At 48.2% G+C, this 70,733-nt stretch overlaps 3 protein-coding genes across 3 annotated transcripts in view; all 3 read left to right on the top strand.

Moving 5' to 3' along the window:
* Positions 1-24,803: 24,803 nt before the first annotated feature.
* On the top strand, positions 24,804-53,608 carry MTMR8 (myotubularin related protein 8). The gene is made up of 14 exons (XM_063170289.1): positions 24,804-24,865; positions 26,650-26,772; positions 27,655-27,817; positions 29,909-30,066; positions 31,570-31,698; positions 33,409-33,543; positions 35,857-35,989; positions 37,387-37,496; positions 39,143-39,268; positions 40,829-40,878; positions 41,488-41,688; positions 42,039-42,167; positions 43,364-43,490; positions 48,417-53,608. The coding sequence occupies exons 1-14, from the start codon at positions 24,842-24,844 to the stop codon at positions 48,642-48,644; spliced, it is 1,836 nt and encodes a 611-aa protein (XP_063026359.1). The 5' UTR covers positions 24,804-24,841; the 3' UTR covers positions 48,645-53,608.
* Positions 53,609-58,453: 4,845 nt separating this feature from the next.
* On the top strand, positions 58,454-63,418 carry ASB12 (ankyrin repeat and SOCS box containing 12). The gene is made up of 3 exons (XM_063170291.1): positions 58,454-58,600; positions 60,796-61,644; positions 62,503-63,418. Exons 2-3 carry the CDS (start codon positions 60,831-60,833, stop codon positions 62,634-62,636), a joined length of 948 nt encoding a protein of 315 aa, XP_063026361.1. The 5' UTR covers positions 58,454-58,600; positions 60,796-60,830; the 3' UTR covers positions 62,637-63,418.
* Positions 63,419-66,720: 3,302 nt separating this feature from the next.
* AMER1 (APC membrane recruitment protein 1) overlaps positions 66,721-70,733 on the top strand; it is a 7,593-nt gene continuing 3,580 nt past the window's right edge. Inside the window, exons 1-2 of the mRNA XM_063170292.1 lie at positions 66,721-69,950; positions 69,984-70,733. The exon at positions 69,984-70,733 is cut by the window's right edge and continues 3,580 nt beyond it. Of these exons, the coding sequence (XP_063026362.1) occupies positions 66,736-69,918 (3,183 nt within the window). The 5' untranslated portion in view covers positions 66,721-66,735 and the 3' untranslated portion in view covers positions 69,919-69,950; positions 69,984-70,733. The remainder of the gene's footprint in view (positions 69,951-69,983) is intronic.

Genomic DNA, 70,733 nt, shown 5'->3' on the forward strand with positions numbered 1-70,733 from the left:
TTCCTATTCCCATGTCTTTGCCCAAGAGCCCCTTAATTTCAAAATTATAATTATTATAATAATTATAATGTTATAATTATAAGATTATAATAATTATATAACAATATAATTATTATATAATAATATTATTATATAATATAATAATTATATTATAACAATTATAATGTTATAATTACAAATTATATATATATATATATAATGTGCTGTTTGAGGGTCTCCAGAATGAGGGAAGAGATGAGAATCTCGACTCCGTGTTTCAGAAGGCTGATTCATTATTTTATTATATACATTATATTTAAAAAATGCTATACTAAAACTATACTAAAAGAAAGATAGAAAGGAGACATCAGAAGGCTAGAAAAGAATGAATAATAAAATCTCATGACAGACCAGAGTCCTGACACTGCTGGACTGGGATTGGTCATCAGGTAGAAACAATTCACATGACAGCAATCACAGATGCACCTGTTGCATTCCACAGCAGCAGATAACCATTGTTTACATTTTGTTTCTGAGGCCTCTCAGCTTCTCAGGAGGAAAATCCTAGCAAAGGTATTTTTCAGAAAATATGTCCATGACAATATAATTATAATTATATATTATATAATATTGTAGATTGTGTAATATTTATGTTATATAGATAATTATTTAATATTTATATTTTATGTATAATTATTTGGAAGGAGAGGATTTATATTTTCCATTTCAATGCAAGCTCCTGTCTTCTTTAGCAGACACCTGGCTTTTCAAACCCAGACAGTCAGATCCTCCTTAGGCAAAAAGAGGCTCCTTCTTCCCAAAATGGGGATCCTTTCCCAAGAAATGGGGAACACATTTCCCTGAGGTTGTGTCACCCCAGGATTTGTGGCACACAGGAACAGTTTGGGTCTCTCCAGCAGAAAGAACTGAAGCGCACACAAAATCAGGTGAGAACAATGTTGTTCCCTCTGGTTTGTGAAATGCCACTCACTGAGGGGCTAAACCCACAGAAATAACATCTAACAAAATCCAGTTATTTTAGATAAATCTCTATCTCAGTTACCTACAGACAGCCTCTCTCACTGTTCCCCTCATTTCATGCATCATTGGCCAATATTCCCATGCAGCCATCTCCTAATAGAAAGGAAAGATTTCCTCCTAGGCGAGGGGAAGAGAAATGAAAATATTATTTGCCTGCACAGATCATGTGGAGCAGGGAAATCAGGTGGGATTATTTATTCAGCAGAAGAAGCAGGAACACCAATGACAAAGAAAAATATCATTTATAACCCAGGAGACACAAACACTTTCCCTACCTGTGGAATCTTGCTTTTATTTGTAGTGCTTGTGGCACTGATGCGTTTATTTAATTCCAATACTGATGTAAATGTGATTTCCTGTTCTGTTGTTATCACTCAGGCAAACTTCAGGGTTGCTGGATGAGCATCTCTGCTCCTGAATTCTTTTGTGATTGCAACTTGAGTAGTTGTGTTTATCTCTGAGTAATTGATTGCAATAATTGTCTCATTGATCAGGGCATCCTGCCTTTCCCAGCTCTGGGGTTCCTCTGGCAGGGATTTCTGTCTCCTTTAAGCCCTCCCAGCACCCTCTCCATGGCACTCTGGTGTCCTCAGCAGCTCAGGGACATTCCCATGCAGTGTCTGGGTATCTGAGCTCACTGCCTGCAGCTCCTGTGGCAGCCAGGGCTCAGCTCCCAGGGGATTTCCAGCCCCAGAGCGGTGTCAGGAGGTGCTGAGCCATCTCCTGCAGGCAGCAGAGCAGCTCTGATCTCATCCTGCCGCTCTCCACAGCCCCAGCCCTCACTGCCACTTTCTGTAGGGCCAGCTGGATTCTGTGAAACTCCGGATTCACCCCCCTGAAAGAGCCAGGAATGATCAAATTATGACTTTTTCCCTACAAATGAGGGCACTTGGATATAATAGGAGTGTAACTGTAGGACTTGGTGCTCACCACAACTCTGATGCAACACTCTGAAGTAAAATAAATCAGTGTAAGGTCACTTTTGTTTATCCAGAGTCTGTGAATGCCCGAGAATTACAGGAGACATTTCCAAACTTTTGATTTTTTCAATCTGCTGTTGGATAGGCAGCACTTGGAGGGGGAAAGCTCCAGCATTTCCTTCTATAGAGATAAGATTTGTAAGGGCTCTGCTCCTGCTGGTGACACCTGTGGAGTCCTTTTAACAAGCCAATCCCTGAGGATTCCCAGCTGGCAGGAGCTGCTAAAACACTCCAGCAGTGACTTGTGGATTTTGACAACTCCTTCCCATCAGCATCCCACTGGGAAGGGCCTGGCTGCAGCCAGGAGCTGCTCCTCAGGAAAACTGCCTGGAGTCTCACTTTGTTCTTCCCTCACCCTTTAATTCTTCAGGCATTTGCAGTGTCCAGTTATGGGAAAAAAGGAAAAAAAAAACAAACACCACCAAGCCACTGGAAGAGAGGAAGAAACACATTTGTGGTTTATTATATTTGCGTAGCATCTGTACTGAATTACATTTCAGTGAAATCAGAGCACTGAGAGTCCATGAGGGACAGGGCAGTTTCACCATCAGTTTCCTCCTGGAAGTGAGGGGTTAAGCCCAGTCCTGCTTTGCAACCCCACAATTAGAAGCCCCACAGAGGCACTGCCCTGTCCCGAGCTGCTGAGCAGTGACAGCCACAGAAACTGAGCCCAAATCTCTGAAATGTCCCCAGAGGGTGGCATGGCAGCCTGAAAGGACCAGGGGAGGCTGGAGCTTGTTTTTACAGCGTCAGTCAGGCCTTGAGCAGGTGTGCAGGCACCAGGATCTCACATTAAAATAATCACAGAATGACCAGGTTGGAAGAGACCTTCGAGATCATTGAGTCCATCCCAGCCCCAACCCCTCACCCAACCCCTGGCACCCAGTGCCACATCCAGGCCTTGTTAAACACACCCAGGGATGGGGACTGCACCACCTTCCTGGGCAGAACATTCCAGAACTTTATCACCTTTCTGTACCAAACCTTTTCCTGCTATCCAGCCTGCATTTCCCTTGGCACAGCTCGAGGCTGTGTGCTCTGGTTGTGTCAGTTCCTGCAGACAGAGCCCAGCCCCAGCTGAGCACAGGCACCTTTCAGGAGCTGTGCAGAGCCACGGGGGCACCCCTGAGTCTCCTTTTCTGCAGGCTGAGCACCCCCAGCTCCCTCAGGGGATCCTCTCAGGGTTTGTGTTCCCAGCCCCTCTCTCTGGATGTGCTCAGTGTCCCAAGGTCCTTCCCAAGCTGAGGGGCCAGAGCTGGGCACAGCACATTCTTGTGGCCAAAATGCAGGACTGGGAACTTGGACTTATTAAACATCATCTTATTGGACTTTGCCCATCCATCCAACCATTCCAGGTCTCCTTGCAGAGCCCTCCTACCTTCAACAGATGGACACAGCTCCCAGCTCAGTGTTGTGTCCTGGTTTGAAAAGCCAGGTGTTTGCTGAGGAGGGCAGGAGCCTCCCCTGAAATGGGAAATGTAAACCCCCTCCTCTGAATTATTATAATTTTGAAATGAAGGGGCTCTCAGGCAAAGGTATGGGAGTAGGAATAAGAGTTCTCCTCATCTGCAGTTACTAAGTTCTCTCCAGCATCCAATAGAGAACAAAGGTTGGTCTTACCCTTCCTTTTCCTATTAATGTATTTGTAAAACCATTTTTTATTATCCTTTACAAAAGTTGCCAAATTAAGTGTGAACTGAGCTTTGGCCTAATTTTTCCCCTACATGCCCTAGCAACCCCCTTAAATATTTCCTGAGAGACCTGACCCTCCTTCAAAAGATAATACATCCTCTTTTTTTCCTAAGTTCCTTCAAAACCTCCTTGCCCATCCAGGCTGGGTGTTTGCCTCATCAACTCATCTTTCAGCACACAGGGACAGTGTGATCCTGTGCCCTCAGGATCTCTGCTTTGAAGCACACCCACCCTTCCTGATCTCCTTTGTTTTTAAGGGCTGCTTCCCAAGGAACTCTCTGAATAAGTCTCCTGAATAGGCCAAAGTCTGCCCTCCAGAAGTCCAGTGTAAAAGTCTTATTGATGTTCCTCCTCATTTCACCAAATATCGAGAATTCTATAATTTCATGATCACTGTGCCCCAAGCAGCCTCCAACACCCACATGTCCCCCCAGCCCATCTCTACTTGCAAACAACAGATCTAACCTAGTTCCTCCCCTGTGGGCTCACCCATGAGCTGTGACAAAAAGTTGTCCTCCACAAACTCTAAAAACTTCCTGGACTGCCTTTTTTCTGCTGTATTGAGTTCCCAGTCAATATCTGTCAGGTTAAAGTCACCCACAAGAACAAGGGCTGATGGTCCTGAAACATTCTCTAGCTGTTTATAGAATGAGTTCTCCACATCCTCTTCTTGGTTGGTGAGCGATAACAGACTCCCAGCAGGATGTCAGCCTTGTTTGCCTTCCCCCTGATTCTCACCCAAAGGAATTCAACTTCATCATCATTAATTTCAATACCCATGGCATCCAAAGCCTCCCTAATACAAAGGAGCACACCTCCACCTCTTCTCCCTTTCCTGTCTCTCCTGAAGAGCCTGTGGCCATCCCGTGCAGTGCCCCAGCCATGTGAGCCATCCCACCACGTTTCCCTGATGGCAATTACATCACAGCTCTGCTGTTGGACCACGGCCTCCAGCTCTTCTTGCTTGTTACCCATGCTGCATGCACTGGTGTTGCTGGGCTTGCAAGGGTGTTTCAGGGTGAAGAGAGAGACGAGAATGTTGACTTCATGCTCAGAAGGCTGATTTATTATTTTATTATATATATTACATTAAGACTATACTAAAAGGAATAGAGAGAAAAGTTCTCAGAACCTTACTAAGCTAAGAATAGAAAAGGAATTCTAAACAAAGGAGCTCTCTCTGATTCTGTCCCAGAGAGAGCTCGGTCTTTGATTGGCCCTTAATTGTACACATCTAACATGGGCCAATCACAGATGCACCTGTTGCATCCCACAGCAGCAGATAACCATTGGTTACATTCTTTTTCTAAAGCCTCAGCTTCCCAGAAGGAAAAATCCTAAAGAAAGGATTTTTATGAAAAGATGTTGGTGACACACTGGTATACATGAACTCAGCTGGGCTGCTGATTTCACCCCTAACTCATCCTTACCCCCCTTGGGCCTGCTTCCAGCCAGCCCAGCTGCATCCCCTTCCCCTTCAAACCTAGTTTAAAGCCCTCTTAACAAGTTCTGCCAGTTCATGAGCTAAAATTCTTCTACCCTTAACAGAGAGATGGAGCCCACCCAGTTCCAGCAGGTCAGGTGCTGTAAAATTGCCCTGCAATCAAAGAACCCAAAGTTCTGCTGATGACACCAACCCCTGAGCCACTCATTGACAATGTGGGCTCTCCTAATCCAAGTTTAAAAGCCCAAGAAGATACAGTCAGTTCTAAAACGGCACCTTCAGAGCTGTAAAAAGCCAAAATCAAGGCACAAAAGTGCTCAAGATTGAAAATTTTCGTTTCAGTCCCAGAGAACTCCTTAGAATGATGAGGTGGGATCTGGCTGAGTGAAGCACCCTCAGACATGAACAGCTGGGACAGGACAGGGTCGGCCAGTGTCACCCCGATGGGGACAGTGCTGGCCCTGTGTCCATGGGTTTTGGGGAAAAGAGGGGCCCCAAGGGCAGAGTGGTCATTGGGGACCCTGTGGTGGCCACGGGAGGGGTGTGAGGGCTCTGCAGAGGAATCGAGGGTCTGGAGCCAGCCCTGGGACAGGAGGGGACAGGGACACACAGGGGCTGCTGCTCTGGGGGCACTGCCGCGGAGCTGGGCAGGGCACAGGGCACATCAGCTTCCAGCAGCCACATCTGGCCAGCCCTGAGTCCACCTGGCTGCCCCTCAGGCAGAGCTGAGGCATTTGCAGCAGCAAATTCCAGTGCAGGCACTGCCAGCAAACATGAAAAACACAGAGCTGAGCGGGAGGGAGGGCAGGAACCCGGGTCTGCAGGGCACAGGGACAGCAGCCAGGCATTCCTGTGGGGTTGGGCTTCTGTGGCCATCCCTGTGGAGTTCCAGGTTCTATCCCCATGCCCATCCACATTCCAGGTTCTATTCCCATCCCTTTAGCAGTTCCAGGTTCTATTCCTGTTCAGATTCCAGGTTCTATTCCCATCCCCATGGGGGAGTTTCAGGTTCTGATCCCATATCCATTCAGATTTCAGGTTCTATTCCTATCCCTGTGGAGTTCAGGTTCTCTTCCCATACCCATTCAGATTCCAGGTTCTATTCCTGTTCAGATTCCAGATTCTATTCCTATCCCCATCCCCATGGGGGCGTTCCAGGTTCTATTCCCATTCACATTCCAGGTTCTATTCCCATTCAGATTATAGGTTCTATTCCCATCCCCAGGGGGTTCTAGATTCTAGCCCCATCCCCATAGGGTTCTAGATTCTTTGCCAATTCAGATTCCAGGTTTTACTCCCATCCCCATGGACTTCCAGGTTCTATTCCCATTCCCATTCCAAGTTCTATTCCATTCACATTCCAGGCTCTATTCCCATCCCCGTGGGGTTCCAGGTTCTATTCCTGTTCAGACTACAGATTCTGTTCCCATCCCCATGGGGTTCCAGGTTCCACCCCCATCCCTTAGCATACTCCTTCTCTAGGGTGGTTTTACTCTCAGCTCTTCTCTTGCTGCAGCAAGGAGGTTAAAAGCTGGCAATTGCTGCAGCACCTTGAAAAAACTGAAGTACAGGAGCTCAGAGCAGGCAATTACTTTTTTGCTTATTAACAGGTTGTTATTCTGTATTGATTGGTCACTCCAGCCCTCACTGCCACACTTTAATTGTGCACCAGTTAGAAATTCAGACTGCTGACCCAGATTTGCAGTTAGGGCTGGCACTGGTGCTGGCTTCCCTCTAGCTCGGGCTTTGGGGGCTGCAGGGCAGAGCTGGAGCTCAGCCCAGAGGTGTTGGTGGGGCAGTGACACCCAGGGACACCCAGTGCTCACCAGGGACAGCCACTCCCAGCTGGCTTTGGAGGCACCTCTGAGGCTTCTCCAGGAGGAGAACTGACAGAAAACTGAGTGGAACCCCCCAGGTTATTCCCTGCTCCCAGAGACTGGAACAGAGCAGCTCTGGCCATGAACAAAGGCTGTGTCAGGTGGGACAGGGCGGGAGGTGGCAGTGCCACAGGGGAGGGATGCCCAGGAGTGCGACCGTGTTCGCAGGGGTTTGAGGGTGAGGGGAGAGATGAGGATCTGACTCCATGTTTCAGAAGGCTGATTTATTATTTTGTCATATATATTATATTAAAACTATACTATAAGAATAGAAGAAAGGATTTCATCAGAAGGCTGGCTAAGAAGAAAAAAAGAAAGAATGATAACAAAGGTTTGTGGCTCAGCTCTCTGTCCGATCCAGCTGACTGTGATTGGCCATTAATTAGAAACAACCCCATGAGACCAATCACAGATGCACCTGTTGCATTCCACAGCAGCAGATAATTATTGTTTGCATTTTGTTCCTGAGGCCTCCCAGCTTCTCAGGAGGAAAAATCCTAAGGAAAGGATTTTTATAAAATGTGTCTGTGACACAGGAGCACAGCTGGCAGTGCCCGGGGCTGGAGGCCCTTAACCTGGCACAGGTGTCCCTAGCATGGGCAGTGCCCCAGCCCAGCCGTGGCAGAGCTCCCTGCCCAGGCACAGCCATGGGAGCCACCGCCGGCTGCCCTTTGGATTTTCCCGGTGATTTTGGGAGCCAAAGCTCAGGGACAGGAGGTTTTATGCCCTGCCCTGGGACCTGCCCCAATCCCCTCTTTGCAACAACAAAAAAGGAGCCGCTGATTGAAACCCACTCGCAGCTCCTCCCGCTCCACGTTCCTCATTTCCCTCCTGCATTCCCACTCCCAGTCCTGCTAGAAGTGGCACTGAACTGGTTGGACTTTTGTTCTCGGGTTTCTGTGGTTGAAATGGCTCCCGAGGTATTAAAAAGTCTCTTTTTTCCCAGCCCCGCGACTGAAGAAGAAGTCGAGATTCCTCAGCTCTGTTTTCAAGGTTGTTTATTTTCTCTTATCTGTTCCATTCTTTCTCTGACCCTCTGAGCTCTGTCCAGCAGGTCGGGTTGTGGCACAGCCCCTGCCCTTGGGGTGGTGTTGGCTTTTTATACTAAGAACTGTGTGTACTTTATTTACAATAATTTTCCAATACCTATCACCTATGTTAGACAGTCTGTCTCTACTCTAAACCAATCCAAAAGTGTCACCATCACAGCAGGAGATGGAGGCCAAGAAGAAGGATAAGAAGGACAGGACACACCCAGATTCCTCCATCTTGCCTCTTGAACCCCCATTCTAAATCCCCAAAATTCTACATTTTCACCCTGTGATAAATTATCATTCTACTCAAACTTTTGTGGCTTGTAAATCTTCACATAAAGTTGGTAATTGTTTCTATGGACTAAAGTCAAAGGCCCAGGTGTTTTTGACTCCATGCCAAGGTCTCTGAGCCCCTGTCAGGGTCTCAAATCACCCAGAGGAATGTTCTGGGTCCCAACAGTTTCCACTTGTAGGGAAGTGGGATATGGAAAACCCTGGTGCCAAAATTTCATTCCTTCAGGGTCTCTTTAGTGGCTGAAGTGTCAAACTTGGGACAACTCATGGTGACAAGCAAGAAATCAAATTTCTAGAGCAGGAATAAAACACAGGGATGGATAATCAGCTCCTGGTGGGCTCTGAGGTGTAACTGATTCAAACTGACTCAAGGTGATTTTTACCTGGTTAACATGGATAATCCATGGCATAAATATAAGGATTTTCATCTGAAAAGGCAGGAAAAAATAATCTTGAAAACTTTAAGTTGGTTTGGTTTCTGTCTCTATATTTGAAGAACTGGAGGCTGAAAATCTGAAAAGGTCTTTGACATTTCTGCTTTGTCCACACAAGGTGCAATCCCTAAGTTAAACTCTGTGGGTCAGAGAATAAAATGTCTGGTTTAAGACCTCCAGAAGTTTCATCTACACAGGAAAACCTGAAAATATTCCAAAGACCCCCTGGCAGCACAGGAATGGTGGTGACCTATGAGAATAAATCACACAGACCCCATTTTCTCCATGGTGGAAAAGCCCCTTCTTTATCCACACAATTCCTTTTTATCCACTTCTACAGACCTCCAGCTGGTCAGGAGCTTTCTTGCCAATCACTTTATTGGTTATTAACACGTTGTAATTCTGTATTGATTGGTCACTCCAACCCTGGGGTGGATGTGCAGGAAAAGTTGTTAGTGAGAGACAGTTTTCATTTCTCTATCTCACGGTGTAAAGCCACTTTGTACAGGTGTAAGTTGTTTTTTACCCAGGAACAGATTGTTATGCTAACAAACTGCTCACACCAGGATTGCTTCCACATGGGAGCTCGCAAAGTGCCAGCTTCAGAATGCCAGCCATCGATTTTATAAGGCTTTTCTTTATAATTTCTCTACCTTTCTACACCAGTGACCTTTTCAGCTCTGAACTAAAATTAAACCCAAAATTGGGTCTTTCAGAGCCTTCTGCCATGTCCAAGTGCTGCTGGATTCCCAGGGCCCATGTCTGGAGGCCTCCTTGAAGACCTCAAACATTGAATGTACACAAAAGCTGGGCCCACAGGAATTTTTTTAGGAGTGTTGCTATTGATTGTTAAGGGAAGCTGTCCAGTGATGCCAACTTTTAAAAAGATTTGCACCAAAATATCTCCTTTCTGATGGCTTTTGTTTTAATATGTGAAAACAGCTTGTGCATTTCTGCTTTATTAACTGTGCTGTAGGTTCAGCTGAGTGGTAATTTAACCTGCTTAAGACATCAATTGCTCATCACCTCTTGTGCATCATTTTTAATTGGCTTTTTGGCAGATCCTTGGATTCGGGGATGTTCAATGTTTGGAAGCAGGGACACTTTGGGATGTGCCTTTGCCCTGCTGTAAGGTTGGCTGCCCGTGTGGGACTAATCCTGCAAATCCCTGGGAAGGATTCAGGAAATCCTGAAGCGTTTCCAGGCAGCCAGGGGTGAGAGATGAGCTACCAAATCACTGAGGTGATGCTGCAAGTCCAAAGCTCCTTTTGCCTTCAGGTAAATCCTGGTTCATTCCCACATTCTCTCAGCCCAGACCAAAGCCCAGCTTTCATTATTTGTTGCTGTGGGAAAAGCAGCCTGAGCCAGGCTCCTCCAAGTGCTCAGAAGAAAATGGACCTCGGTGAAGATAACTGGATGCAATTATTTCCTCCCATTTTCCAGGTTAAAGGAGTTCAAAGCCTCCTGCCAAGGCAGAAATTCAAATGCAGGAGATTCCTGGAGGTGAATTCCATTAACACTTCTTGCCTGCCCTGGCTGATCACCTCTCTCTGCATGCACAACAATGTGGATTATTTTCCCTCCAAGGGATTACCCTGCCTCATTTTGCAGGGATAAAATCCTGGAAACTGAATGGAGAGTTCCTGTTCAGGGTCAGAGTGTGTTTGGGTAGCTTTGTGAGAGGTTTCTCTGTGTGCTTCAGGGGGCATTTTTTCCTCATTTCAAAATATTTCACCTTTATTTTGCCATGGACTGTTGTGTGCTGAAATGTCCATCAAACCACTGCAGGGGCAGATGTATAATTGTATAATATCACACAGAATTGTGTATAAAATCACATATTCTTACATGACTTGGGGCTCCCTCCAGGTTCTGCCAGGATCAAAAGGGCTGCATGGATATAGGGATGATGGCTGTGAACTACCAGGTGAAACCAGGAAGAATTTTCCCAATTTTCCCCCCAGTTCCTGCTGTTCTGTCATCTCAGCTTTCTTAGCTTGCAGCTGCCAGGGTGGAATTTTGCAAGCTTGTCCCCTGCCAGCTTTGGGGAGGTTTTAAACCAAATCCAGCCTGATTTGCATGAGAGGACAGTGATGGTTTCATAATTAACAACAACCTTGGTACCTTTGCCAGTACTCCTGCAGCCAAAACAGCTGGAGCTTGGCATTTACACGTTGCCATGGAAATAGCCCTTGGAGAGAAGCCTTTTTTCCATGTGAGGCTTGTTTCTCTTATTTAGGGAAATGCTCATTCCCCTCCTGTCAATTTGATGTAGGCAGGAAGGTGATTAAAAATTCCTGTTATTCTCCAGGCGCAAACTGGAAACTTCCTGATGTGCAGCTGCTCTGCCTTCCCTGCAGAAGCAGGGAATGGAATCAGGATTTTCCAGGGAATTACTGAGTGGAGAGAGGCTCAAAGGTGGAGAATCAGACCTGGCTGAGCAGGGAAACAAATGAGCTGGAGGTGGGAGCTCATCCTCAGCAAAGAGAGGGGGACAGAGGTGGCTGAAATCCATGGATTTGACCCCTCTGGGTGTTCCTGTGCTCACATCCATGGATTTAACCCTTCCAGGGGTTCCTGTGCTCAGTTCCATGGATTTAACCCCATCAGATGTTCCTGTGTCCAAATCCATGGATTTAACCCCTCCAGATGTTCCTGTGATCAAATCTATGGATTTAACCCGTCCAGATGTTCCCGTGCTCAGATCCATGGATTTAACCCCTCCAGATGTTCCTGTGCTCACATCTATTGATTTAACCTTATCAGATGTTTCTGTGCTCACATCCATGGATTTAACCCCTCTGGGTGTTCCTGTGATCAAATCCATGGATTTAACCCCATCAGATGTTCCTGTGCCCAGATCCATGGATTTAACCCTATCAGATGTTCCTGTGATCAAATCCATGGATTTAACCCCATCAGATGTTCCTGTGTCCAAATCCATGGATTTAACCCCTCCAGATGTTCCTGTGATCAAATCCATGGATTTAACCTGTCCAGATGTTCCCGTGCTCAGATCCATGGATTTAACCCCTCCAGATGTTCCTGTGCTCACATCTATTGATTTAACCTTATCAGATGTTTCTGTGCTCACATCCATGGATTTAACCCCTCTGGGTGTTCCTGTGATCAAATCCATGGATTTAACCCTATCAGATGTTCCTGTGTTCAGATCCATGGATTTAACCCCATTAGGTGTTCCTGTGTCCAAACCCATGGATTTAACCCCTCCAGATGTTCCTGTGATCAAATCCATGGATTTAACCCCTCCAGGTGTTGCTGTGCTCAGTTCCATGGATTTAACCCCATCAGATGTTCCCCTGCTCAGATCCATGGATTTAACTCCTCTGGGTGTTCCTGTGCCCAGATCCATGGATTTAACCCCTCCAGATGTTCCTGTGATCAAATCTATGGATTTAACCCTATCAGATGTTCCTGTGATCAAATCCATGGATTTAACCCCATCAGATGTTCCTGTGTCCAAATCCATGGATTTAACCCTTCCAGATGTTCCTGTGATCAAATCCATGGATTTAACCCCATTAGATGTTCCCGTGCTCAGATCCATGGATTTAACCCCTCCAGATGTTCCTGTGCTCACATCCATTGATTTAACCTTATCAGATGTTTCTGTGCCCAGATCCATGGATTTAACCCTATCAGATGTTCCTGTGCTCAGATCCATGGATTTAACCCCTCCGGGTGTTCCTGTGAAAACTGAATCATTGCTCAGACAAAATAAACCTGATTTTCCAGAGCAGAGTCCTGGTGGCTTCTTTGGGAGGCAGCAGGAGCTGCTGGAACTCTGTGCAAGAACCAGGTGAGCTCTGTCTGTGCTGGAAATTAACTAATCTTTAATGAATTGTTTTAATTAATGGTAAGCCATGCCCACTTTTAGCAAGCATCAGTTCATTTTTTTCACAGCCTTTTGTTGTTACATTGATCATTAAATCACCAAAACTTTAAATCTGCTAAAAGTAACACTGATGAGCTTCAATAAGCAGAGCCAAAGGGGGGTGAAGGTTGGACATCTGGGATCGTTAATTTATGACCCTCCAAGGATGTTTGAATAACCGGAAGATACAAGAAATTAAGGCCTGGAAAGTTGGAAATTCCTTGTCTGAGCTAAAAATGACAGAAGGACTAAAGAATGTGGCCCACCCTAGCTTGAAGAGAGAAAAAAAATCAATAACCAACAAAGGGTTAGTTATTAATAATACTGATTAATGAAGAGAATTATGTGACTTACAACCAATGAACATTCATTTCTTTATTAGAAATGTAGAAATAAATAAAAAAGTTTTGCATCAGGGTCTCTGAGGAGGCTGGGACTTCATCAGCCACACACAAATCCTAGCCAAGAATAAAGTAATGCCTGACTTGCAGTCAATAAAAAAGACACTAGAAAGTTAGGGAAGCTCATCTTTTCCTGTGTTTTCAGAGGATTTTGGTAACATCCATGGAAAGCTCTGGCCCAGGTGGTGCTGAACATTGCAGGTGGAACCAAAAATCAAACCCAGGAAGAGCTGAACCAAATCTCTGCTGCCTCAACGTCTTTGGATCTCAGACAGGGCTGCAGATTTCTCAGGTTAGGCAGCTGTAAGTTTCCTTTTCTGAGATGCAGCTCCTCCAGAACTGAAAGGATTAGAAGCCTGAAATGCTGCAAATCTCCCAGGAAAACCTGCTCTTAAAATCTCCAGCTCTGAACTGGCCGAGTTGTTTTGCGGAGATAATCAAAACTCTACAATTTTTGTGAAAGTTGTAAAGCTGGTATGTTTATTACAGGGCTGGACATATGTGGGAATTGTTCTTTTAAAATGACATGTGTACTTCTGGGAACTTCTTTTATCTTTTCCTCAGATACATATGCATACAGTTTCACAGTAGGTTCATACATGTTTATTTTTACAAATTTCTTGTAACATTTGCTGCTAGTTTTTCTTTATCAGAAAGAATTCTTAGGTTAGGTTGATTTGCTCTTATAGCAGTTTCTCTGTCTCTATCACTTTGTGTCTTCTTTATCTCTGTCTTTCATTGAAGCAGTTTCTTTTGAGCTTAGGCTTTGCAGTCAGGCTACACAGACTTAAAGATGTACATTTTACTTAAAGTAATTTTTACTTAAAAATTGATTTCTATTCTGGAGAATTTTTACTCTGTCTTAGAGTCTTTGACCCCTGGGCTCTGATGATTTTCTGCTGAATCTTCCTGCAGCAGGATTGCTGAGCTGAGAGTTGAACGCTGCTGCCACAGCTTGGCTTTGCAGCTCTGAGGGGACCCTGACAGCTCCAGCTGTGCTCTCTGCACCACTGGGGCTCTCCAGAGCACAGCTGTCAGGCTGGGGAAGAGCAAATTAATTTGTATTTCTGGCTGTGCATTCCCTGCCAGACAGGAGAGCTGGGCAAGGTGCTGGAAAATAACCCAGGAATGATTTCCTGAGGAGCTCGTGATGGAGCAGAGGGGCTGGGGATGAGCTCAGGGTGAGATGCAGCTGCCAGCACAGCAGAGATGCTCTGGAGGAGGAGCTGGGCACCTTTTCTCAATCAGGGCAGTGGAAAGTGCACAAAAACCCAATTTCACTGAAGCTTTAACAAGCTGGAGGCTTTCTGTGGGCTGGCAGGGAACTGCAATGAGCAACCTCAGAGCAAAAGGTGAAGAGCAATCATGAAGGTTTTGGAAACTGGTTGAGGAAAAAGCTGTGGAGATGCTGGAAATAAAGAAAAGAAAGTTATTGAGAGGAAAATGTCAGCAGGGAAGAGTCAGAGAGAGGTTGGAGCAGACAGAACTGGGTTATATTTATCAAGGTGATAACCATAACAATATGCTGGAAGTCTGGCAGGGCTGCTCCCAAGAACACTTGAAACACTGAAAATCAAGACAAGAAAATTACCAGCTAATTTCATGCAGGAACACATCCTTCACAGTTATGTTAAGAAAAGAAGATGGGATAATGGAGAAGCTTTGCTAAATGGCTTTTTTTTTTTTTTTTTAGACAAGGAATGAGGTGGTGCCACAAATGGAGATTTGGGAGCCCAGAGCTGCAGGACAGACACAGAGAATACACAAAGCAGCAAAGAGCAATTCTGAATAAAACACTCAGTGTGCAATGGCCTGTGGGGATGAAATCTTGAAACTGGGCTTGAGGAGGCTGCAGAGCCCTCCCTCCAGGCTGCTTGTGCTGAATTTTCCCAAAACAAAGTCTGGGCAACCCCTGGGAATGTGGATGTTGTTCCACACTCCAGCCCCATCACCCAGGCTGGAATAAAAGCAGGACTCAACGGGCTACAAAACCTGGGATAGCACAGGGATCAAATCTTTTCCTGGTGCCCCTCTCTCCTTTCCCCTCAAAGTTTCACCAGGGATGAATTTGGATCTGGAGATCTCAAATGTCCTGACAAGATCTATGTGAACACAAAACAGTGAGCTCAGGAAGGAAAAGCAGCTGGGAAGTCCCTGAATCACAAACTGTGGCATGTCCAGTCCAACTGAGCACCTGGAATTTAAGCAAAGGCAAATATTTAAGGCCAACAGTTCACCAGACTGTGCCCACAAATATTTGAAGAAATTCAGAAAAGTTCCGTTCACTTGGTGTTTTTACTGTATTTTAATTTTTGCTCCATGGCCATTAAAATAAAATCTGATTGATTTTGAGTAGAGAAGGAAGGAAAATGGCCACATTTCATTGTATCCCTATGCCCAGGGAACAACAGAAAATGTTGGAAAACTGAATTGTCCTTCCTGTCCTATTAACCAAGAGGCTCAGAGCACTGGTATTTAAGGATACTCAATCAGAGCCAAACCTCAGCCTCTGAGCCTCTTTCAGCTTGATGATTACTACTATAAGTGATGTTTTAATTTTCATCTAAAGCCAAGAAAAGTGTTTTATTCTCCCCAGCTGGCTCAGAGATAAGGACTGAATCCCCAAAGAAGTCATTGAGCAGTTCTCATGTGTTTCTTTATTCCCCTGCTCAAAGCCCTTCCCTGGTCTCTGATAAGAATGCAGAATAATCAGAAAGGGAGGAGAGGGTTTAAAATGTGGCTTTGAGGTCTCTGCCACGTTCAGGGCTGTGGCCTTTCTCTCTCCTGCCGCCTGAGGGGTTAGCTCAGATCCCTGAATTGTGTCAGGGAACATTCCAGGAACTGAAGTGTTCCCTGATGGAATGCCCACTTTTAGCCAGCACCAGTTCAGGTTTTTCACAGGCTCCTGTTGTTACATTGATCATTAAATCACCAAAACTTTAAATCTGCTAAAACTAACACTGATGAGCTTCAATAAGCAGAGCCAAAGGGAGGTGAAGATCTGGGATCTTTAATTTGTGACCCTCCACTTTCACTGGGATTTGCCTCTGATTTCACCAGTGCAGGGAGGCTCTGCCACGCTCCCAGCAGAGATCAGCCCTTGCTGGTCCCGGGATCTTGCCAAGACCCACCACAATTCCAAGGGCTCCAGGACAGGTTCAGGCAGTGCTAAAAGAAACTCCTCTCCAAGAGCCCAGCTCTGCCCTGGTGCCTGAGCAATGAAACGCTCCCTGAGAGCCCTCTGACACCAGAGGGTGCCAGGCACTGGGAAACACAGATTTCAGAGCTCCCAGTGCTCCTGAGCACGGGGGAATGCACAGAGATGAGAAAATCGGCTTTTATTTTCAGCTCCCTCCCTGGAAGGGGAGGTGTTGAGCCTTGGCAGAGCTCAGGAGGGCTGGACACAAAGCCCCAGCACTGGCACCGAGGTTTTCCAGGGGAACAGCCGGGTCCAGCCCCATTCTCCATCTGGATCCACCCCCAGGTGTTCTCAGAGTGCACAGCTTGTAAAGGACCTCTCTGCATTCTAAACCACCACCAAGACCTTTGGAAGGCTTTCCCAGAACCACAAGGCTGGAAAAGCCCTCCCAGACCATGGAGTCTGTTCCCCCAGCACTGCCAAGCCCAGAACAAACCCCTTTGCTTTCCCCAAGCAAAGGGAAAATTGAAAGGGCAGTTCCTCACGTGAAATAAAACTTTTCAACTTGATAAATTATCAGCTGAAGGTTTGGCCTAAAATCTCTCATTTCTTTGACAGAGAAGATAAAAATAATTCGTCCTTCTCTGTTCATGTATTTTTACCTGTCCCAGCAATGGCAAATTTACTCCTTTTTCTCCTACCAGCCCTCTAGAAAGACCAAGGTGAGAAACCACCAGGCTGGAGCTTGTTTGGCCTTGCCTGATACCAACCTGTGGGTGACAGGAATTTCAGCTGCAAACCCAGAAGTGAAATTCCCTCGTTTTCAGATCCTGTTCCCATTGAAACATCCCCTGACAGTGGCAAGGTTGAACATTTGAAATGAAGGGTGGTGTTTGGTCTGGAAATCTTTAATTCTAATCAAAGGGCTGAGCATGGAGAAATATCCATGGGGTGAGTCTGTCTGTGCTGGGATGGGGATTTATACATAATGGAGCTGGAGCTCTGGGATGGGATTTTATTTCCCCATTTATTTTAGAGAGCTCCCCTTTGGTGCTGTAACCAATCCCTGAGCTCTGCTGCAATGTCAGGCAGGAATCACCTGCAGCAGTGAGAGGCTGGGGGACAGGGACAGGGACAGGGACAGGGACAGGGACAGGCAGGACTGCAGGACTAATGAGGCAGCCTTCATGTGCTGGGGGCAGGCAGATGTGATACAGGAATGAGCCTGAGTCTCATCTGGCTGGCATTTCCCAGCTGCACAAGTGTCACTGGAGTGAGTGGCACTGTCCCCATAGGAGGGTGATGCCAGGAAGGGCTGGTGATGCTGGCTCAGGCACTGGGAGCCCTGGCACTGGGTGAGTCTGCAGAGCCGTGTGGGCAGTCCCTGCCCTGCCCTGGCACAGAGAACCCTGAGCACACTCTGGGACCACTCGTGGCATTCCTGGCACCCCCAGCAGCTGTGGCAAACCTGGGCTCTGCCAGCTGCTCCTTAACTCAGGAGCTGGAACTGAACTTAGAGAGGCACAGAATTGTTCAGGTTGGAAAAGCTCTCTGAGAACATCGAGTCCAACATCCCCCAGCACTGCCAGGTCCCCCAGTGCCACATCCACACAGCTTTTAAATCCTCCAGGGATGGGCACTCCAACACTGCCCAGGGCAGCCCTTTCCAGGAAGGAATTTCCCCCAGTGACCCATCTAACCCTGCCCTGTTGAACCCTGAGGGTGTTTCCCCTTGTGCTGTCACTTGTTACAGGGACAAAGGACTGACCCCACCTCATGCCCTCCCCAACAGCTCCAGCAGCCTCTGGAGATGTGGCTGCCCCAGGATCAGGGAGCTGGTGCTCTGCACACAGCTTTCCTTGGCCATGGCACAGGAGAGTTGGTTCCAGAAAGAAAAATCCTCATAAAATCCTCATAAATAATAAAAAAAAAAAAGCTTCAAACCAAGGGGATGTGGCAGAACATCCTCCCTGCCCCTCGGGGTGCTGTGCTCCTGCTCTGGGGGTGATGGATGGAGTTTGAGTCACACGGGGACTGACAGAAATCACTGCTTGGCATGAGCTCCCCAGCCAGGCTTTTTTTGTTTATAGACTCCCAAATTGCAATCAAATCTTGGTTCTTGGTGAAGCCACTGCTGTCCCAGCTGATGGCCTTGGAGAGGGGGTGGCAGCTCCCACTGGGGCACATTAAACTGGCTCTAGGACACACTGATGGATGGCTGGGCTGCCTGTTTAAGGCTTGATGTTCTTCTTCTCTGTCTTTAAAACTGCTCTGGTTTGAGTCTCACAGCCAAAAGCAATCAATATAACCCACAAATGTGCATGTTAGAAAAGAAAGGTGAAATAGGAGAGCACAAGGAGGGTGAGGAATTGTTCACACTCAAGGCAATAATGGATTTCCTGAAGGGGATGTCAGCTTTAGGGCTGTGAGGCACAGAAGCACAGCTCATCTTGTGGCAACTTTCCTTCCTCCTGCATTTCCCAGCCTTTAGTGGAGGTAATTATCATACTTCCATTAATTGACCCTGTCAGCAGGGAGCAGAGGTAGCATGGAAGTTCTGGGATGGTATTCCAGATGGGAAATGGAACCTAAGAAAGCACTCTGCCCCTCTGGAACAGGGCAGCTGACTCTGGAAAGATCAGGGAAACCCTTGGGATCAGGGGTGAGTGGGCTGATCAGGAGAAACACCCACGTTCAGTTTTGCCTTCCCTTGAATCTGCCTTTGTACCTGTGGATAAAGCCACAAATTTCAGCAGAGTGTGTTTGGTTTTCCTGGCTAAGGACAAAGTCACCTCGCTGTCCTTTCTCACCCAGAGCCTGAGTCCTCCCCACGCTGCTGGTGACACACCCTGCACTTGTCCCTGTGTCCCCCTGGTGCTCCCCTGACCCTGGGCTGACTCAGCCCAGCCATGTGTACCGGCTGAGCACAATTTCACAATAAAATCATCGGTCACTTCTCAAAAAGGGGCACATTTACTCAGCCACTTGGAAGAAAAAAGGGAAATGCAGCCTATAATTCCTTTTATTTACAGTGAGAAATGAGGCATGAGTAAGATGATTAGAACTGTAATTAAACAAGAGAGTCAGACCCACAGATTGGCACAAGATGGAGAAGGAGGCACTTGGAGAGAACAGCATCCTGAATCCTCAAGTATTTTTCCCACTGCAAGCCCCAGGGACACCTCTCCTTAATTTGCTGTCTAACAAGAAGCTCTGCCCCAAAGCCCCTCTGTTTACCTAGGAATGAAAGCTGGGCCTGAGGAAAAGGTCGAGCCAATTTTCTCACTGAAATATCCTGCACACAGAGACATGCAGAGATCCTGAAATCTGAGCTTCATTACAAAGGGAAAAACAATTTCCTAAGGATGACAGGGGAAAAGCCCAGAGGAGACTCTGTCTGCAGCCAAGTAAAACTGGAGTCTGGCTCCAATCCTGAATTCTACCCCTCTCTGGCACTTGCCAAACACCAGCTCAGCTCTGCAGATGCCATGAACATCCTCACACCATGTTGCATTCCCGTGCCATGGCTGCTCTCCTTCCTGGATGATGCAGTTCTTGGCACGTTTTCCACAGCTCTCCCGAGCCCACATCCCAATTCCCTGGGATAGGTTTCGGTGTCCTGCTGGGAGACAGATAATCCACCCATTGTCACCAGGGATTGATGCCTCAGAACAACTCCATTGCATCAAAGAAAAGCAGTTAGGAATAAATTTGCCACTGCTAACAAGCTTGACTGGGTCAGAGCTTTGTGTGCTGGAACAAAGAGTTTAAGACCCTGGAACATGTTTGGATTGCAGAGGAAATTCCATTCAGTCTCGGGAATGGATCGCTTGAGTTTGTAGATCAGGTCTTGCACTGGAGGAAGATCAGACCCTCACAGGGCACCTGCTCTGCTCTAGAGCTGGTTCAACAAGATCTGGGGTTTTTTGAGGTGTCAGTGGCAGACAGAAGGCACCAAATTCAGCACAGTGCCAAGGGGAAGACAGTAATTCCCAGCTCTGTCATTGGCTCATCCATCCATGCAGGGCTTAAATCCAGCTGGGAGCCCAGTGTGCAATGGGAGCTGGCACAGAAGAGTTCCAGGAGACAACTTTGGCACCTGGCAGCGGGGTGAGGAGAGCAGCTCTGTCCTGGGGGATCCAGGAGGGTGGAGAATGATGGGCTGTGCTGTGCAGCAGTGACAGACACGCTGCACTGCCTGAGATTTGTCTGGAGCTGTAAACACATCTGCTCTGGCCTTGCCCAGCCCTCCTCCCGCTCCCAGCCTGTGGATGCTCATGCCAGGGAGTTCTCAGGAAGCTGTCTCCTTGGGAAAGGCAGGCTGACGGCTGTTTGCTCAGCTTCAGAGCAAGGAGAATTTCTCTGAGTGTGTCTTGGGATGCTCAGGAGGCTGTTCCCACTCAGGAGGGCAAACCATGCCCCTGAATTATTAGACTGTTAAAAACAAGAAGTGCAGCTCAAATTGCAAGACAATAAACAAGAAGATTCTTGTAGAATAATTTTGAAACTGAGAATCATCACAACCTGCTCCTGGCTGCTCACTGGAACAGAGAAGGAAGTTCCTTGTGTGGGCTGTTTGTTCATACATCCAGTTCAGCCCCAAGAGTGACAGTGAAACTCTGTGTTCTTCACTTCCCTTCCTGGACTCTGCTGGAAGAGGACACAAGTGTCAGGTGATTCCATCACACCCACTAAGATGACATTTTAGCTTATTTCCATTAAAGCCATCCAGCCACAGCAACTGTGAAGGGAAAAAAACACCAACTCTACCAAACCTTTGCTTCCCTCAGAGCCCCTCAGTGATTTTCCATCTCGGCAAGTGATGCTTTAATTAATGCCATCTCCTGCCTGGGAGCAGGGTGGGGGCTGTCCCAGAGCCCCAGCACAGCGTGGGGAGCAGGTCATTAATCCAAGGCACAGCAACACAACCAGCGAGGCTAAAAATCCCCAGGACACCTGATTGCTCCACCTGATTGTAGGGAATTGAGGGGAGGAGAGGGTGGGCCCTGCATGCTGAGTGCCAAGGCTGCTGCAATCACAGCCCCTGCCTGCTGGAAAACCTCTGGAAGGGAGAGCAGGGCTGGGATTGGTTGTTACTGCAGCAGGAGCAGCTCAGAGGCAGCACCTGTGGGGCTCCTTCAGCAGCACAAGGGATGAGTTGATTGTGTTCAGTCCAGCAGGTCCCTGGATATCCCATGGCATGGAAATCCAACCCCAGAACCACTGCACTGCCCCAGAGTGGTGGCACTAACATCATCACTGTCCAGGGATGGCAGCAGGAAAAGGTGGAAGGAACAGCAGAGATTATTTTCCATGAGGTACTTTCAAAACCTTCAGTTGCATCATTTCAGGTCTGTCAGCACAGGCTGTAATTATAATCCCAGAATCCCAGACTGGTTTGGGCTGGGAGAGACCTCAAAGCTCATCCAGCCCCTCCCTGGCAGGGACACCTTCCCTACCCCAGTTTACACAGAGATGTGTAATTCCTCACAAGGACCCTGACACCAGCTCAGGAGAGCAAAACTCACTTAAAAATCGCCTGGGGATAAGGAGAGTCCCAAGGGTTGAAGTCCACAGGAGCCCCTGCCCAGCTCTGCTTTGTTCCTCTCAGCAGCCTCACATTCCCTGGATTAAGCTCCTTGTGTGTTTCTCCTCTCTGGGAAGATACTTCACAACCTATTTGTGACAGTCAAAATTCTAAAATACAGGCAGGATCTGTTCTCCCTGAGGCTCTTTTTGAGAGAGCTCTTTCTTGACTATCCCTCAAGTGAGGAAAACAAACTCCAAAGGCTGAATTCCTGCGGTGTTTCAGCTGCCCTTGGCACCCTCTGCACATTCCTTGGGCTCTCTGCCTCCCAAATTATGGCACCCAGTGTTTGGGCAGGTGCTGGGGGTGGAATTGTGTCTAAACTCATCCTCTCAGGGTATTTTTGGCAGCATTCTCTTGATGACACTTGTACACAAGGCTTTGCAACAGCCCCTCTGCCACTCAGTGTGGGTGCCTGGTAATGCCCCCTCCCACCTTCTCGCAGTAAAAATAGCACAAGAAATTGTTCTTTTCTCAAACATCTCCCCCCAGAATGTCATTTTCATCTGCATCACACAAGATTTCGCTGTTTTGTTGATAGGGATTTATTGTGTTAGATTTTATCTGCCTGTTAAACACTTCCTAAGTGGGGAGTGAGTAATAAAAATGAGATTACAGGAATTGCTTGGTGGGGAACAGACCAGACCTACAATTTAGCTTGCTTGTTCCTGTAAACTAAGGAACTTCAAACTGATCTGCAAATTGCAAAATAAATTTAGAAAATCACTTTTCTAAATTTTCACAGCACAAAGCCTGTCCAGCAGGGTGAGAGTGAATTGCAGAATCAATGCCAATGTAGGGAACTCAGAGCAAGACCAAAAGAGTTACAGATTCCTGTAGCACAGGGGAAATTCTGGAATAAATGTGACTTCAAATGACATTAAAAAATGGGTATCCTGAAGATGCTGTGGGCAGTGCTCAGCAGTTCAGTCAAGGATGGGACATTGCCGTGGTGGCCTTGGACAGGACATGTCCAGCATTGTGCCAGTCTTCCTTTCCCTTTCCCTTCCTTTCCCTTTCCCTTTCCCTTTCCCTTTCCATCCCATCCCAAACCTTCCCAAACCTTCCCAAAATTTCCCCCTGGAGGAGAGGTACAATTGCCCCTTTAAGTCCAATTCATCTCTGATCTGGGTAGGTTTTTATGCATTCAGCTTCTTCAGATGTACCCAAAGTGCATTTTCTAAGCTTCACACCGTGGCCTAGTTCTCTGTTTATTTTCTTCTGACATCTTTGCCTCATCTCCTCAGGCTCCATAAATGCAGATTTCAGACAGAAGATGGGCACAACCCATCTGTGACTTGGGAAAAGCTCTCTGGAAGAAGTCAGCTCTCCTTATTCCCTGAGATTCCCACTCAAACTGATCCCCGTGGCACAAGTGTGGGGAGAAGCTGTGAGGGTGGCAGTGCCTGGCTGAGCAATGCAGCTGTTCCTTCAGCGTTCCTCGTCTCCACATCCTTATTTCTTCCCTCATTTTTTATTTTTGTCTTGTTTTTGCACTTTGCTTAGGGAAGAGGAGGAAGCTGCATTGCTATTCCACAGGTACATTTTGTGCAGTGCTGCAAAGTCCCCTAAGTGATGCCCACCCCGTTTATTATTAACTTTAAAAACCACGCTCATCCTTCTGCAAACCCCAGGAGAAGCTACCGGGAGGAAAAACGACTTTGGATCACGTGGAGCACAAACACAAAGCCTTAATTAACGAGCGCTGCCCCCACTAATTGCAGAGGAGGAGCCTGTGCTGCTCCGCACCGGGAATGACAGGGAATTACAGCCCGTGTGTTTCTTCTTGCCTTGATCTCAGGCTGTGTGGGTTTGTACGAGCGGTAGAAATTATACAATATGGAATAACAGCCATGGAAGGTGTCCCAGCCCATGGCAGGGAATGGAACTGGATGAGCTTTAATGTCCCTTCCAACCCAAACCAGTCTGGGATTCTGATTTTGCTGTAATTAAAAGCTGTCAATTCTCATGCTCGATACAAGATCACCAATAATTAAAATCTGTAAATTTTCAGGCTCGCTACAAAGTCACTAACATTTAAAACCAATACATTCTGAGGCTCCTGAAGGGAATTTTTCGGCAATTCAAGGTTTGGCTTGGAACAAACGCCTGGGAGCTGCTGCCCTTGGGGCTGTGAGACACCAGCAGTGAACAGCAATTCCAGCAGTTCCTCGGGCTGGGCACCCACGGGACACAGCACCGTGCTTGGAATTTCAAACACACGGCAAACAGGACCAACAGGTGTCACTGGCTGTGGGAAGTGTGACAAGTGTTAAAGTGACAAATGTGCCTCCAACCCCTTTCTCCGGGGGAGGATGCTGTCAGCCTGCTGCTCACCCAGACGGCACAGCTGATGGCCGCATGCTTTGAGGGGGGGGAAAAAAAGGTGTTTTTTCCTGAAATATTCCCTGAGAGCTGCGCGATCGCTGGTGCTGGGAGGGGAAAAGACACGGGGAGAGAGTGGGACTGCAGCAGGATGGAGGGGAGGATGAGGAGGGTCCCGGGGGCTCCGGGCACATCCCGAGATCCGGGCATATCCCGGGGGCTCTGGGCACAGCTCGGGAGTTCCAGGCACATCACGGGAGCTCCGGGCACATCCTGGGGACTCTGGGCACAGCCCGGGAGTTCCAGGGACATCCCGGGGGCTCCGGGCACGTCCCGGGAGCTCCGGGCACATCCCGAGGGCTCCGGGCACAGCTCGGGAGCTCCAGGCATATCGTGGGGGATCTGGGCACATCGTAAGAGCTCTGGGCATATCCTGGGTTCCGGGCACATCCTAAGGGCTCCGGCCGCGTCCCGAGGACTCGGGGCAGCAGGTCGGGGCGCATCCCGTGCTCTCTGGGCCCACTCCCCGCTCTCCAGGTCCATCCCCTGCTCCCCGAGCCCATTCCCCGCTCCCCGGGCGGGCTCTGCCCTCAGCGCTGCCCTCAGCCGAGATGGCGGCGCTGGCGCGCGGCTCTCGCGAGGCGGGCGGGGCCGGGCGGGGCGGGGCGCGCGCGCCCTGATGGCGGCGGGGCGGCCCCTCACGGCGGGGCCGGGCGGCCATGGAGCACATCAGCACCCCCAAGGTAACCCCGCCGCCCTCCGCCCGCGGCCCCGGGCCGCTCCCCGCCGCCGCCGCCTCCGCTCCCTTCATTCCCCCGCCGCGGAACGGCCCTCGGGGCTGCGGGTGGGGGGCACAGCCGCGGTCCCCCGTGTTGGTGGCTCCGGCGCTCTGTGGGGAGGGGGCTGCAGTGCTGGGCAGAGCCCCGCTTTGGTTGAGGTGGTTTGGGGGTGATTCCGGAATGTTTCCTTTCTGTCAAAGCGCGGAGATTCCTCCCAGTCCCAAGGAGGGAATCAAAGGGTGCTTTTCTTTTTGTTTTTTTTTTTCTTCCATTGAATTAAGTCAAACATGAGCTCCGGGAATGCTGTGCTAAAAGGAATTGCATTTATTCAAGCAGCAGTTAATAATTTAATTTTCTCCTTCACTGCAATTAAGGTTATTGTTACTCGTTTTATTCTGTAGGACGTTAGTTTGGGGATGCTCCTCACCCCCTGCTCTGAGGTGCTCTGCTGGTGCTGCATGTCTGTACTGCCCTGAAAAGGGCAATATTGCATTTGATAGTTATATCTGCTGAAAAATAAACCTTCTAATAGGACACCGAGCCCAGGCCTCAGCTCTCCAATTTATTTGCTGAGATTTTCCATTTGCACTTGAGACATATGGAAGCTTGCACATTCAATACCCAGAACTGATCTATCATTTACTGCTAAAACATTTGTTTTCATTGTCCATCCAATTATTTTTTCCTATTATTTCTGCTTAATGGCGAAAGAAAAATTCCATCTACGTTCATTAGGCGGCAAATAGGCCAGGAGAAAATCAATCCAGTGCTGTAACATATTTTATTATGTCTGTGCTGAGTTCTTTAAAGCTGTTTTTTGTTAATTAGCTTGGTGTGGTTTATGAAATACACTTGGAGGCCAGGAAGCGAGTTACAAGAAGTAGCTACTAACAGGGAATGAGCAGTGGGAAGTCAGACTGGAGAGGGCTGTTCCTTTCAGAGCAACATGTTGATCACCCTGAGCACAGGCAAGTCTTCCCTTTGCAGTTCTTTGGCTTGTTATTTCTGCAGCCTCACGCAGTAACAAACTGGGATCATCTTGGCTGCAAATCCAGTAATCTTGTTAGGGTTTGCTGGTGTTGAACCACGGCTGTTTGCTTAACCTTCATGGCTTTAATTCATGGAGAAATAATTTGAGTTTATGGTGCAAGGCTGGCTTGGTGTTGCAGGGAACAATCCTTCAATTCTCTCCCCACCAATCCACCCTGTGACCTGAAGCAGCTTTCCCAGGTGTGTTTGCAGGCCAGCATAGCCACCCTCCCAGGGAACAGTTCCTAATTCCCAACATCCCATCCATCCCTGCCCTCTGGCAGTGGCAGCCATTCCCCTTTGTCCTGGAATTTAATGCTCTCATTTCCAGAATGAGCAAGTTTGGGAATTCCAGAGCCATAGCGGTCTTTTAGAGCATTTTGATCCCAAATGCTTCCCAGAACAGCTGGTTTGGAAGGAAAGACCTTGTGTTTTTCTGTCTTGCTTCATGAGCTGTGTATTAGAAGTTGAAAGAATGGAGCTCAATGGGTGTTCAGGCAGTGCTTCCATCAGAGCTGGACTTGGAGGAATTTCCCCTTGGAAGGGGCTTCCAGAAAGGTTTGGAGTCCCAGTCCCAGGGGTGTCTGAGGAAGAAGCGGATGTGTGCTGGGTGACAAGGTGGGAATTGGGCACAGGCTGAGCTCCATGATCCCAGAGGGCTTTTCCAGCCTCAGCAGTCCTGGATTCTGTGCTGTTCTCACGCTGTGCTCCTGCTGCAGGTGGAAAACGTGAAGCTGCTGGATCGCTACGCCAGCAGGAAGGCGGCGAGCGGGACCCTGTACCTGACAGCCACACACCTCATCTACGTGGATACCTCTGCTGAAGTCAGGAAGGAAACATGGGTATGCTGGCCTGCAAACACACCTGGGAAAGCTGCTTCAGGTCACAGGGTGGATTGGTGGGGAGAGAGTTGAAGGATTATCCCTTTTCCCCCCTGCAGGGACACCTCCCACCATCCCAGGCTGCTCCAAGCCCCAACGTCCAGCCTGGCCTTGGAACTTCCAGGGATCCAGGGGCAGCCCCAGCTGCTCTGGGCACCTCCCCACCCTCCCAGGGAACAGTTCATAATTCCCAACATCCCATCCATCCCTGCCCTCTGGCAGTGGCAGCCATTCCCCTTTGTCCTGGGATTTAATGCTCTCGTTTCCAGAATGAGCAAGTTTGGGAATTCCAGAGCCATAGCAGTCTTTTAGAGAATTTTGATCCCAAATGCTTCCCAGAACAGCTGGTTTGGAAGGAAATGAGCGCAATGGTGACGTGACTTGATAAAGTTCACTTAAGGAATTAGTGTCAGTTCAAGGAATGTAGAAAACTAATGTAATTTCCTGTTTAAAACTCAATATACAAGACCACTAAACGTGAATTTGCAGCTTTTAGAAGTGCAGACTTAGCCTGAAATGAGCCTGTTTTGTTAATTCTAAGGTGAAATGGGAATGACAGAATGTATTTCATGTGGAAGTGAAAGCAAAGCAAAGTGCATCAGGTAAACTGAGCTGCACATCTGTCTCCGAAAGCAATTTATGTAACTCTGTGGTTTTTCAGTCCTGCTTTAGTTCCCTGGGTTTTGGGTGCAGTTTAGGTTTGATGTCACAAATAAACCCATTTCCTGCTGCTCTTTAGTTGCAGGAAGCACAAACAGCTGATTGTATTACAGAGGTTTCCTATCTGCTTGCACTGCTCACAGCTTTATCAGTGACAAATGATGTTTATTCCCTTTTCTGCAGATCCTGCACCACCACATCTCCAGCGTGGAGAAGCTGCCCCTGACCACGGCTGGGTACCCCCTGCTCATCCACTGCAAGAACTTCCACGTGGCTCACTTTGTCATTGGGCAGGAGAGGGACTGCCACGACGTGTTCACCTCCCTGCTCAAGCTCTCCCAGCCAGGTGCAGGGCTTGGGAGCTTGGGAATGTGTGCTGGGAATGTCTGCAATGCTCCAAGCTGAGCCCTGGGAAAGCTCTGCTGCTTTGGGAGGGAGGAGTGGGGTCAGAATTGGCATCCAGGGACAGTGGCAGGGCTCAGGGGCTGAGCTCTGTGGAGCAGACATTGCTTCCAAACCAAACACAGTCCAAGGAGGATGGAGAGAGATTGTTTACAGGAGCCTGGAGTGACAGGACAAGGGGGGATGGATTCACACTGACACAGCAGGGTTGGCTGGGGGGGTTGGGCAGGAATCCTTCCCTCTGGGGGTGGGCAGGCCCTGGCACAGGTGCCCTGAGCAGCTGTGGCTGCCCCTGGATCCCTGGCAGTGCCCAAGGCCAGGCTGGACACTGGGGCTTGGACAGCCTGGGACAGTGGAAGGTGTCCCTGCAGGGGTGGCACTGGATGGGCTGATCACCTCTCTGTGATTTTGTCACTCTCTGGCAGTGGGAGTGACGTGGTCTCCCATGAGGAACTTCTGGAGAGCTGTGCAAAGTTCATATCCCTGACCTGGGCACTGCCAGTCCCTTGTGTCACCCAGCTGGTGGCTGTGTGCAGTTCTGCCCTTTGCAGCTGATCCAGGCATTCACAGAATTCCCAAATCCCACAGTTTGGCATCTTGGCTGTGTTTCAGCAGTGTGGTTAGGCTGCTCTGCAGTGTTTGCTCAGAGAAGCCTCTGCTTCACCCTGCCCTGACTTGGAGTCACTCTTGCAGTGTGACCCAGACACCCTCAAACCCCTGTGCTCTCTTCTGGATCCAGCTTTTTATTCCAGCATGGATGAATCTTCAGGCTTTTCTTGCAGGACAGCATTCCACTGAGCTCCTACCTGGCTTCTGCCTCTGGCACCCTCTGCTTTTGGGATGCTGGAACCCATTTTGGAGTTGTGTTATTACAAGGATGTCATTTGTAGTTGCAATTTGTGATGGTGTCACCAGGTTGAGGGAGGGGAATTAATGGCACCAGGGCTGGGCTGAATATCCTGTAGGAGAAATGGGCTTTGCCCAGTTTAGATGTTCTTTAATTTGATATTAAGGGCTGTGTCTACTCCCAGCACCCCCCTTGTGCTCTTTGGAGTTATTTTAGTTCTGAAGTTCTGCCTCTGATGCTGTAGCTGGCAGGTTTGTGGTGTTATGTTTAAAAGCTGTCACTGGTTTTTGAGGTTTGAAAATTAGAGGTCTGGGTAGTGCTTGATGTGTGGGAGGTGTCACTGCAGGGGCTCACACCAGTTTCCTTTGGTCTCTACTTCACTGTGTAAATGCTGTAGCTCTTTCTTTTCTTCTGCTTCTTGTTTCTTAACAGCACATTTTTGTTGTTTTAAGATGTCTGAGTGTGCTCCCTTCATGGATTTTTTGGCAGAGCACATCATTGCTGGTTATTTGCACACATGTGATGGACAGCTCTGGGTTACCTGCTCGGTACCCAGCTGCTTTATCAGCCTCTGACAGGTTTCCCTCTGTCTCTGGAGCTGCCTTGGGAATCACCTGGATGAGTTATTGGTTGGATTTGCATTTTATGAAGAGAGGGAAGGAGGTTGGGATGGTAAATGGGCACTTGTCAGAGCCAGCCTGAAGCCTTTGTTTGGCAGACAGCAATATTCCAGACACCCCTCACGTCTTCCAGTCTCAGAATTTGTTGCTGAGCAATGATCTTACAGGTGTGCAGGGGCTGTTGTATGAACTCTCCACAGAAAACAGATTTTTTAGTCCAGGTTTTAATGGTGATGATATAAATCCCATCTAACATGCTTACTGCAGTGAATTCAGGAGGAAATCATTAGTTTAGGAAAAATTACTTCTTCCAACTTGGGCTAAAACACTTTGTTAGAATTAATGTATCTCCCTGCATTGGGGAACTGAGTATTGGAAATTCCTCAGGATTTCAGGATGAATTTCAGCACTTGGTACTATCCCAAACCAAAAATCTATAAAAGTTGAGAAGTCTTAAATACTTTGAATGCTCCTCTGTAGCACTCAGTCATTGATCTCCAGAAGTTTTGGCCTCCCTGGATATCTTTGCATCTCTAACTTGTTGATTTTTTTTCTTTCCCCTTCCCAGTGAAACCTGAAGAACTTTATGCTTTCTCTTACAACCCCAAAATGTCCAAAGAGAGCCGGGAGATGGGCTGGAAGCTGATAGATCTGAAACTGGATTATCAGCGCATGGGGATCCCCAACGACTGCTGGGAGATCACAGATATTAACAAGGACTATGAGGTAATTCCTGCCCAAGGAGCCATTCCTGCCCTGTCTCCTTGTTATTAATGACAGCCCTGCACTGCCTCTGGGGAGGAAGGAGCTCTCTCAAGCACATCATCTTGATGGGGAGTTGCAGCTGATGCTCCAGGAGAGTCGCCTTGTTGTGTTTGATCCCCCTGGCAAGGGAGCAGAGCCTTGTTTTTCTGCAGAAATGTCAGCCCATCTGTTAGGCAAAGCCTCAAGTACTCTGAGCTGCTTTTGGTATTTCCAAGCCTGTCCCACCTGGCTGGTGACAGATGTGGAGGAGGGAAGGAAATGGCAGCAGTTTGGGTTGGTGGGAAATGAGGCAGAGTGGAGAGGGACTAGGGAAGGGAGGAAGGGAAAACAGCAGTGGAAAACAGAGCCTTTTTTGCTTTCTCAGTTGGATCTTCTACTACCTAAGGGCCCTCTGTCATTTCAGTCTGAGCTGCCTGCTGCTGTTATTTTCCCTGAAAGGCCAACTTGGATCTAAACAACATGAAACAAAAGCATTTGTCAGCAAGCTTGTTCAAAATCCTGCTCCACATTATTTCCCTTTTTATTTCCTCTGGGGCTCTGTGCAGTCAGACCTGGCTGTTGAAAAGCAAGGCAAGCAACTTCAAGGGAGACACCAACATATTCATAACCCTGAGTCTCCTTCCCTGGTAACTTTCTTTACTTTAAGCTCTGGATTGAAGAAATACAAGCCTGTGCTGTCAGAGGTGGCTGGCTGCCAGTTTTACCTGCCTGTGCCTGTGGGGCCTGAATTGAGCTCTGATGTGAGAGGTGCTGTTTCCAGAACTGCTGTGGCCTCTCAAAATCAGCAATCACCCAGAGGCTTTGCTTGCTGCAGTGGAACTCTCAAGTGCTTTAGAGTTTCCTCACAGTTTCCAGCCTGTTTTGGAGTTGTCAAGCCTGATGTAAAGCCAGGCTTGGAGAGCAGCTTATCTTTGAAGTCCATGCTGCACAGACTGTGCTTGTTTGAGGAGAAAGGATGAAGCTGCTCTCTGAGGATTCCACCTGAGTGCTGGAAGTGACTTCCAAGTTACATAACATTTAGAGAGAACTTTTTAAATAGTGTTAATTTCTTTTTTAGAAAAAGAATGGAAAGGAGTTCTTGCCTGTGAGGGTGGGCAGGCTCTGGAATAGAATTCCCAGAGCAGCTGTGGCTGCCCCTGGATCTCTGGCAGTGTCCAAGGCCAGGCTGGATGGGGCTTGGAGCACAGTGGAAGCTGTCCATGGCAGGGTGTGGGATGGCTTTAATGTCCCTTCCAACCCAACCCATTCTGTAAATCTCATTTAGAAACTTCCATGACATTTCTGCATTTAAAGAACTTATTTGAAGCTGCTTTGTGTCCAGTTTTTAGGTTCAGCTGCAGCGTTGATTGTTTCCTGCATTGTTTTCCTGAACACCTCATAACCTAATAAGCTAAAGATGAATTTTTCGTGAATTTTGAAGTGCTCAGGAGCAATATGTGGTTTTTTTGCTCTGTTCTCCCTCAGGTTTGCAGCACCTACCCTCCTGAGATCGTGGTGCCTCGAGCTGCCACCAAGGCCGTGGTGATGGGAAGTTCAAGGTTCAGGAGCCGAGGGCGGATTCCGGTGCTTTCTTACTTGTACAAGGAAAACAATGTTAGTGCTTCACTGCCTGCTGCCCTGGGGGGAGTGAGGGCTCTCCTTTTTGTCCACTTCCCTTCTAATGGAAGGAAAGAATAAGATAATTATTAGATTTGAGGCCTTTGAGAACTGTGCTTCTCTTAATGGCTTTCATTCTGAGTCACAGAATGAGCTGAAGGCAAACACTTGGAATGCATCCAGAGCTCTGCCAAAAGCACAGACTTTCCAGGCTTCCTGTTGGGAATTTTTTCTTAATCAGCTTTCAGCAATTCCTTCTGATGTGGGGTTTTTTAATCTCCTCTTTAGCTATATTGAATAATATACCAAGTTATATGTTGACTCTGCTGGATTTTCTTAGTATTGAAGAGGAGGAACCACCCTGAAATAAATCCCCACTAGTTCAGAATAAGTGAAGGTTTCATTTTTTTTTTTTCCACTGAAGACCAGAATGTAAATTTGTAACTTTGCTGCCTCAGCAGTGTTTTAGATGCTGATCTTAGGAAAATTCAGTCACAGCCAAATTGTTGTTTTCCTGAGGAAGCATGCCTTGACCTGGGCACTGCCTGGAGCTGTGCTGGAAACTAAAGAAATTTCCTTAAAATACACCCTGTGCTGCTCTGAATGTCCAACAGCAACTGATAACAAAAACTTCAAAGAATGGTTTGGAATAGAAACCAAATGGAAAACATGAGAAATTGCTGCCTTCCAGTACTTTCAGGAGGCTCATGGAAAGGAGGGAGAGGGACTTTTATATGGGAACCTAGTGACAGGGCAAGTAGGAATGGTTTTAAATTGCCAGAGGGCAGGGTCAGATGGGATATTGGGAAGGAATTGTTCCCTGGGAGGGTGGGCAGGTCTGGCACAGGGTGCCCAGAGCAGCTGTGGCTGCCCCTGGATCCCTGGCAGTGCCCAAGGCCAGGCTGGAGCACCTGGGGATAGTGGAAGGTGTCCTTGCCCATGGCAGGGGGCAGAATGAGATATTTTGAAGGTCCTTTCCACCCAACCATTCTGGGATTCCATGAACTGTTGACATTTGGGGTGGTGACCATCAGGCAGAGCAGGTGGAACCTCCTCACCCTCACTACTGCAAGTTCCCTGAATTTGTCACTTTGTGGAATGTCCCAGTGTGTGTCCCGTGACTCTGAGGGGTGTGGGGCAGGAGGAGAGGCTGAAGCTGTGAGCCCAGGGGCAGGAGGAGAGGCTGAAGCTGAGCCCAGGGGCAGGAGCAGAGGCTGAAGCTGAGCCCAGGGGCAGGAGGAGAGGCTGAAGCTGAGCCCAGGGTCTCTGGGACAGGAGGAGAGGCTGGAGCTGTGAGCCCAGGGGCAGGAGGGGAGGCTGAAGCTGTGAGCCCAGGAGCTCTGGGGCAGGAGCAGAGGCTGAAGCTGAGCCCAGGAGCTCTGGGGCAGGAGCAGAGGCTGAAGCTGAGCCCAGGGGCTCTGGGGCAGGAGGAGAGGTTGAAGCTGTGAGCCCAGGGGCAGGAGCAGAGGCTGAAGCTGAGCCCAGGGGCAGGAGCAGAGGCTGAAGCTGAGCCCAGGGGCAGGAGGAGAGGCTGAAGCTGAGCCCAGGGGCTGTGGGGCAGGAGGAGAGGCTGAAGCTGAGCCCAGGGGCTGTGGGGCAGGAGCAGAGGCTGAAGCTGAGCCCAGGGGCTGTGGGGCAGGAGCAGGGCGCTGGCAGCAGGCTGACCCTGTGTCTGTGTGTCTGTCTGTCTGTGTGTGTGTGTTGCAGGCCGCCCTGTGCCGCTGCAGCCAGCCCCTGGCCGGGTTCAGCGCGCGCTGCCTGGAGGACGAGCAGATGCTCCAGGCCATCCGAGAGGCCAACCCCGGCTGCCCCTTCATGTATGTTGTAGACACGAGGCCAAAGGTACCTCCATGGGCTCTGGGCTGCTTTTGAATCTCTTGTGTGAACGTGCTGTGCTGTTTCCAGTCATTCTGTCACCATTCTGGATCAGTCAGTCCTGCAGAGGAATGTGGGATTGGGCTCCTGGTCCAGAGTGTACAAATGGAATGTGAAGTTGATCCTGAGGATTTTTGCCTCCTGGAGTATCCTGGGTTTGAGGTTTGACGAGGTCTCTTGTGTTGAGATGACCCTGAGGTGTTAGAAAATCTCTTTTTCCCAGCCCTGAGACCGAAGAAGAAGACAGGATTCCTTGGCTCTTGTTCCCAAGGCTGTTTATTTTCTCTTATCTAATTCATTGTCTGTCTGATCCTCTGAGGTCTGTCTGGCAGGTTGGGTTGAGGGACACTGACTGCCCTTGGGGTGGTGTTATTTTTTTGTCCTAAAAACTACCTGTACATTATTTACAATAATTTTCCAATACCTATCACCTATGTTAGACAGTCTGTCTCTACTCTAAACCAATCCAGAAGTGCCACCATCACAGCAGAAGATGGAGGCCAAGAAGAAGAAGGAGACAGACTGGACACACCCAGATTCTTCCATCTTGCCTCCTGAACCCCCATTCTAAAACCCCAAAATTCTACATTTTCACCCTGTGACAAATTCTCTATTATTCTACTCAAACTCTCGTGGCTTGTACATCTTCACACAAAGTTGGCAATTGTTTCCATGGGCTAAAATCAAAGGCTCAGATGTTTGTGACTCTGTGCCTGGGTCTCTGAGCCCCTGCCAGGATCTGGAATCCTCCAGGGCAGCCAGAGCAATGTCCTGGCTCCTGACAGGTTTGTGTTCAGGATGACCTGATGGAGCTGGCAGCTGTGAACCTGGCTGGGACAGTGAAGCATTCTCCTGCAGAGTCCTAAAGGATAAAGGAGAGAACTGGAAGTGGAGTTGGAGAGAAGCCTCAGGATTCAGTTCCACAAGGCTGAAGTGCTTTTACTGGCAGATCTGGGAGGAAGTGCAGCTGTGAAAAGCAATCCCTCCCCTTTTCTTTCCTTTTAAAAGTAAGACTCATGATGGAGCTTAATGCAACTCAGCCCCATGATTTGGGGCTAGAACTTGAGAGCTGAGGGTTTATTTGAAAGGAAATATTTGCAAAATGAAAATTTTAATGACTGTCATCTTGAGAAACTGAGTTTAGAAACCAATTGCAATGATTCTCCTGTAAACATTTGGATTAGAAGTGTTGTTAGAAACCAATTAGAACACAAGGGTTTTCATAGCTCACAGTTATTTAAATGCAAAGATTTCAATTGCTCTGATTATTTGAAAATGGAGCTTTCTGAGAACCTGCTTCAGTGTTCAGATCTTGCAGTTATTTCATATAAACTACAAGATTAGTTAAACTGTGGCAAGGGCAAGAAAAAAAGTGTATTTTTGGGGAAACAAGGAGTGTTTCCTGCCTTGCTCCAGTGTGTATTTTGGTTTTACTGTGACATTCCCTGGAGAGCCCTGTTCTGCCATGATATGTGCATTTCTTCTGGGACAGACAGCTGCCAGTGGCAGGGATGTGCCACTGAAATCCATCCCTGGTGGCAATTTGTGCTAAAGCATTTAGTGACAAGGGGAGAATTTATAATTGGTGGCACTTCTTGTAAGCCATCCTGTCCCACTCTGGCAGAACTGAGGCACTGGGGTTATTTCACAGTTCTGAAGGTGTCTGCACCACATCTGACTCTTCTCTCCCAAAAGCTGCCCAAATTGATAAGGAGGGGTTGAGCTGCTCTGTTTTGTGTCCCCACCAGAGATGTCCTGGTAGCTCTTGAGCTGCTTTGGGGAATGTTAAAGCAACTGATTTCCTTTCTGCTTCTGTCTTGCAGTTGCTCTGTTCTTTCTGCTCAACTTCTGTGTTTCTGTGTTTCCCTCAGGTGGTTTCATTTTCTCTGTGCATGTATGTCTGAAAATTGGGAATTCCCTTGCTATTTCTATACCATGTATGTAAAAATGTTAAAAATTGCTTTCCAAGTTCTGCTTTCCAGTGCCTGTCTCTGAATTTCCCTAGATAAACTCAGGGCAGGTTTAGTGTCTCTGATAGCAGAAACTGGGTGTTTATACTACCCTAAGCAGGGCTTTAATGAGCCTCTGACTAATGAACTGCAGTAATTTTAATGAAACAACTGAAAGAACTGTCTGGGAGGTGGGGAAGTACAGCTGAGTAACAGCTTTGTCCAGAACTTTTCTGGGAGATTTAAACAAAAAAAAGAAAAAGAAATTGCAAAACAGCCTCTCTGAATTTTGTTGTGATTTTCTTTCTTTTCTGCTCCTTGAATTTGCCAGTTGAATGCCATGGCCAACAGAGCTGCTGGGAAGGGCTATGAGAATGAAGATAATTATGAAAACATTCGTTTTAAATTCATTGGCATAGAGAACATCCATGTGATGAGGAGCAGCCTGCAGAAGCTGCTGGAAGGTGGGTACAGCCCTGGAGGGCTTTGTCTTTCTTACCCCTCTGGACAGAACTTCCTGCCAAACATCCAAATATTCTGTGCACAAACCTGTTCTGATGGAAGCAAAGTCAGCATCTTGTTTTGTTTGCTGCATTCAGGTGGCTGAAAGTGTTAATGCTGTTAAAATGCTTTCCTGCTTGACATTTTCTTTGTTCTTGGTTTTATAGTGGTTCAAAAATAGCAACTTACACTAAAAGCATTCCTTGATGAATGTGCTAAATTAATAGAAAAAGGTTAGAGAAATATTACATTTTACAGCTAAGCCAGTCTCATTGCTGCTTCATGACTTATTGAAGGAAAACCAACAGAGGTTGTTCAGAAATGCTTTTTGGGGTTTGCTATATTTGGATTATTGACAGTATTTCTGAGTTGAGATGCATGATCTTCCAAAGACTTGAGTCTCATACATACTTCATTCTGACTTTTCATTTATTTCTGATTCCTTTTAACCAAACTCCTTTAAAATGTATTAAATTAATGTTTTAATATATAAATATATGAAAATGCAGAGTAATTAAGCTCATTGTGATCATAGGGAGGAATGCAAAGCACAGCAAAAGAGTCACCTGAGATTGGGAATTGAGAGGGTAATGAGGCCCAGAGTTTCACCGATAGAATTTTGGACAATTGTGCAATTCAAATCCTCCAAAATAGGAGTTTAATATTTTAGTAGGCACCATAATGCTCATCTTTTTTCCAAAATAGTTGGGTAATTGGTGTTCCCAGGTGGCCCTGCAGGATCCATGGTGATCTTGGACACAAATGGGGCTGTTCCCCCTGCAAAAGAGTGGCCTAATCACAACTCTGGGTCCTCAGTTGCCTCTTCCTGACAGATTTATTGTGTGCTGGGAGAAGAGGCAGAATAAAAACTTGTTTGCTCCCATGTTCTTCTCCAGCAGTGATAAAATCTCATTCACTGGGGCTTGTGGAGTGTTCTGAACTTTATTACTCCAAGTGTTTTTTGTGCTGGGTTTCATTAGAGCAGCTGAGTTGCCTTCAAGGTTAGATTTGTTATTTCTGCCTCTAAATTAGAGAGAAATAACTTCAAATCTTTGGCAAGTCAGTGAGTGGTGGTAGATGTGATGGTGATGTAGAGTGAAGCAACAGCTCTTTGCTGGAAAAACCACAGCTGAATAAATAATGAGTTACCCTTTAAACAAAGAGCAGGAGGAGATTTCCAGAGCCTCAAATTTGTGAGAATCGCTGGTTCTCACAAAACCAGCGATTTTTTTGTTATGAATTTTAGATACACAACAATTAGTGTGTCCTTTAGACAGGATATTGTTGCAAGCACTTTAAATATTCAGGGGGATGGTGAGGAGTGCAGGGGATGCTGTTCTGACTCTGTGTGTGCCCCCAGTGTGTGAGATGAAGTCTCCCTCCATGAGCGATTTCCTGACGGGGCTGGAGAACTCGGGCTGGTTACGGCACATCAAGGCTGTCATGGATGCAGGTGTCTTCCTGGCCAAGGTAAAGCTGCTCTCCAGCTGCATTCCACAATGCCTCCTGCTCTGCTGGGCACTGCTGCAGGGCTGGGAAGGTGGCTCTGAGGAGAAGGTGTTGTTCAGGTTGGTTTAATCTCTCCATAAATGTTGGGTTGTGCAGCTGCTGGGCAAATACAGGTCCTGTGCCATGTGTCAGGACTTTCTTAGAGCTCATGTGAAACACAAGATCACAAAATGTGAATAAATTACCTTTATAAACCTTCCTATATAGCAGTGCAAACAACTAACCCTGTGCTCATTATACACCCACTGCTCTGCCTGAATTGAGGGACTGTTTTGACTGATTTGTTTTCTCCTGGTTTGATGTGATGTGGACACTAATTTTGATTGTTCAACACAGTCCTCATTTCTGCAGAGCTGGTGGCTTTGCAGGTCAGGCAGAAGGAAGGAAATCACTCAGGAGTAATACAGGGTGTGCAGGAAGTATGTGGTGAGAGGAGTGAGTAGTAAATGTTGGTTATCTCACAATTTGCCCACATCACCAGCAAGAAACTTTTGTTTCTCTCCTGCCCTAAGTGGCAGAAGGTGATGGGATAGGGGAAGCTGGATTCAACTCTTCTAATTTATCTTGAAATTCTAATCCCTGGGTGTTCAGCTGTTTTTTACTTGTCCACCAAATTTTTTCCTCAGAGGAAGAGCCTGGGAATCCTTGGCCTTCCAGAGATCACAGGGGCTGTTTTTACCTGCAGCCTGCTGCAGCACTTGGCTGTAGCTGGGGCTTCTCTTGATGAGCTGGTGCATTTCCACAGGTCAGGGGAGAGATGGCCCCCATTCCCCTGGGGTTTTGGGGTGGTGCAGGTGACATAGCCTTTCCCTGAGCCCTGTGCTGTGTCCCTGGCAGCATCTCTCACAATTTGCCCACATCACGAGCAAGAAACGCCTGTTTCTCTCCTGCCTTAAGTGGCAGAAGGTGATGGGATAGGGGGAAGCTGGCATCAACTCTTTTAATTTAACTTGAAGTTCTAATCCCTGGGTGTCCAACTGTTTTTTACTCATCCACCAATTTTTTTCCTCAAGGAAGAGCCTGGGAATCCTTGGCCTTCCAGAGATCACAGGATGTGACAGTGCTCACAGGGGTCTGAGGATGAGGGAAGAGATGAGGATCTGACTCCGTGTTTCAGAAGGCTGATTTATTGTTTTATGATATATATTGTATTAAAACTATACTAAAAGAATAGAAGAAAGGATTTCATCAGAAGGCTGGCTAAGCATAGAAAAAGAAAGAATGATAACAAAGGCTTGTGGCTGGGACAGAGTCTGAGCCAGCTGACTGTGATTGGCCATTAATCAGAAACAACCACACGAGACCAATCCCAGATGCACCTGTTGCATTCCACAGCAGCAGATAACCATTGTTTACATTTTATTCCTGAGGCCTCCCAGCTTCTCAGGAGGAAAAATCCTAAGGAAAGGATTTTTCATAAAATGTGTCTGTGACAACAGAGGCTGTTTTTACCAGCCTGCTGCAGCACTTGGCTCTAGCTGGGGCTTCTCTTGATGGACTGGTGCATTTCCACAGGCCAGAGGAGAGATGGCCCCCATTGCCCCGGTGTTTGGGGTGGTGCAGGTGGGGAACAGCCTTTCCCTGAGCCCTGTGCTGTGTCCCTGCAGGCTGTGAGGGAGGAGAGGGCCAGCGTGCTGGTGCACTGCTCCGACGGCTGGGACCGCACGGCCCAGGTCTGCTCCCTGGCCAGCCTCCTGCTGGACCCCTTCTACAGGACCTTCAAAGGCTTCATGGTAAGGACATGCTGCAGTTCCAGAGCCAGCAGGCCCTGGGGAAGGGCTCAGGCCATTTCCCGGGACAAAATGGGTGACCTACATGAAGCAGCTTTGGTTCTGTAATGAGCTGCAATTGCTGTGAGCAGCACGGCAGCAGCTGATTGACAATTCCCAAATCCTTGTTTCCTGCAATGTCTACATGGGAGCCACTAATGAGACATCTCAGCAAAGGATGCAGCTCTGGCAGCAATCCACCAAAAAGTGCTGGAGGAGTTTGTCCTGCAGGTCTCTTACCTGCTGGGATTTGAAATTGGGTGAACTCAGCCCTGTCCATCAGTCACATCTCCATCATTTCACACCTTTTTTAAAGCCATTTAGTTTTCATTTGGCTGTTTGCTTCTAGTGCAGGCTTTTTCTGAATTTGCAGCCATCCCTGCCTGAATTCAGGGCAGTCTGTGATGTTTCTTTCCATTCATCTCTGGTTAAATACCTGAGGAGCTGCTCTGTCTCAGGAGAGCTCCTTGAAGGAATCCCTGAAATCAGAACAATGCAGATTTTGCCTTTTCCAGTGCCAGGACTGTTTCTTTGCACTCCAGGCTGGTTTTATTGTTTCTATTTTTATTTCTGGATTATACTGCAGTCTTTTAACAGTTAAATTCCATCAGCACATGAAACATCTGCCTGGGTTTTGTTGCTGAACAATCCTGCATGAGCTGAGGGCAGGATTTCACTCAGGAGCAGTGACACAGACACATCCCTGTCTGTCCTCATGGTTTGTGGGCACAAGTCCCCTGACATGGGCTTATTCCTGAATTAATTCATCAGCAGTGCAAGGAATGGAAAAATTCAAAAAGCAATTTAAATGAAGTTTTCTGAGAACTCTGTTGTGAGTTTCTCCCTTCCTCCTCTTAATCTGGATCATGATAGCAGGAATTATCTTTAAATATGATCCAGCAAAGTAATGATGGATGCAGCTTTAGTCAGGTGGTTCCTTGTGAGACATCTGTAAGGAAAACAGATTATTTTATCATATTTATCTGTAAGGAAAACAGATTATTTTATCTTATTTTAAGGAAAACAGATTATAACAGTTACTATTTTCTGTAACTACAGGAATCTATTTTGAAAATGCCACATAGTTGTTCTGATTTCACCCTGAACTCCTCATTACACAGCTGTACTTCATATATTTCTTTTTGTCTGTTAAACATTTGTTGAACTCCACTTGCTGATTTATTTTGCTGAATATTACAACACTCTTTTCTAAATTAAATAGCACAGTGTAATATTAAGCTGTTAATTCTTTGAGCTCAATATATTTATATATTATGATTTTAACAACTTAGAAACTCCCTCAAAATGATAGTTTTGAAATGAGTTCTGATTCCAGCAGGGCCATTGCCTTGGTAACTGGATAATCTATAAATCACAATTGCTGTTCCCATTGATTTCCGGGGATGTATTCATAGCAATAGGGTCAGCAGGTTGTCCGCTTTTTAGGCTTTAACATCAAAGGTTTCATTTTGCTTTTTTAACCAAATTAATGCTCTTTTCTTAATCCCTGCTTTGAACCTGCAGGTCCTGATAGAAAAGGAGTGGATTGCAATGGGCCACAAGTTCTCACACAGGTGAGAGGGGCACATTCCTCTGGGGTGGGGGAGTGAAACCAAAACTGTCTGCAGGTTTAGGGGATCCCATGAAAAATTGAAATTGAAAGGAGAAAATGTTGGGAAAATATTGGCAATGGTGACACAGAGCCAGGGTCTGCTAAGGCTAAGTTATAATAACTGCTAAGTTATTTCATCACTGTGTTTTTATTGCTTTACAAAATCATGGATTGAATTCTGGGTGTTTTCCTGCCTGCAAAATTCTGTTATTTGAGGAGTGCTAATCATGGAATCACAGGACCATGCAGGCTGGAAAAGACTTCCAAGATCATGAAGTTCAGCCAGCACCCAGCACCAGCACTAACCCTTGTCCCCAAATGCCACATCCACACATCTGTTGAGCATTTCTAGGGACAGTCACCCCACTCTGTCCCCTCCATAGTGCTCCAGCCAGACCTGGTAATGCTCCTGGTAAATCCCTGGGAGAGCATCCCAGCCACTTTCCCAAGATCAAAACATAAACCTGACCTGGAAGAAAAGGGCTTGATTTGGATGGATGACAGAAGGATGGCAAGGGGATGTTTTGTGGTGGGTGACAGAAGATTTATTCTGCTTTTTGCACCTCTGTAGGTGTGGCCACCTGGATGGGGACCCCAAGGAGGTGTCCCCTGTGTTCACACAGTTTGTGGAGTGTGTGTGGCAGCTGATGCAGCAGTTCCCCTGCTCCTTCGAGTTCAGCGAGCGCTTCCTGCTGGAGATCCATGACCACGTCTATTCCTGCCAGTTTGGCAACTTCCTGGGCACCTGCCACAGGGACAGGGAGGAGCTCAGGTGAGCTGGGGGCTCCTGGAGGCCACACATCCCCTGGAATGGCTGCAGAGGGGTGTGCTTTATGGATTGGAGATTGTGGATCATAACCATTTATCAAGGCAGTGTTACCCTTAACCTATGGGAGAAAAAAAAAATAATTATATCCCTAAAAAGGTGTTTTGCTTTGGAGCACAACAAAAACTTGCAGATATCCCTGAGTGTCCATTTTAATATCCTGTGTTTATGAAATCAATCAGATCCAGCATAAAAACAATTCTTAGCTCCCTTAATCTAATTCTGCTCCCAACAGCTGCAGTTAATAATCCACTTGCTGCTTTTTTTAGTGATCAGATGTTCTTTGTACTTGCCAGAATCTTTGAGAAGACCCATTCCCTGTGGCCTTTCCTCTTGCAGAGGAAGCAGGAGTTGAGAAATCCTTTGTACAGAGGATTTACAGCTTACAAAGAGCTTCAGCCAAACACTCTACCTTTCAGTTTCCAGTAAGTGGCTCAGCTAAGAAGGGGAAGGAGGGGGACATTTCCTTCATTAATAACTCATGTTAAATCAAATAAATTTGCCCTGATTAGCTTGGTTTGTTTTACCTTTCCCCTCCATTCCTCAGGCATAAGCTAAGAGGAGCAGTGCAAAGGTAAAATAAATCCAGATGCTGTAATTTAAAATAATATTTGTAATTTGGTGTTGAGAAAAGAGGGTGGGGAAAGGCAAAGAAAAGCAGAACTTCAGACAGAACCACATGCACCCCCCGACTGCTTGCTCTGTCACACTGAAGTGTGAAACAGTTCCTCTTTTCCTCCTTTTTAATGTATATTAAGGAAGTCTTTCAAGCAAGAATTTTGGTGCCCAGTTCAGGATTTTTCCCAGGCTTTGTTTCTGCCTCACTCCTGGGCCCTGCTGAGAGAGACGGAAATGAAAATGGGATTTTAAGTACTGTGTGTGCAAATGAAAGTTGGGAGGTTGGGCTGATGCCTTGTGAAGGCTGACCTAGAACAGAGACTACACAGAGTGCAGAATAAAGCAGGGATTTATTAAAAGGCCTCAATGGATCCACCTTGGGCAGCACAAGAGCCCAGCCAGGGTTGCACCCAAGATGAACCAAAATGGTCACAAAATGCACAACCGGTCACAGTTCTGTGATCAGTTCTGCTCCATTTCCATGTTGCAGTTCATTGTCCCATTCCAGCTTTAGCCCCTGCAGTCCCACCCTGCTTGTTTTTCTCTCTCAGCCCACGGTGTTTGTGCTCTTGGACTGAGATTTGGGTCATTTGTCCTTGGTCCCCAGCTGGAGCAGGAATTGTTTTGTCTCCCTGCTCTGTGCACAGAGCTCACCATCCCCTCATATGAAGCCCAGACCCTCAAACCAGAGCAGCACAGAACCTGAAAAATAGAAAAGCTCAAACCTGAGGCATCAGGGCAAACTAAGGAGTGGAAGATAAGCTGCCCAAGCTTCCAAGAAATCAGCTATTAAAAAAAGTATTTTCATCCTATTCTAATATTTACTGCCAGGTTTTTTAACTTGAAGAAAGGTTGCCCATTGCTACCGAATTTAATAATCCAATGCCGTGGCAAGTTTTCAAATGAATTCCTAATCTTGGTTTGTTATAAACAATACCCAGCATCTGTTTGTTGGCAGTGATGCCCAGCTGAGCCCCTAAGTGCTGTTTCTGGCTGGTTTTAGGTTCTGGTGTGGGATGTACAACCGCTTTGACAAGGGCATGCAGCCCAAGCAGAGCGTGCTGGAGCAGCTGCTGAGCTGCCTGAGGCACAGCGTCAGCCTGGAGGAGAGCGCGGCCCAGCTGGAGAACGTGAGCCAGGGGGACAGCCTGTGGTGAAAGGGTTAACTGGGATTGGTGTTGGCCTTAGCATGGGAGTATTGTAATGGAAATATAGAAATATGGGCCATTAATTAGAGAAATTGTACATGGATTATATAAAGATATATTATACATAAATATATGTAATATAAATATAGAGTGAAAGTATATTAAATAAATATACTGTGTAAAAGTATATATAACATAAATATAGAAATATTGGCCATTAAATAGATAAATTGTACATGTATTATATAAATATTATACATGTATTATATAAATATATATATGATATATGAATATATATCATATACATATGTAATGAAAATATATTAAATAAATATACGGTATAAAATTATACATATACATATTTTATATAATATAAATAGACAAATATTGGCCATTAAATAGATAAATTGTACACGTATTATAATATATATATAGTATAATTATAGAATGAAAGTATATTAAATAAATATACAGTATAAAATTATATATAACATAAATATAGAAATATTGGCCATTAAATAGATAAATTGTACATGTATTATAATATATAATATAACTATAGAATGAGAGTATATTAAATAAATATACTGTATAAAACGATATATATAACATAAATATATAAATATTGGCCATTAAATATAGAAATTGTACATGTAATATATAAATATATATTATACATAAATATCTATAATATAAAAATAGAGTGAAAGTATATTAAATAAATATACAGTATAAAACTATATATAATATAAATATATAAATATTGGCCATTAAATAGATAAATTGTAAATGTATTATATAAATACATTTTATATATAATATAACTATAGAATGAAAGTATATTAAATAAATATACTGTATAAAACGATATATATAACATAAATATATAAATATAGGCCATTAAATATATAAATTGTACATGTAATATATAACTATATATTATACATAAATATATATAATATAAAAATAGAGTGAAAGTATATTAAATAAATATACTGTATAAAACTATATATAACATAAATATAGAAATATTGGCCATTAAATAGATAAATTGTACATGTATTATATAAATATTGTACATGTATGATATAAATATATTATATATATGATATATGAATATATATCATATACATATGTAATGAAAATATATTAAATAAATATACGGTATAAAATTATACATATACATATTTTATGTAATATAAATAGACAAATATTGGCCATTAAATATAGAAATTGTACATGTAATATATAAATACATATTATACATAAATATATATAATATAAAAATAGAAAGTATATTAAATAAATATACTGTATAAAACTATATATAATATAAATATAGAAACATTGGCCATTAAATAGATAAATTGTACATGTAATATATAAAGATATATTATACATAAATATATGTAATATAAATATAGAGTGAAAGTATATTAAATAAATATACTGTATAAAAGTATATATAATATAAATGTAGAAATATTTGCCATTGAAAAGATAAATTGTACATGTATTATATAAATATTGTACATGTATTATATAAATATATTATATATATGATATATGAATATATATCATATACATATGTAATGAAAATATATTAAATAAATATACGGTATAAAATTATACATATACATATTTTATGTAATATAAATAGACAAATATTGGCCATTAAATATAGAAATTGTACATGTAATATATAAATACATATTATACATAAATATATATAATATAAAAATAGAAAGTATATTAAATAAATATACTGTATAAAACTATATATAATATAAATATAGAAACATTGGCCATTAAATAGATAAATTGTACATGTAATATATAAAGGTATATTATACATAAATATATGTAATATAAATATAGAGTGAAAGTATATTAAATAAATATACTGTATAAAAGTATATATAATATAAATGTAGAAATATTGGCAATTGAAAAGATAAATTGTACATGTATTAAATAAATATTGTACACGTATTATATAAATATATTATATATATGATATATGAATATATATCATATACATATGTAATGAAAATATATTAAATAAATATACGGTATAAAATTATACATATACATATTTTATGTAATATAAATAGATAAATATTGGCCATTAAATAGATCAATTGTACATGTATCATAATATATATATAATATATAACTACAGATTGAAAGTATATTAAATAAATATACCGTATAAAACTATATATAATATAAATATACAAATATTGGCCATTAAATAGATAAATTGTACATGTATTATATAAATTCATTATATATATAATAAACTATAGAATGAAAGTATATTAAATAAATATACTGTATACAACGATATATAATATAAATATAGAAACATTGGCCATTAAATAGATAAATTGTACATGTAATATATAAATATATATTATATATAAATATGTATAATGTAAATATAGAATGAAAGTATATTAAATAAATATACTGTATAAAACTATATATAATATAAATATATAAATGTTGGCCATTAAATAGATAAATTGTACATGTATTATATAAATATATTATATATATGATATATGAATATATATCATATACATATGTAATGAAGTTATATTAAATAAATATATGGTATAAAATTATACATATACATATTTTATGTAATATAAATAGACAAATATTGGCCATTAAATAGATAAATTGTACATGTATTATAATATATATAACTATAGAATGAAAGTATATTAAATATACAGTATAAAACTATATATAATATAAATATTGGCCATTAAATAGATAAATTGTACATGTATTATATAAATACATTTTATATGTTATATAACTATAGAATGAAAGTATATTAAATAAATATACAGTATAAAACTATATATATAAGTATTGGCCATTAAATATAGGAATTGTACATGTAATATATAAATACATATTATACATAAATATATATAATATAAAAATAGAGTGAAAGTATATTAAATAAATATACTGTATAAAACTATATATAATATAAATATAGAAACATTGGCCATTAAATAGATAAATTGTACATGTATTATATAAATATATTATATATATGATATATGAATATGTATCATATACTTATGTAATGAAAATACATTAAATAAATATACTGTATAAAATTATACATACACATATTTTATGTAATATAAATAGACAAATATTGGCCATTAAATAGATCAATTGTACATGTATCATAATATATATATAATATAACTATAGAATGAAAGTATATTAAATAAATATACAGTATAAAACTATATATAATATAACTATAGAAATATTGGCCATTAAATATAGAAATTGTACATGTAATATATTAATATATATTATACATAAATATATATAATAAAAAAATAGAGTGAAAGTATATTAAATAAATATACAGCATAAAACTATATATAATATAAATATATAAATATTGGCCATTAAATAGATAAATTGTACATGTATTATATAAATATATTATATATATGATATATGAATATATATCATATACATATGGGATGAAAATATATTAAATAAATATATGGTATAAAATTATACATATACATATTTTATGTAATATAAATAGACAAATATCGGCCATTAAATATAGAAATTGTACATGTAATATATAAATACATATTATACATAAATATATATAATATAAAAGTAGAGTGAAAGTATATTAAATAAATATACTGTATAAGACTATATATAATATAAATATAGAAACATTGGCCATTAAATAGATAAATTGTACATGTAATATATAAAGATATATTATACATAAATATACGTAATATAAATATAGACTGAAAGTATATTAAATAAATATAGTGTATAAAACTATATATAATATAAATATAGAAACATTGGCCATTAAATAGATAAATTGTACATATATGCTAGAAATATATTATATAAAGATATTGTATAAATATATATATACTGTAATAATGCAATATAAATATATAAGTCTTGGCCATTAAATATGCTATATATTATAAACATATATATTATATTAATATATTGTATAAAATTATACTTACATATAAAATGTAAATATTTAAATATTGATATTTATTTCCCCATTCCCATCACATAAAATCAAATCAGATAAATATACTGACAATTCATGCGAATTTATTAAACAGGTCTTAAAATAATGTAACCGAAGACATCTCTTCATATCTCTGCTAGGAAAAAGAATCCTGTTAAAATTTTAGTTTAAAAATGTGAGTGGAGTTGTTTTGTTGGGGATTTTTTTGCCATTCAGTGTTGTGGGGCCAGGATCCAAGTCAGATCATTTCAGAGTAATGCCTTCCTTCCTTTGCTCCAAACATGGGTACTCCGTGTGCCTTGGATATTATTTAGAGCTCCATGACAATGAGTGATGCTTGTGCTGTTTCAGGCTCCTGGAGCTCTGTTCTGTGCCTGTTCTCCAGGGCACTGCAGAATCCTTGGGCTGAGGGCAGGAGGTGCTGACACCAGGCCAGTGGAAATGGCAGAGGAATCAAACCCCAGCTGGGTGGAAATGAGGGTTCAGTGAAAACCTCTGTGTGATAAAATCCCCAAAACACCCCCAAACAAATCAAAATACAGTTTTTAAAATACACCAGTGAGAAGAACATCAGTGCCCTTTGCTGGGGTGATGTGAATACTGAAAAGTTCAGCTTTATTCAGCTTTATTGGTTAAACACTGATGTTTGTGTCAGACATGGCAGGAATATCTGGACACAGATCCTGAGGTTTGTGTCAGGCATTTGAGGATTTGTGTCCAGCTACTTCAGACCTGGAAAAGAGGCACTGCCACAGGGCTGTTGTTATATTGACACCTGGTTTTTGTCCCTCTCTGGCATCTAGGTATTAATTATTTGTTTTTGTGCCTTTTTATTTGTGCAGAAACTCCCTATCCTGGACAGCCCCTTGCCCAGCAAAGGCTGCACCTCACCCAAGGCAGGAGCTGCTGCTGCCAAAGCCCCAACTCCTCCTCAGGACTGTGCAGAGGGAGCAGCCCCTGTGCTGAGCAATGGCCCCTCCCTGGGGCAGCAGAAGCACAAGGAGAGCCCAGCCCAGCCCCAGGATCCCGGAGCCTGCAGGGAGGATGGGCAGGCTCAGCACCAGGGATGAGCTCTGGGAGCTGCTGGGAGAAGCTCTGGGGAGCTGCTGCAGCCCCCATTTGCAGCTGAGTGTGAGTAGGGGTGTGCAGGGCTGGGGAGCAGCTGCTGGGGGACACCTCCTGCAGCTCAGGTGATGCAGAGCTGCCAGGAGCCTGCCTGGCATCCCTGGGACCTTGGCTTTTCTGAGGGTTAGGGCTGCCTGCCAGCTCTGCTGTTTGAGGCTGGAAGAAATCTTGCCAACTCCATGAGGAGCTGGGCAGTAACTGCAGGAGGAAGGATGCAAATCCATCTGTTCTCAGTGGTAGTCCAAGGTCATCTTAAAACAAGAAAAAATTTCAGTCTGTCTTCAAATGATAAAACCCCCCAACCTTTCTTAGCTGTGAATGAATCTCTGCATGGACCCTTGCCTTGTAGCAGAGCTGATTCATGTTTTGTTTCCTATGCATATTTGTTACACAAAACCAAACCCCCTGTGCCTTCTCTGAGACTGTGTCCATGTCCAGCCAGGCCACTGCAGGTTTGGTGCTGGAGTTTGCAGTGTGCTCTTGGTCCTGTCTGTAGTCAGTGTTTGTGAGAGGTTTTCTTCTGCTGCAGTTTCTCCAGGGTTTTTGCTGTTCTTCTGAGTTCAGCAGCTTTTATGGAGCTCCTTTATTGATGGGAGTGCAGAGCCAGCCCATAACACATGGATTTGTGATAAGAGAGAGGATTGGAAATGAGGAAAGGCAGCAGAACATTTATGTGGAATTTTTCTCTCTTATTTTATGATCTTGGTTAAACTGAAGCAAGAGAGTAACTCTGTTCCAAGGTGGAATCATTGATGAGACAGCAGTTACAGATGGGGCTGTGTTCTGGTATTGAAATGGGGCCTGAAATGATAAAATCACTTGCTGAGTGATTCTAGGGAATGTTCAGATTCCAGCAACTTTAGGGATGTTTTGTTTGTCTCATGAACAGTATCTCTCATGGCAGTGAACTTGGGAAGAAACAGCAGCAAGGACTTCTCTCCCAGGGACTGGGGGTCACAAATGAGGGCTTGAAGGTCACCCAAAGAATCCTTGGGAGAGGCATCAGCAAAAGCAGGTTTGATATAAAAAAGTGTGACCAAATTCATTAGCAAGTTTCACTCTGTAACTTATTAAATGGTTAAAGCACACAGAGAAAAACTAAAATAGAAAATCAGGCAATCTAAAACTACAATCAACCAGCATGGAGGCTGGGGATGGAAAAGGGTCAGGATGAAATGGAATGAAATAAAATGAGGGAGATTCTCCTGTTGAGTCCCAGGGTTCAGAGTGGAGCATCCTCCCAGACTGAGCCCTGGAATTATCAGCAGTTCAGGCCTAAAGGTTTCCTGGAATCAGAGAATCACTAGCAGCACTTGAACTCAACAGCAGTGAATCAGCAGGTAAGGAATTGAACAAGGGGTTTATGTGGAATTCCCTGTAAGCACAACAGGAGCTCCCTTAGAGGCTGAACTCACAAATCCAAAGTACTCCATAGTCCAGGAGAGCAGCATTGGCAGTGCTTTGTCTCTGGCACAGCCCCAGGGACCAGGTCCAGGTGTATCCCTGGGGAAAATTCAGTTCCCTGTTTATAGAGAGCTGCTTTTATCAGAGTCACTTCCCAGCCTGGCTGCAATTTGGGTCAATACCTTCCTTTGAAAGGTCAATAACAAAAATGTTCCACTTGCCTTGTTATTCAGGCAAGAAAAATCAGATTGCAGGGCTGGTGGCTAAACCCAGGAGTTTGTACTCCAGCCCTGGGAGCAGCCAGTGTTCCTGATAAGCTCAGGGTGCTGCTGCTTATCAAGGTCAAGGCCTGAGGACATTTCTGAGATGGTGGTGAGGCCTTGGGAGCCTGGAGGGTTCCCCTCCTCAGGAAAGCTGTGCCACTGTCCTTGTTCTGTGCTGGATTGCACTGAGTCCCCCTGTGCAGCTCTGTTCAGGATGCTGCTCTGCCCTCTTCTCAAGCTGTTGTTTCAGTTAGGTGCTGCCATTAAGTTTTCAAATCAGATTTGCTATTTTATAAAAAGTTTGGAAGCCAAGTGAAAATATTTGAGCCTTCCCAATCTCCAGTGAAAGCAGAAACATTCCATTGTAACAGCAGAAAGTGCAATAACTCTGCTCATGTGCTTTTAACCCTTGGTGAAATCACTGGGTGGATCCAGTGTCCAAAACCCAGCCCAAACCTCCCTGAGTGGCTGTTCTGGGTAAGAAAATACCATTTTATAAAGCACATGAAAGATCCAGGGAAAAAGAGAGCACAGAGTTTTGCCACTGCCCGGAATGGCAAAGAGGAAGATTTTTATTATTGAGGGTTTGTCACACTTAAATAAAGTTGTTAAAGAAGAAGTGGGAGCTGCAAGAGGGATTGATTAAAAATGGAACACTGGAAATACCCAGGTGTGAGTGATGGATCAGCCCTGTCTTTTCTTTCCAGGGGCAATGGGCAACATCCATCCCCAAACCTGAGAGAAAATGGGGCATAAGCCAAGACAGGCACTTCTTAGGACCAGTTATTCTATGGATCATCAGTTCTTTGAATATCTTTAATAAATTCTCTAATTTTCATTAGAGATCTACAACTGGAGAGGGTTTTGATTGACTACTGAAGGACTTAAAGGTGCCATTGGTTAATTATTGTACAAATCCATCTTGCAGAAAGCTCCTGGAAATGTTTGTGTGGTGCTTTGCCTTTGGAATTGCCATTGGAGTTTAATAATCTTTCCTTGTTCCTAAAAAGGTTGTCTCCACAAAACTCCAGTGTTACTACAAGTGTGTACAACCACCACCAGGTTACTCAGTGTTGTAAGCTTGGAGTAATCTGTTGCTTTTAATTTTTGGGTTTGGCACAACAGAGCCAAACCCAAAAATTTATGTCTTTCAAACCTCTTGGATTTCATGTGTGGAGTGTGAGGCAGAGGCTGCAGTGTATTAAAAGCCTTTCATGCTGGAGCTGGAATTTAGGGGCTGGAAAAGATTCCAGGGTTTCCTCTTTTTCCACGAGCCCATGGTTTGAAAACCAATGAGGGAGAAGCTTTTTGGGTTTGGTGGCAGCTCTGGGCTGTTTGAAGAGCAGAAGTGAGAAGCTGCTCAGAGCTCTGCAGTGTCCTGAGCTCAGCTGGGATCTGCTGCCCAGGAAATGTGTGTTCCCTGCCCCTGGAGCATCCTGGAGCATCCTCTGCTCCCTGGAAGTGTGGGAGCAATGGAGGAGCTGTTACTGCTGTTGGCAATCTGCTGCTGCTGCTGGGGAAAGTTCCTTTCACTGATGGATTCCTAGGGAGCAGCTGTGCTTTGTGAGGGCAGAAATCCTGCTGTGATTTGGAGCTGTGCAGTTCTTTTCATTTGGATTCCTGACACTGGGAGAACTGGGAGGGAAGAGGCATCAGATTTGCTGCAGTTTGTGGAAAACTCCCCCTTTTCTGGAGCTGCTCCTGCCTCACCAGGACATTCCATGGCCTCACCAGGACATTCCATGGCCTCACCAGGACATTCCATGGTTTCTCCAGGACATTCCATGGTTTCTGCAGGACCTTCCATGGTTTCTCCAGGACATTCCATGCCTTCCTGCCTTTTCCCAGTGTCTCCTGTGCTACAACCAGGTGTAACCTTGTAGTGGCCTGTCATGCTCTGTGTTAAAACTCCTACTCTGAAGCACAAGAGGGACTCGTGGAGCTTCATTTGAAATGTCTTCAATGTGAACTTTGTTCTGTGGATTCTTAAATTGGGGTTTTCTTTTGCTGTTGTCACCTGTGGGAGAGAAAATCCAATTGGTGCTGTTTGCTCTGCAGGGAAAAAGGGGGAATAATTGGGTTGTCCATAGTTTTAGTTCTCCATGGCCTCTTTAGGGGTGAGGAAAAGCAGTTTGTAAAAGCTTTTAGGTCTGTTCTTGTGCTTAGTGATTGCCTTTCCAAGTGAATTCCTTGGAGTAAAAATCCTCCTGCTCTGATCCAGAGCCATCCTGGCTGGGCTGGGAGGGAGCTGGGAGCCTTCAGGAGCTTCCCCAGCCCTGCAGAGTGGGATTTGGCAGGAGCTGAAGGTGCCCAGAGCCCCACAGGGTCTCCAGGTGGGAATGCTGGTGTGGAGCAGCCCTGGGGTGTTGTTTCCATCACCTCTGGGAGCAGAGAGCCCTCAGAGGTGCCCCCAAAGCTGAGGCAGCCCCAGGAACAGCCTTGGAAAGGGAAAAGCTCCTGTTGAGGCTCCTTCAGCTCCTGGCCTTGGGCACTCAGAGGAATTTGCTGGCAGGATGCAGTGCTGGGTACCCAGGAGTGACCAGGAACATTCCAGAAGGCCTCTCCTCTCCTCTCACCCCTCTGCTCTGGGCTGGGCTTGTTTTTATAGGGACCTCTCCCAGCTATTCTGGTTTCCATCCTTCCCTCATGCACACCCAGCCATGCCCTGGGGGAGGAACCTGCTGTGCATGTCCTATTTGTGTTTAATTATCAGCCAGCACTTGATTAATTAGCTGAGGAAGCAGGGGGTGATAAAGGCTGTGCTTGGCACCAGGCAGCCAGGTGGGCCATTCATTAGGGCAGGTTTGCTAATGACTTTAATTAATGTGACCCCCTGGGAGCTGCAGGAGCAGGGCAGGACCAAGGGCTTGTTTTTATATCATTTCTGTATTTCCGTCTATTTATTGTAGCAGAAACTACTGGAGTAACTCAGCACTGGATCCTCTGGCTGGATTTTCCTTGGCATCCCCAACCTGATCCTTGTAGGAATGTCTCTAAAACTGTGTCTGGTGCTGGCTGGGAGTGTCCCTGTGGCTGTTTGTGTCTGTGTCACTGCTGGGGGACATTTGTGGGGGGAATGAGCCCCAAATGGGTCTCTGTGGGGCATTTCAGTTCCTGCACTGCTTGAAGCTGATCTTGTCTAGAGGAGAATTGTGTCTTTTCTGTTTGTCCCATGGAGTCTCTCTTGGATTGCAGGTATTTTTATTCCCTACAAAAATAAACACTTGGCCTTTTTAAAGGAAGTGGCTGCTCTGGTTATTGGGTGCTAACTCAGAACCCCACCTTGGAAAGGTGTAGTCACTTAAAGGATGTTAATTAGTAAAGTGAGTGTGGAGCCACTTCCCCTCTACAGAACAGAAATGGGGTGATCCCCCTGGTTTGGGGAGTGCAGGGTGTTAAAAACAACCCTAAAAGGAATATATCTAATGGAAAAAGGGAAAATAACCAATGGCACTGTACAAATCTTGGTATCTTCTGTAAATTGTGCTATTCTGGGTCTTTTTTTTTTAATTTAAATTTTCCTTTCTATGTTAATCCCAAGTGTCTCCTCAGTGTTCCCTTGCTCCTGGAGAGCTCTGTGCCTCACTCCCCTGGCCACAGGTGTGTCCAGGCTGACTTCCCCAGCTTTCTGAGGAGCAGCCAGAGCTGCTGGAAGGAGCTGACTCCCAGTGAAGAGATGTTTTCTGATGGCTTCAGAGTGAGGAACCCACAGCCCAGCTGCTGGAAAAATCCTCTTTTATCCCATTCTTTTTAGTCATGGGTAGTGAGGTGTTAGAGATTTGAGTGCAGACAAATTCAGCTGAGATGAGAAGATGCTCAAGAGGGAGATTCCAGGTACAAAACTTCCCTGGGAGCCCTGGAACAGACTCCAGACCCATCAGCCAGCTCCTGATGAATAATTTACACCTTAAAAATGGGAATTTTCTATGTTTTAAGGGCCTGGCACTGGAGTACACTCAGTCCCTGGGTGTTTCTCAGGCTTTTTCACTTCTTGCTAATTTTAAACGTTCTTAATGCTGCCAGTGAAATCCTTCATTTACCTTAATTAGACTCGCTTTGCATTTAATTGGATTATTAGCATTAACACTGGCTAGAATTGCTAAAGCTGCAATTTAATTTGGGCAAAATTTGGACAAAAGGTGTGATAATTGGAGCTGCTTTGGATTCCAGTGTTCTCCTGGAATTTTATTTTCCTTTTCTGTGGAGGAATGGAGGGTATGAGAGGGGAATACAAACCTCTCTCTCAACAACAGGTCTTGGAGCTGTGGGAGGGAGGGAAGGGATCCAGTGTGAATGGGAATCAATAAAAATGAATCAATAAAAACCTATAAATAATCAAAACCTCCCATGGATGGAGCAGGGGGCTCTGGGCTGGGCAGCTGTGGCTGCCCCTGGATCCCTGGCAGTGCCCAAGGACACTGGGACACCCGGGGACAGTGGGAGGTGTCCCTGCCATGGCAGGGCTGGAATGGGATGGATTTTAAGGTTCCTCTCCACCCAAACCATCCTTTTATCCTGTTTTCCAAAAGGGAAGGTGCAGTGGAAGGAAAGAGATGAACTCCTGGGGCTGCCAGAATTCCTCAAGGAATGACTCATGGAGGAGCAGCAGCATGGCTGGATTCACCATTCCTTTCTAACTCTCTATTTTGTGTGTGGATGCACCAAATCAATCAGGAATTTCCACCAGCAGGGCCCTGGCAGGGATGTGCAGTGCAGGCAGGGATGCTGGGCTGCTGTCCCTGCCCTCTCCTGGGTAACTCCTGGAAAACACCTGGGTAATTCCTGGAAAACACCTGAGTAACACCTGGATAACAAACATCTGGGTAATTCCTGGGTAACACCTGGATAACAAACACCTGGGTAATTCCTGGGTAACTCCTGGATAACAAACATCTGGGTAACATCTGGGTAACAAACATCTGGGTAACATCTGGATAACAAACACCTGGGTAACATCTGGGTAACTCCTGGGTAACAAACACCTGGGTAATTCCTGGGTAACTCCTGGATAACAAACACTTGGGTAATTCCTGGATAACAAACACCTGGGTAATTCCTGGGTAACACCTGGATAACACCTGGATAACAAACACTTGGGTAATTCCTGGATAACACCTGGATAGCAAACACCTGGGTAATTCCCGGGTAACAAACACCTGGGTAACACCTGGATAACAAACACCTGGGTAATTCCTGGGTAACAAACACCTGGGTAATTCCTGGATAACAAACACCTGGGTAATTCCTGGGTAACAAACACCTGGATAACTCCTGGATAACACCTGGGTAGTTGCTGGATAATAAATACCTGGGTAACACCTGGATAACAAACACCTGGGTAACACCTGGGTAATTCCTGGATAACAAACACCTGGGTAATTCCTGGGTAACTCCTGGGTAACAAACACGTGGGTAACACCTGGATAACACCTGGATAACAAACAGCTGGGTAATTCCTGGGTAACTCCTGGGTAACAAATACCTGGGTAACTCCTGGATAACAAACACTCGGGTAACTCCTGGATAACACCTGGGTAATTCCTGGATAACAAATACCTGGGTAACTCCTGGATAACAAACACTTGGGTAATTCCTGGGTAACACCTGGGTAATTCCTGGATAACAAATACCTGGGTAACTCCTGGATAACAAACACTTGGGTAATTCCTGGGTAACACCTGGGTAATTCCTGGATAACAAATACCTGGGAAATTCCTGGGTAACAAATACCTGGATAACTCCTGGATAACACCTGGGTAATTCCTGGATAACAAATACCTGGGTAACTCCTAGATAACAAACACCTGGGTAACTCCTGGGTAATCCCTGGTAATACATCTTCAGTACCTTTTGTCATCCTGGTGTCTAATAAATCATTTTGGAGGTTGCAAATGGCCATTTGTATCGCTCTGAAGAGGGGGAGGGAGGGCTGGAGGGGGGTTAAGAGGGAATTTGAGTGCCTGGCAGCAGCCAAGGTATTATCCCTGGGTAATTCCTGGATAACAGACACCTGGGTGATTCCTGGACAACAAATGCGTGGGTAATTCCTGGGTAACACCTGGGTAATTCCTGGGTAACACCTGGGTGATTCCTGGGTAACACCTGGGTGATTCCTGGGTAACACCTGGGTGATTCCTGGGTAACACCTGGGTGATTCCTGGATAGGAATTATTATTCCAGGTGCTGCTGGGGCCACTCCCAGCTGGGAGAAGCCCAGGGCTGAGGTTTGGGATGTGGAGCAGAGCTGAGGGCACAGAGGGAGATCCCAGATTCCAGAGCTGTGCTCTGGCAGTGACTCCCAGCCCAGAGGCAGGAGACACAGCAGCCCCATCCCCAGCTCTGCTCTCCCAACCTTGAGCACTGTTAGTAAATCCCTAATCCCTGCAAAATCATTTATTTGGGACTGTTTAGCTCTAAACTTTTAACTGCTGAGCCCTGCTAAATCCACAAGCTCATTAGCTCTCTTCAGCTGCGTTAATAACGATAATCTCTTTAACGGCAGCAACTCTGGACAGGATTTACCTTCCCAAAAACCCATGACTGGCACTCAGCACCCTTCTGCCCTCCAATTCTTCCCCAATTACCAGGGAGCTGATCAAGCTTGAGGAGCAGAGGCCAGCTCAGGAAGCTTTGCCCAGCTCCTTGTCCTTCCCTGGAGACTGGAGCATGGGAAGCTCATCCCCACTGGCCCGGGCTGGAGTGTCTCCCCTGCCTGGGCTCCTGCAGGCTGGGGCTGCCCCTGCTGCTGGAACATCCCCTGGGATGGATGGAAATGCTCCTGCTCCTGGCTGGGTGGGGTTCCAGCTGGGCTGGGGGGGTTTGCCTCGTTAGAACTGGGTTTAATCTGCTCCTTGTTCCTAAGATCTCTCTTGGTTAACAACTAAACAGCAGCAGCGACAACAAAAGAACAAGAGGTTTATCATTAATTTGCCTTTCGAGGATTTTCCTTTCATCTTTAAGTTTCCTACATTTCACATTTTCTAGCACTTCTGTTGTCTGCATTCCCTTTTTTTCCCCCTTTATAACAGTGTCTTTTTAATGGCTGCTTTGATTTCTGTGGTTTGTGGAAGGGGTTTCCAGCCAGGCTTGGCTTTTGTGGCTGCAGCATCCCTGTTGTGGCTGCATCTTCCTGACACTCAGGAAAAACAACCCCAGACCTCCCTCTCCTGCTCCAGGGTTCATCCACATCCCACTCCATAATCCCATTCCTGTGCTGGCTTTGGGGAATTGACCTTTGTGAAGAAATAATCTGGTTCTGAGTGAATTTGGAGAAGAAAACCAAAAGCCCAAACCAAACCAATGTTGGCCATTTTCCTGCATTCCAGGCTCCAAAGCAGGAATGTGGTGGTGGCACAGATCAACACACTTCACAGAGCACCCTGATTTCACTCCTTGCACAGTGGGGATTTTCCTGCTGGGTAATTTGGGTCTCTCTCTTATCTCCTGCCATGATAAGGCTGCCCCAAAGCCCCAGCCCATTCCTGCTCCAGTGCTGAGGAGTCTGGGGAGGGTTTAAAGGGACTGGATGAAATAGGATTGCAATTCCCAGCTGACAGCTTTTGATAAGAGCCCCAGTGCTGCTCCCCACTCCCTTTGTTTGCCCTGGGAGGTTTTTCCTGCCTTCCTGGGTCCTGTGCAGCCTCAGGAACCCTGGCTGTGGTTCCTTCTGGCAGATGCAGCTCAGGTGGGAAATCTGGACCATCTTCAGGACCTTTTGTCATCCTGGTGCCTAATAAATCATTTTGGAGGTTGCAAATGGCCATTTGTATCACTCTGAAGAGGGAAAGGGAGGGCTGGAAGGGGATTAAGAGGGAATTTGAGTGCCTGGCAGCAGCCAAGGCAAGGTAGAGGCTGGTGCTGCCCTGGCAGGGACCCCAAACCTCCCCATTCCCTGCGATTCCTGCAGGGAAACAGCAGAGAAAAAGCTTTGGGTGTGCTCAGAGGGGTCGAGCAGCCTCCAGCACCTGTCCCAGCCTCCCCCCACCCCGCTGCCCTCTCTATATTTACCCAGGGGGAGCTTTCCAAGAATGGAAGTGGTAAGATAAAACCCCAGAGGGGCTAAAATTAGCCTCAGTGCCCCGGGCCGGTCCCGCCGTGGCATTTCAGCTGTGAGTGAGTGCACAGCCCCAGCCCTGCCAGAGCCTCTCCTGCTCTGCCCTGAGGGGCTCAAACCACGGCAGGACCCCCATGGGACCCCCCTGGCCCCGGGGGCTCTGAGCATCCCCCACGCCCAGGTAAGGTGGCACCGGGACCTGCTGGGGTCAGGGGGCACTGGGACCCAGAGGGACAAATGTGGGCCCTGTGTGCTCTGTCACAACCTCACTTTGGGGTCTGCAGGTGCTCGGGGGGTGACAGAACTGTGAGGGTGGGCAGGCCCTGGCACAGGGTGCCCCTGGATCCCTGGCAGTGCCCGAGGCCAGGCTGGATGGGGCTGGGAGCAGCCTGGGACAGTGGGAGGTGTCCCTGCCATGGCAGGGGTGGGATGAGATGAACTTTTAACGTTTTTTCAAAACCAAACCGTTTTTTAAAGTTCTTTTCAAAAGAACTTTCACCATTTTGTGATTCCATGAACCCTGGTTTGGGCTCTCCTGGTTGAGGAGCCTGCCTCAGCCCAAGGAGCCTCCCTTTGGAGATGCTGTCTGTTTGTTCAGGAGATGTCACAGCTGCTCTTTTCCTTTCCCACACCATTTCCTTTGGGGCTCTAACTGGGAACTGTCTTTTTGACTCAAACCTGCAGCAACCCCCAGCCCATTCTCCATGAGGGTGGGTGATCCCAAAGCTCCAGAGCTCATCCCTGGTGTGTCCAATGAGGACCAGCAGTGTTGGAATTTCCCACATTTGTGTATAAATTGGGCTAATGGGTGGCAGCCCGGCAGAGCTTTGGTGCCATCAGACTAGCTCCAGTGTCCCCAGCTGTGCTGGTGGCCTGGCTGGGGTCCCCCTGAGCTGGTGGCCGTGTCCCCATGGGTGATGTGGGACGGGTCCCCATGACTGCCCTGGACAACGGGGCGAATTGCTCCTTCTGCTTATCAGATAATTAACTGTTTGCTATGCCTCCTTTGCTAATTAATTGCCCCGTGGAGCTCCTTGGCCTCTCGCAGGCCAGCCCAGCCCCGGCTCTGCCTCTCCCAAGGGAACCCGAGCTGTCCCGGGCTATGAGACATTCCTGTGCCCACCCCGAGTGTTTCCAGCTGCTCAGGTGCCAGCCGGGACACCCCATCCCTGTGGGACACCCCATCCCTGTGGGACATTGTCGCAGACATTTCTCCACAGAAATCCCTTCTTTTGGATTTCTGCGTCTTCTGGAGGCCAGAGGCTTCAGAAGACAAGGTAAACAATTATTATCAGCTGCTGGGGAATGCAACAGGGACACCTTGATTGGCTCATTTTCTATGTTTATAATTAAGGGCCAATCACCAGTGCAAGCTAGGGGACTGAGTACTTGGCCACAACTTTGTTGTAGATTCTTTTCTATCTATTCTTAGCTAGCCTAGCTGCTCTGCAAACCTCTCTCTATATTCTATTTAGTATAGTCATAATGTATTATATATAATATCTTAATAAATAAGCCTTCTGATCAAGATACAAGATTCACCGTCTCTCTCTCACCCCACTCAGGCGCGGTAATAGGACATCCCATCCCTGTGGGACATCCCATCCCTGTCCCCACTGTCCTGAGGCCACATCCCGTGTGCAGAGCCCAGGGAAGCCCCAGGGTTCAGTGCCACTGGTGTGATCAGCTCAGCATTTCCACCCTTCCTGCCCCAAATCCCTGAGCAGAAACATCCCAGACCCTTCTGCAGCCGTGATCAGGGGGCTCCGGCAGGAGGAGGGAGGAAAACAGTGGGATTCTGACGCTGGCATTGTTTGGGAAGGGAGATGCTGGGAGATGTTTGATCCCTAATCAAACTGACTGCTTCACATTCACCTCATCCCTCAGGATTGGGGACACAGGACACAGGGAATGGCTCCCACTGCCAGAGGAAAGGGATGGATGGGATATTGGGAATTGGGAATTGTTCCCTGTGAGGGTGGGCAGGCCCTGGCACAGGTGCCCACCCTGGATCCCTGGCAGTGCCCAAGGCCAGGCTGGACACTGGGGCTGGAGCAGCCTGGGACAGTGGAAGGTGTCCCTGCCATGGCACTGGGTGGGCTTTAAGGTTCTTCCCACCCAAACCATTCCATGATTTTATGGGATCCTGACCCACATACCCACAACAGCACTGAGCTCCGTTGTTCCCTCAGCCTTTCACCCACGTGGATTTCCTCATGTGGTGCCAGGGCACATCAGAAGCATCCTCATCCAATGTTTGTCCATTTTTTTTTGCGAATCTTCCTTTTGTTGAGTACAAACTTGCACTAAAATGCAGCTGTGGGTGTCAGGGACTGGTTCTAACCCGGGTTTGATGCCGATTCTGCCATCCCGTAGATCTTTGGCTTCATCCTTTACCATGAGAGCGGCACATGGAGCCCAGCCCCGACAAGATGACCCTGATGGACATCAACAAGATGTTCTCGCTGCTGCAGCCCGGGGATGACGAGGAGGCCAGCGAGGAGAGCGAGGAGCTGAGCCGGGCGGTGTGCCGGGATGACCACGAGGCGCTGGCCCGGCTCCTGTCGCAGGACCGCTACCGGCGGCTGATCAACCGGCGGAGCGGCTGGGGCGTGCCCAGCACCCCGCTGCGCCTGGCGGCGGCTCGGGGCAGCGAGCGGAGCCTGCGGCTGCTGCTGCAGCACGGAGCGCTCGTGGACAGCCTGGACGTGAAGGCGCAGACCCCGCTCTTCGTGGCGGTCAGCAACGGGCACGGCGAGTGCGTGCGGCTGCTGCTGGAGGCGGGCGCCAGCCCCGCGGGCAGCGCCTACAACAACTGCTCGCCGCTGCTGCTGGCGGCCCGCGACGGCCGGGCGGGCATCGTGCGGCTGCTGCTGGAGCACGGCGCCGAGCCCAACGCGCGGGCCCGCCTGCCCGAGTGGGCGGCCAACACCGCGGCCTGCTCGGGCCCGCTCTATCTGGCGGCCGCCTACGGGCACCTGGAGTGCTTCCGCCTGCTGCTGCTGCACGGCGCCGACCCCGACTACAACTGCACCGAGCCGGCCGTGCTGGCGCAGATCCGCGAGCCCAAGACGCTGCTGGAGACGTGCCTGAGGCATGGCTGCCGCCCCGACTTCATCCGCCTGCTCATCGACTTCGGGGCCAACGTGTACCTGCCCGGCGTGCCTCACAGCGACCGGGCCGGCCCGCGCAGCGAGGGGCTGGAGCTGCTGCTGCACGCCAGAGGTACCGCGATGGTGCCCGGGGCTGGCACGGACACAGCTCGGCTCCCATTCCCCCTTCCCGACAGCCACACCCGCGGTTCTTCAGCCTCGGTCCCCTCACGGCGTCACTGCGCTCTTCGGGTGTGGGGCTGCCCCTGCATCCAGGGAGTTCACTGAGGGAACCCAAAGGGGTTCGGAGTTCCAGGTTTGGGGATGGGAAGTCAATGATCTATGAGGTCCTTCAAAACCAAATCATCCATGGGTTCTGTGATTTGGAAGGGATACATGGAGGCCTCCAGCCCAATTCCCTGTTTGGAGCCAGGCCAGTCAGGGCAGGTTTGTGCAGTGGAGTGTGAAGTGGGGCTGGATCAACCTGGGATAGGGGAAGGTGTCCCTGCCCATGGAATGAGATGAGCTTAAGTTCCCTTCCCAACCTAAGCCCTCCTGTGGTTCCACGATTCCCACAGCCTGGGTTTCCCCTCACTTGTGGGATTACCCCCTGCTTTTCACCCTTGCTCTCCTTTCTGCTGCTCAGCTTGGGCTCTCCTGTACTGCCCAAGTTTCAAATCTTGCACCTATTTCCATGTGGGTATGGGAGATTTCTTCTCTATGCCCATCTTCTGTGGGAGCTTGTGCCGGAGTCCATAGCCCCAGCACAGAGGTTGATCTGTGGGATCTATTAATCAGACGTTGAGTTTTCATAGGATCATGGAATTTTTATAGAATTATGGAATGGTTTGGGTTGGAAGGGACCCAAAGATAATTTTGTCCCAATGCTGTTGGTTTGCTCAGCCCATGTCCCTTTCCTTAGGGCAATGCTGGGTTGGAGGGTAGCAGGGCTGCGTGTTCTGAAGGTGACCATGTGATTTTCCTTCCACAGCTCATCCCAAATCTCTGCTGTCCCAGTCCCGGCTGGCCATGAGGCGCCTCCTGAAGCAGCCTGGCCACTCGGCTGCCCTTAGAGAGCTGGAGATCCCCACAGCCCTGGCCAAGTACCTGCAGCACCAGCCGTGATGCCAGCCTGCCCAGGGACACCACTGAGCACGCCAGTGAAAACCTGCTCCACCCTGGTAGTGAATCCCTGAGATCTGTGGAACCTCTGGGAATTTGGGGTCACAGGTTCATTTTTGCTGCCAGGTGTCTCCAGAAGGCTGTGCCCATGTGGAGAGGTGGGAAGGGAAGAGAAGGAGGAGAGAGAACAGGAGGTCTCAGCTCTGGTTTGCTGCAGAGCAAGGATAGAGCAGGATCTGTTCCTCTAGGTTTGCTTCAGACTGTCTGTACTGAGTGATTTTACACCTTTAGCTGATTTTGGTTGGAGAAGGGGCTGGGAAAGAGTGTGGAGGAATTCTTGGCTGTGAGGATGAGAATTGTTCCCTGGCAGGGTGGGCAGGCCCTGGCACAGGTGGCTGCCCCTGGATCCCTGGCAGTGCCCAAGGCCAGGCTGGACACTGGGGTTTGGAGCAGCCTGGGACAGTGGGAGGTGTCCCTGCCGTGGCAGGGGTGGCACTGGGTGGGCTTTGAGGTCCCTCCTGATTCCAGGATTCCCAGAGAAGTTCCCAAGTGCCTCCTCCAGTTGGGAGGGGCAGGATTGGGGCTGGCCCTGGCCGTGTGTGCCCACCCCAGCGGGGGCAGAGCCCAGAACTCCCAGCTGGCAGCACAGGAGGGGCTGGGAGAGTCCCAGCTCTGACCCTAAACATCATCTTCTCAGCCCAAAAGTGCTTCCTGTTGGGGCTGAGGGTCTCTCGTGGTTGGGCAGGGCTGGGGTTTGGATTAAAGTGTTCTGTTCTTGGTATGAAGCTGCTGTGCCCTGTCTGGTGAAGCTCCCCACGCTGGGCAGCCCTGCCAGGATGGCTGGGCAGGAATCAGGGAATGGCTGCACACAGGGAATGCCAGGCTGGAGGGGGGCATCCCAGCACTGCCGTTGTGTCCCTCCATCCCTCCTGCCCTGGGCACGGGGATTGCCCTCACCAGTGGGGCTGGAGGTGCCCTCCTGGCTCTTCCCACAGCGTGATGGGAGCTGATGGATCCATCCTGCTGCTCCCTGGCAGCTCAGTGCCTACACAGCCGTGTGCTCTGGATGTTCTGCAGGCTTTTGGGAAGCAGCAGAAGTGTCCCATGCTTCATTCCCTTCATTCCCTCCTGCCCTGTGCCATCCCAAAGGGAAGTGCTCCCAGGGCTCAAAGCTCCAAGGGTGGCTCTGGGCCTAACACAGGCACCTCCCTGCAGGATTTATGGGCCTGTGTCAGGGGCTGGGGGATCAATTAATCAGCATCTATTAATTAGGCTGTGGGCCTCTCCCAAGGCGAGCATTAGGGCTTGGAAGCAGCCTGGACAAGGCTCCATAGGGAATGATGACACTGCTGCTGCCACTACTGTCCCCTCCCAGCCACCTGCAGGAGCACACCCGGAGCTGGGGGCTGGGAGAGGCTGTCCTGTGGGGACATTGCCATGCCCTGCTGTGATTCCCACTCGTGGCATCCTTGCTGTCATCCTCACGTGGAGATCTGAGGGGCTTTTGGGAGTTGGGGGTCCCAAAAATGGGGAGGGGTTTGGGGGTCCCAAAAATGGGGAGGGCTCTTCCCTGCCGGGCTGCTCAGTGCCCGTGGGACTGTGGGTGTGCAGCAGTGGGGGGCTGGCAGTGCCGTGGCACGGGTGACACGCCTGTGGGGTAGACAGCACATCCAGGGAGGTGTCCCACGGCACACACGCCGTGTCATCCCGGTGTCACACACACTGTCATATCCTGCACCCCCCGGTGTCACACAGTGTCCATCCCTGACCCCACAGTGTCACGCACCAGGACAGAACAGGATATCCCTCCGTGTCCGTGACCCCGCGTGGCCCGCGGGTGTCGCCCTAAGGCCACGCCCCGTTCACAGACCACGCCCCCTTGTCAATCATTCCCGCTAACGAGGCCGCGCCCCCAGCACGAGGACGCGCATTGAGGCCACGCCCACCCCCCCACTGGGACATCCCCCGTGGTGGCCGCCCCGGGCCACCGGGGAGGACGCCGTGGGACGGTCATGAGGGGACACCGTGGGGACACCGTGGGGACCGCGCCCAGCGGCTCCGCCCCGTCACCGTGACCCCGCCCCGTTCCATTGGGCCCAATGCGGAGACCGCGCCCTCCCTCACGCACAGGCCCCGCCCCCCGCCGCCGCGCCCCGTCAATCACCGCGCCCCGCCCGCCAGGCCCCGCCCCCTCCGCCCCCCGTCAGGAGGCCCCGCCCCGGTCGTCACGCGGCGCCGCCCCTGCCGGCCGCGCCGGGCGGACCCGCGGCCCCGCGCCCCTCGCGCGGCCTGAGGGCTGGGCCGGGGCCGCGGTCCCGGGGGTGCCGCGGTGCCGCCGCCGCCCGCCCGTGGTAAGTGCTGGGCACGGGCCGCGCCCGGGGCCGCGCTCCCCGCGCCGCCGCTCCCCGGGCCCGGACCGACCCCCCCTTCCCCCCCCGCCCCTCGCGGTTTCACGGATCCTCCCGAAAGTTTGGGAGCGCGGCGGGGGGAGCGGGGAGGGCCGGCCTGGGGGAGCGGCCCCGTGCGGGCTGGGCGGGCCGGGGGTCCCGAGGGTCCCCTCTGCGGGTGAATCGCTGCATTTCATTGTTACCGTGCTGCTTTTTGTTGGCTTTTAAACCTTATTTTCCACGTTCTCTTGGTGGTGGCTCTTTGCCCTCGGTGCCCTTTATTTCCCTTTCTTTCATTTTTATTTATTTCATTTTTTATCCTACCCCAGCCTCCCCTCCGCAGCCGTGCCGCGGTGCTGACGTGGAGCTGGAGAGGAACGATTCCCAAAAGGAATTTTTGTGATGCTGGCTCTGTCTCGTGCCCTTCCCCGGCTGTTCTCCAGCCGCCCCTGTCCAGGTGCAGCTTTAGGCTCATTTCCCCCCCTTTTCCAGCAGCCCCGCTCCCGGCCAGGTGCGAGCATTTCTCCCAGGCCCCCCTCTCCAGCTCTCTCCAGAGGCTTTGGAGGCTCCTGGGACTCGTGGTGGGCTCTGGCGGAGCTGGACAAGCCCAGTTTGCCGCTGGGGAGGCGGCTGTGCCAGCCGGCTACGCCCCAGCTGCTGCTTCCAGCGGGACAGGTGAACGTGAGGGGTTATCAGCAATCCCAGAATTCCAGAACCACGGAATGGGCTGGGTTGGGAGGGACCTGAAAGCCCGTCCAGTTCCAGCTGATGACAGATCAATAGAGAGGCAAAATAACCTAGGAATAAAAATCACCTGGAATTGCAGGTTTGGTGTGGGGTCCAGGAGCATCGTTTGGACGTATTTTTAATTTGGGATCTCTGGCTAAACACCTCGGGAAGGTTTGCTTGGCCTCCTGTCAGTCAGAGCTCAGCCTGGGGCACTTACAGCTTGGGAGCACATTAGGATTTTATTGCATTTAATTTCTCCACCCTCACCTCTGTAAAAGAAGCATGATTATAATTGTTTTATTTCTGCTGTTCCTGACAGCAGTCCAGGGTCAGATTTCAAACCTACCTCTCTGCTTCTGGGATAATCTGATCAGGGGGTTCACAGTGGGTGTTTTTAAGGCGATTCTCTCTGGCTGCACAGATTATTTTAAAAACAACTGAAATCTTCTATTAAAAAAAGCCAGGGTAGTAACCAGAGTGATTTTTCCCCGGACACGTGCGTAGGGGGGGCTGTGTCCTGGTTTGGCCTCCCTCAGGATGCTCTTTGGAGCCTGGCATGAGGCCTGGCAGAGCTGGGAGGGGGTTTGGGAGCTGCTGGCTCTCACTTTAAGGTGGCCAAACCTGATCACCCTGGAGACAGAAAATCTGGGAAGCTGCAGGGCTTGGAGCGAGGAGGTGCAGGGGTCAGACCTGCGTGTCCCCAGGGATTTACCCAAGGGGGATGTGTGGTTTTCCTGCTCTGGTGAGCTGCCACATTTAGGCGACATTTTGGTGCCTGGATTTTGGAAGCGGAGGCAAAGCTTGGAGGCTCCTCCAGCCGGTGATGGAGACCCCGGTGCCTTCAGCTCTGCCCCTTCCGCTGCCTGTCCTCCCTCACGCGTGCCTCTCCTGTGCCTCAGGTCGGCGGTGATGCGTCCATCCCTGCGCCCCGAGCTCCGCGCTGCCCGCGCCGCCGCTCGCAGCTAGACCCAGGCCGGCCCGCTGCCATGGAAACGGGCGGCCCGGAGGAGCGGGACGGAGCGGACCGGCGGCGGCAGGAGGGCGGGGACGGCCCTCCCGACAGCGCCGACGGCTCCGTGCTGGCGGCCGAGCCGCAGCAGCCGCCCCCCGGCAAGCTGAGGAAAACGGCCTTCAAGCTGTTCGGGGGCAAGCGCAGCATCTGCACCCTGCCCAGCTTCTTCGGCGGCCGCGGCAAGAAGGGGCTCAGCAAGTGCAAGACCCACGACGGGCTGAGCAGCGCCGCCTGTGACAAGGGCGGTGCGGCGCGGCCGGGCAGCCCCGCCGAGGGCGGCAGGGACGGGCAGCCCGGGCCCCTGCCCGGCTCCCGCAGCGCCCAGCTGGCCCCGGACAGCGGCGGCAGGGCGGAGCCGGGCCAGCAGGACGGCTCTCCCCCCGGCAGCATCGAGGGCTGTGACAAAAAGCCCAACGGAGAGAAATCCTCGTGCCCCAGACCCAAGAAGGGGCTGAAAGGGTTTTTTAACAGCATCCGGCGGCACCGGAAGAGCAAGGCAGCCGAGAGTGAGAAGGCGGAGCTCCCCGAGTGGAGCGGGGACACTGAGGAGGCCGGGAATGCCCCTGGGATGGGAGCAGAGAGCCGAGGGGCCGTGGAGAGCAGGGGAGCAGGGCCGGGCCCTGAGGCCACGGCCGGCCCAGGGGACTCGGGGGGCGACTCCAGCTGTGGGGAGGCCACCGAGCCCACGGGCCCCGCAGCTGATGGAGGCACCCCCGAGGGTGACACGGTGGCCGTGCCAGGGAACGGGGACGTTCCAGATACAAAATCAGAGCCTGAGGCTGCTGCCTGTGCTGAGTTTGACCGTGAGAGTTTGCTGCTGGCCTTCCACCCTGACTTCATGGACAGCGAGCCTCCCTGCCTGCACTCCGGGGACCTGCTGAGCCTCATGCTGGGGGACGTCACCTCCCTGAAGAGCTTTGACTCGCTGACGGGCTGCGGGGACGACATCGCCGAGCCCGACATCGCCGAGAGCAGCATCTCTGTGGAGCGCGGCCGCGACGCCGCCAAGCGCAGCTCCTGCCTCGTCACCTACCAGGGCGGGGGCGAGGAGATGGCCATCCCCGAGGAGGCTGAGGAGTACCTGCAGCAGGTGTGGGACAGCGGCGTGCCGGGGGACAGCAGCTACGGGGCCCAGGTGTCCAGCAGCAGCCTGGAGACGCACGCCTCTCACGAGGCCGATGCCAACCCCTACGTGGGCGATGCCGTGGATGGCGTTGACCTCCTGACGCCCCAGAGCGACCAGCAGGAGTCTGCCCCAAACAGTGATGAGGGGTATTACGACTCCACCACGCCAGGGCCAGAGGATGAGGCTGGAGAGGAGCTCAAGAAGGACCGGCTGCCCCGGGACAGCTACAGCGGCGATGCACTTTATGAGTTTGACACCCTGATGAGCCCCTCTCACGGGGAGGAATCCCTGTTCGAGGGCAAAGTCCCACGCCAGGGCATCTTCAGCTACTTCATGGACTTCTGCCTCCCTGCAGAGAAGAGCCTGATCCAGCAGATGATGGATCAGAAAAGAGGGCTGATGGAGAGTGAAGAGGAGGGGCTTGCAGCCATTCAGAAAGAGCTGCTGTACTGGGAGCTGCAGAGGGAGCCGGTCCTGAAACGCCTGGATGTCTCCAGCAAGGAGAAGTGTCCCCGGGAGAAGCAGTGCATTGAATGTAAAACCAGAGCAGCCAGCTCCACTGGCAAGAGCCAGAGTGGCCTTGGGAGTGAGCAGGTGGCCTCACACACCCCAGGCCGGGCTGTCAATGGTGGGGTTGCAGTGGCTAGGGCTGAAAATGCAGAGTGGAGGGATTTTCCAGGGACTCGGTGTCTGGAAAACTGTTACAACAGCCAAAAAGCCCCTGGAAGTTGCCTTATTCAGCTCACAAAGAACAGCCCGGGGTTCGATGCAGACCTGGACTGTGGGATGTTTGGGGACCCCGTCCATGGCAGCAAGGCAGGGATGTTCCCTGGGTTCAGGCTGCCCGAGCAGGAGCACGGTGGTGGAGCAGAGCCCGGTCCTGGTGAGCCCCAGGTGGGCAGCGAGCCCGAGCACGCTGTGAACTTCTCCCAGGCTCTGGTGGAGTTTGCCAGCAGCGGGACCCTCTTCTCCAGCCTCTCTGAGAGCCTGGGGAGCTCGGCCTCCAGCTCGTCCTTCACCCAGAACCTCCCTGCCCTCCCCACCATGGTCACCTTCGACGTGGTGGACGTGGAGCAGGACGGGGAAGGGGAGTGTGAGCAGCACCCGGAGCTGACGGCGGGCGAGGACATCGCCGAGGCCTTTGACGATGGCTACGGACAGAAAGAGTCCTTGGCTGAATGTGACGAGAGAATGTCCCTGGCCTTCTCCCCGGGCTCCTTCCAGAGCTGCAACTGGGGCGTGGCCAGCCTGCCCCGCCACCTGCGCCTGCACGGCCTCAGCCCCTCCATGCCCGCGCCGCTCTCCGTGGACCGGCGGAGCCGCTCGCTGGACACCGAGAGCCTGGAGTTCGAGCTGGCCGAGCCGCCCGGGGCCCGCAGCGCCCCCCAGCCCTGCCGGCTCTGGGCCAGGAAGGACTCTGCCGGAGCCAGGAGGAGCAGGAGCAAGGAGGAGGGCGAGCTGCTGGCTCCCGAGGGTGGCCCGAGCTGGCCGGGCCTGCGGCACCTCCAGCGCGGCCCCGAGGCGGCTCCCGGCGGGATGGAGCTCTGGGACTTGGCCCCGGCTGGCGCTGTGGAGAGCGTCTGGGAGCCCTCGGAGCCGCCGGACACCGTGTCCCCGTTCCTGCCTCTGTCCCAGTGCGGTGCCGTCGGGGAGGCTCCGGAGCGGCGGCCGCAGGAGGCGGAGCTGAGCCGGCTCCCGCTCCGGCCCTCCAACCTCCCCCTGCAGGCCGAGCCCAGGCGGGCCCGGGAGGCGGCCGGCTCCTTCCGCTACCCCGGCGATGTCCCCAAGCTGTCCCGCCTGCTGCCCCTGGGAGAGGCAGAGCTGCCCCCGAGCTTTGGCTTTGCCTGCTCCCCGGAGCACCGTGCCAGGGGCAAACCTGTGGGCATTGCCCAGGGCGTGCCACAGCATCCCGGGAACGGCAGCGGGGACAGCGAGAGCCCGGAGCGCTGCACCGAGCCCCTCAAGGGCAGGGCCACCCCGGGGCATGGCCCCTGCCGGGCCACCGTGTGCACTGTCACCCAGGCTGAGTAGCTGCAGGAACATCACCCTGTCACCCAGCTGAGGCTGCAGGAATGTCACCGTGTCACCCAGCTGAGGGGCTGCAGGAATGTCACCGTGTCACCCAGCTGAGGGGCTGCAGCAATGTCACCCTGTCACCCAGCTGAGGAGCTGCAGCAATGTCACCGTGTCACCCAGCTGAGGAGCTGCAGCAATGTCACCGTGTCACCCAGCTGAGTGTCTGCAGGAATGTCACCGTGTCACCCAGCTGAGTGTCTGCAGGAATGTCACCCTGTCACCCAGCTGAGGGGCTGCAGCAATGTCACCGTGTCACCCAGCTGAGGGGCTGCAGCAATGTCACCCTGTCACCCAGCTGAGGGGCTGCAGCAATGTCACCGTGTCACCCAGCTGAGGGGCTGCAGGAATGTCACCGTGTCACCCAGCTGAGTGTCTGCAAGAATGTCACTGTCACCAAGCCAAAAGGCTGCAGGAATGTCACCGTGTCACTCACCACGCTGAGGCTGCTCTGGGCAGGAGTGAAGGGGAGCAAAGGGAGGGAGAAAACTGGGAGCAGTTTGGGGAGGACTTGAGTTGAGCTGGGCTGATGCTCCTCTCCTGCAAACATCCGTGGCCTTGCCCCTGTGGATGCTCTGGAAGCAGCTTGGAGCTGCCTCCAGGATTCCTGCATCACCACTGAGGCACTTTGTGGTTTTCCAGCCCTCTCCAGCACCAAGTGCAGCAGCAGCCCCTGGCAGGAGCTGGGATGGACCTGCTGCTGGTGTGGCAGGCTGGGGTTTGTGCAGGGCTGGGGGAACAGGCCTTGGGCAGAGTTTTGAGGGAAATGGGGC

The sequence above is a fragment of the Melospiza melodia genome, chromosome 16 (assembly GCF_035770615.1).
Source record: "Melospiza melodia melodia isolate bMelMel2 chromosome 16, bMelMel2.pri, whole genome shotgun sequence".
In the NCBI taxonomy this organism is placed as follows: Eukaryota; Metazoa; Chordata; class Aves; order Passeriformes; family Passerellidae; genus Melospiza; species Melospiza melodia.

Coding starts and splice junctions, on each gene's coding strand:
- MTMR8 (XM_063170289.1), top strand. CDS start 24,842: ATGGAGCACATCAGCACCCCCAAG. Junction 41,689..42,038: donor AGGGACAGGGAGGAGCTCAG/GTGAGCTGGGGG, acceptor TGTACTTGCCAG/AATCTTTGAGAAGACCCATT. Junction 43,491..48,416: donor GCGCGGCCCAGCTGGAGAAC/GTGAGCCAGGGG, acceptor TTATTTGTGCAG/AAACTCCCTATCCTGGACAG.
- ASB12 (XM_063170291.1), top strand. CDS start 60,831: ATGGAGCCCAGCCCCGACAAGATGACCCTGATGGACATCAACAAGATG. Junction 61,645..62,502: donor GCTGCTGCTGCACGCCAGAG/GTACCGCGATGG, acceptor TTCCTTCCACAG/CTCATCCCAAATCTCTGCTG.